General features: G+C 42.2%; 2 protein-coding genes across 6 annotated transcripts; both read right to left on the bottom strand.

Moving 5' to 3' along the window:
• Nucleotides 1-16,782: 16,782 nt before the first annotated feature.
• Nucleotides 16,783-67,244, bottom strand: LOC133136342 (GATA zinc finger domain-containing protein 14-like). Of its 3 annotated transcripts, none has more exons than XM_061253768.1 (8): nucleotides 67,221-67,244; nucleotides 27,099-27,204; nucleotides 26,595-26,735; nucleotides 22,761-25,439; nucleotides 21,887-22,557; nucleotides 21,348-21,409; nucleotides 20,583-20,807; nucleotides 16,783-17,866 (listed from the first exon to the last, which is right to left on the bottom strand). In XM_061253768.1, exons 2-8 carry the CDS (start codon nucleotides 27,099-27,101, stop codon nucleotides 17,334-17,336), a joined length of 4,314 nt encoding a protein of 1,437 aa, XP_061109752.1. In that variant the 5' UTR covers nucleotides 27,102-27,204; nucleotides 67,221-67,244; the 3' UTR covers nucleotides 16,783-17,333. The 3 variants fall into 3 exon arrangements, 2 of the variants coding, with proteins under 2 accessions (XP_061109752.1, XP_061109751.1); XM_061253767.1 differs by lacking the exon at nucleotides 67,221-67,244 and adding an exon at nucleotides 28,676-28,811; XR_009709513.1 differs by lacking the exon at nucleotides 67,221-67,244 and adding an exon at nucleotides 28,676-28,811 and having other exon boundaries at nucleotides 17,730-17,866; nucleotides 20,583-20,722.
• Nucleotides 31,743-49,413, bottom strand: LOC133136366 (NXPE family member 2-like). Of its 3 annotated transcripts, XM_061253817.1 has the most exons (7): nucleotides 49,189-49,413; nucleotides 40,372-40,503; nucleotides 39,892-39,936; nucleotides 39,034-39,659; nucleotides 36,725-36,786; nucleotides 35,962-36,186; nucleotides 31,743-35,290 (listed from the first exon to the last, which is right to left on the bottom strand). In XM_061253817.1, exons 4-7 carry the CDS (start codon nucleotides 39,093-39,095, stop codon nucleotides 34,758-34,760), a joined length of 882 nt encoding a protein of 293 aa, XP_061109801.1. In that variant the 5' UTR covers nucleotides 39,096-39,659; nucleotides 39,892-39,936; nucleotides 40,372-40,503; nucleotides 49,189-49,413; the 3' UTR covers nucleotides 31,743-34,757. The 3 variants fall into 3 exon arrangements, with proteins under 3 accessions (XP_061109801.1, XP_061109800.1, XP_061109803.1); XM_061253816.1 differs by having other exon boundaries at nucleotides 39,892-40,503; XM_061253819.1 differs by lacking the exon at nucleotides 40,372-40,503.
• Nucleotides 67,245-72,089: the final 4,845 nt, after the last annotated feature.

Genomic DNA, 72,089 nt, shown 5'->3' with positions numbered 1-72,089 from the left:
TTTTTCTGCACCCCAGTTCCTGTGTTTTCGTGCATAGTTGAGTCGCTTGGCCTTGTTTACACGTCGGAGGTATAGCTTTTTGACCACAATTCTTCCATGAAGACCACTTCTGACCAGACTTCTCCACACAGTAGATAGGTGTACCTGGGTCCCACCGGTTTCTGCCAATTCTGAGCTGATGGCACTGCTGGACATCTTCCGATTACGAAGGGCAGTAAGCATGATGTGTCTTTCATCTGCTGCACTAAGTTTCCTTGGCTGACCACTGTGTCTACGGTCCTCAACATTGCCCGTTTCTCGATGCTTCTTCAAGAGAGCTTGGACAGCACATCTGGAAACCCCTGTCTGCCTTGAAATTTCTGCCTGGGAGAGACCTTGCTGATGCAGTATAACTACCTTGTGTCTTGTTGCTGTGCTCAATCTTGCCAGGGTGTATGACTTCTGACATTAAACTGTCTTCAGCAACCTCACCTTGGAAGCAGAGTTTGACTGTTCCTCACCCAGTTTTAACCCTCTTACACAGCTGTTTTTGTTTTTACATTTCATTGCATTAATGGAATTTGGCAGACGCTTTTATCCAGAGCGACGTACAGTTGATTCGACTAAGCAGGAGACAATCCTCCCCTGGAGAAATGCAGGCTTAAGGGCCTTGCTCAAGGCTGTGTAGATTTTATTGTGGCTACACCAGGAATCAAACAATCAACCTTGCGTGTCCCAGTCATGTACCTTAACCACTACACTACAGGCCGCCAGTTAATGATTGTGTTTCAACCTACATATTAAATTGATGATCATTAGCTCCTGTTGGTATAATTGGTTAATCGCACACTATATGCCTACAAAATTCCTGACTTCGTGCAAGTGTACCTAGAAGAATTGATGCTGGTTTGAAGGTAAAGGGTGGTCACACCAAATATTGATTTGATTTAGATTTTTCTTCTGTTCACTCACTTTGCATTTTGTTAATTGATAAAAAAATAAACTATTAACATTTCTATTTTGTAAAGCATTCTTACTTTACAGCATTTTTTCACAGCTGCGTAAAACTTTTGCACAGTACTGTACAATGCTGCATACTCTCAGTGAGCACTTTATTAGGTGTACACCAGCTTGTTCATACAAATATGTGGCAGCAACTAAATGCACAAAAGCATGCAGACATGATCAAGAGGCTTAGCTGTTTTTCGGACCAAATGTCAGAATGGGGAAGTGACTTTGACCGTGGAAAGATTGTTGGTGCCAGACAGGGTTGTTTGAATATCTCAGAAGCTGCTGATCTCCGGGTATTTTCACGCACAACAGTCTCTAGAGCTTGCAAAGAATGGTGCGTGCATGTAAATGTGTGTATGTGTGTATATGTGTGTGTGAGCATGTGTGTGTATTTGAAAGAGTGTTAGGAGTGAGGGGCTCTGTGTTTGTAGACTAAGTGCTGTAATACTAAATCAGTGAATGTACATACTGGCTCTGCAGATTCTTCTCATATTGCTCAATAGATGTCTCTCTGTACAATGTACTTATTCAAAGTTTTATACATTACTGAAATATTGACTTTAAACTGCATTAGATGTTTTTGGCAGTTGTCTGTGTCAATATTTGTCTGTGCGTAGGTGTGAGCCAGTTTTATAAACAGTTATGTGTACGCATTGTTACATAATGTTCCCCATTGTTAATAGATGCAGTAAAAGGCCTTGGGTAACATCCACCAGTTTTTCAGCATTCTACAGTTAAATTACCCTGCTTACTGAAAGTATGCCTTATCTTTGCATCTCTTTGTTCTGACAGCTAGTAATTAGAGTAGATGTCTGTGTAGGTTTTGGGCGAGACAAGGAGACTCCATTTTATTTATATAGCTCCTCAGAGGCTCCTCAACCTGAAGAATCCCCAATAATTAATTTTGTTAATCCCTTTAATGAATTCAAAAGCCTCAATCAAATATCAAATCCCCCCTACGTACCCTGGAACATCATGAATATCACAAAGTGATTATCCTTGGATTATCTCACAAGGATTTAATTAAATAACAGAATTCTGGTGACACATTGCTGAACTACAGATGTGCATAGAACACACAGCGGCAAACAAAATGAGCATTTAATTGAATTTGGTGTCTCTCTGTTCCTCTATACTCTGCACATACACACACATGCATGGACACATCCTCACACACATACAGAAGCACACATCACATTTCAAACACACTGAACCATCGCAGTGAGCTTTCAAACCTTGAGGCCAAAATAAGAGGAACACCGACCATAGTATCCCTGTCTCATAAAACATCAGTTCAGCAGTGTCAGGGAAATTAGATTCTGTGTGAAATGGCAACTTCTGAATCTGGCAGTTTTAAAAGCAAACACCCTTGTTTAATGTTTGGCACTGCATACAGAACATGTACATTTAAATAAGTTCATTAACATTTAAAACTCCTCACTTATCCAAAGTAAACTAGAAATGTTTACTTTGTTTACACAGTGATGTACTTTGCTAATGTCTTCTGTACGGCAAGGTGGCTTGTGGTTGCCCAGTTGTAAGTTTTAGAAAAATAGACATTAAAAAAACCAACAAAAAGTACAAATAAATGTAGTGTCTTGATCAACAAGCTGTTTCTGCATCTTCCAGGGGCAAGGCGTACTGGTTGAGCACTCTGTGAAAATAATTAAAATGTACATTCTATTGATTATTTGACTTAGTGCTGCTAAAGATGGGAATTAATTTTCTCCTGACACATGAATGATCAGAAAAGCTTTTTCCCATTAAAACAGATTATTTGATACAAAATGTCAAGAGAATTAACCTTGCCGTTTGTTTTATTCACACATATAAGTGTTTTTCTAAAGCATGTGTCACGTTTCATGTTTGTCATGTCATGTTTTATGTTAGTCTTGTCATGTCACGTAATATAGTTTATTGTCATAGTTTTGCAAACTTGTTATGTCACAATTTATGTTTCATGTTATGTCTCTTGCCACTGACGCACAGTGGAGTCTCCCATGAGTTTCAGCTTCTTGTCCTTCAGGCATCTGCTAATGGCGTCTGCACTGAAGAAGCTGCCGGTCTGGCAGGAGGAGGAAGACCATCTGTTTTTAAAGAAGTAGCCAGTCGGTAAAGGGGACTTCATTCCAAATCCCACCATGCACTTTTCAGTTGGTCTGTGGTCTCCCGCTGAGGGAATGAAAAAGATGGAGAAAGAAAGAGCAAAGGAAGAGATTCAGTGTTATGAAGGTGGATAAAGTTGTGGCTCAAAGAATGACACCATTATCTCTTTTCAAACCTGACAAAAAAAACTTTTCCTAGATTTTCAGCCGGCTTCTCTCAGATCCCAAGAGAGAAATAGTTTTCAGTGTCCTAAAGTCACACCATTATTAACTCATTACTGCCTCTGACTGAATGAAGAAATCTTTCCACACTCCTGACAATCTGTGATTGCTGCCATGCAGTGGCAACATTATGGACAAAACTTTCCGGTAACATTTGTGAGAATATTTTCACTAGTCTGGGTTCACGGGCAGCTCTGTTAAAATGAAGCAGGTAACTGCCAATTTGCAAACATCCACAGTGTGGTCACATCGATCCAGGGGAATCAGAAAAGGAACAGTGAGAATAGCAGGAGAAGATGAGACCGACTGCTTCAGACATAAGGGGACATACCGGGGCAATTGACGACTTTCACGGAAGCAAAACTGTTTCTCATTGCAATTCCAGTGTTTTTCCTTCAAAAGAAAGTTGTAAAAGATTTAGAGGTTTCGACCAGTAGGGGGCTGGTGGAGCACATTCTCATGAACCAGCACAGCTAGAGAGTTTCACTTCAATTTCACCCAACAGGACAGGAAAGTTCCAGAGCAGTGAGATTGTGATAATAAAACACAATGTCTGCGTCACATCATTTTTCTTCTGTTCATAAAAGAAGCCATTAAACCGAAAATCTAAACTGGAACCTTTTTGTCAGTTGCACTTCAAGAGATACTATGGCAAAGGAGCAGAGCACACACACACACACACACACACACACACACACAGATATATTGGGAGTGTTTAGAACCTGGGCGAAAATGTGGATTCCCCACCTCTGTTATTCTAGTAGCTACAGCTCTTACATTACATTCCATTATAGTCATTTGGCAGATGCTCTTGGCTAGAGTGACATATAATAAAGTGCAAATGATAACCAGGGACAAGGGCTCTGCACCCTATCGGGAAGTATGGTTCCAAGTGCAGATTGTCATTTATTTGTATTCTAATATTTGCAACAAATGTGTGTCTAGGAGAGTGATACAGACACTGTTGAAATGTTACAAGTACTGTTTGTTTTATTATAACGCGCCATTAGTTAGCAAATATTAAGCCTTCAAGGGTTTTGAGCACACTAACATTACAAATCAGGAACCAGTTTATTACTGGTTTCAAAAGACAGGCCAAATCAAGGATCAACAAGCATTTTATTGGATAAAGGTCGCTGTACCTGTTAATTGCACAGTAACTAAATAATAAATATATATCTGGTAAACCATTATTTATGAACTAACATGCCGACTTACTTATTACATATTGTGCCACTGTCAAAGTGCTTACAAACTGCACTGCATCTCCTAGATAGTAGATGCATGTATACATATTTTCTGAGGCCAGTTATGAATTTAACAAAATTTTATTCCAGTTAAGTGTGATGATTACAGATAGCATACATAGCCACTTATAAATTCCAGCTATAAAGCAGTGGTTGTCTATGTCTCCTGCTGATTCTTGAGAAGAATATCTCTGATGGCCTGACATCGATGACTAACCTGTAGACCAGTGGCTAAGTGTTATTTGCAGATTGTTGTTTATTTGTGTCCAGGAGAGTGATACAAAGTAGGAAAATAGATAGATGAACTGTAGTAATGCGAGCAAATATGTGTCACGGGGCATGAATACCAGTAAGATAAGAGAAGCAGAAACATTTGTTTCAAATATCATCATGAGCTTGCAGAAAAACAGGGGCCCACCTAACCACGAAGGAGGGGGCCACACTGGATTAACCCCAGAACTTAATATTGTTTCTCTCGGTGCATGTATTGGCTGCTGACTGGAGGGAGACAGGGACTGCCCCTCTCTCCCCAGCAACAGAATGTGTATATAAGCTGTTACAAAGTATAAGGCATGGCTTTCCGCTTTGGAAGCGCTGGACCTGATATGCATATTGAATAAAGCTGTTAACTCTCACTTGTGCAGAGCTGTTATTGTGTTGCAGATTTGTATCGAATACTGTAGTCCTACAATATTAGGTCTGTGCTCCACAGTGAACAATAAAATAGGTATAGTGTTGTGAAGTACATTTATAACACACAGTTTTGATGTTACTGTGTGGTACTGAGGTTGGAAGGCAACATCTATTCACCCAGGAACAGGAACTGGTCCTGAGTCAATACAGCGTTGGTAAACAACACCATCCGCCTACATCAACTACAAGAGCAAATCACACAACATTCCGTAATATGAACCATGTCAGTACACTCTGAGACTCTGCCACATCTTGTGTCAACATCACCTTATGCTGATTCAGCTGTACACCGTTACATTTGAGAGGAACAGCATTAGAGTCAAAGACATTCTCTATGACTTTGTGGCAATAAGTGTCAATGTACTATACCGTAATACAGTAATGGCAGTAGATTGTGTCCAATTGGCACTGCATAGATACATTCAGACAAAGCAGTATGTGACCTAGGGTATATTTTGGGTATATTTTCCCTGTTGCCTTGCCAGTAATGACATTGCTTGTGATGTGAATGAGGTGATGTGGCCAGACCCAAACAGAATCCATAAACCATCCACCCCATCCCTTACAATCCCTTACAATACGATGTCATTATTTTTATCTCTGTGTCAAATAGGCGCTAGTCCTTATCTTTATTGTACTGTTAGCAGTTGAAATTATACTTCCCTTTCAACGCACTAATCCCTGGTTATGGGTATGCACTTTGTTGTACGTGGGGACTGTGGTTGAAATGAAAACCAGTGTACACAAAGGTCCCCAGGACCGAGTTTTAGAACCACCTCTCTAACAGTTTGCATTGTCCACAGACCATGACTTACCGGCTCAAGAGCAAATACTCATCCTTAGGAATTAGGCCATTTCTTGACCGCATGGTCCTCAGGGTGCTGCAGGGAAGGGTTTTGGGTGGGATGCAGGCGTAGTACTCCGCATCTTCCTTCTTCCTGTACTCGCAGAGGGGCTTGTCCGATTTGAGCCGGACGCCACACCCAGATTCCTCCTTTTCTTTACCTCTATAAACAGTTCCAGTGTATATTATCTTATCATAGTTGTGCACACTGATTCTCCTGAGGATCCCAACTGCCTCAGAGGAGTGCATGAGAATCACAGACACCAGTACGTCTCCAGGCCAGAACAGGTGGAAACTCACACGGTAGGAGCCATTGAGCAGGTCAGTGACTTGTCCTGATGCAGAAGCCTGGAGTTTGGGAGAGTGGATCCGGGCCAGGATGAAGTCGCCTCCATGCGCTTTTGGGTTCCCCCTGTAGTCCTTCACGTTCACCTGCACGCTCAAGGTGTCCCCCACACAGTACTGGGCTCTGGGCTGCTCCAGGTTGACCACACTGTGTTGGCCACTGGAAGAGCTTTTGATAGAGCTGAAGTTGCCAGCTTTTGGGAGATCGTCCAATATTGAATGCATTATGTCATCCGCAGACAACTCTCTGAATGGAGTTGCAGTTCCATTCAGTTTCACTTCAGGCTCCTGTTTGAGAATAATGAAAAACTCAAAGGGTGCTGAAATTGAAGTTCATCAGACATTGATCAGTCATCATCGACTTAATTATGTGTTTGGTAAAAAAACAATGTTAGATGTAATCCCAAACCCACCCCACCTCCCCCACTTCCAAAGGGAGGTTATTGGTTGAGTGATTTAGTGATAGAGGTCCCAGTATGATGCAAAATTCAGAGGGCCGAGTCTGCTCTGAACTGACAAGCAAGTGCAACTCACCTGATCCAGCTGCAGGCTGTCAGGGGATGGAGGGTCATTGTTGTTGGTGGATAGAGGGAACATGTTTCTGGGGTACAGATGAGTCAATATTACCTAAGGGGACATCAGGCATTTCATTTAGTTTGGTGTCCCTCTCTCTCTCTAATTATATTTTTCAAACAACATTTGAATTACTTAACATACTGAAATAACATATTCGTTGTTTTTATGCGTCCATGAGCTTTCTATGGACTAGCCAGCTAAATTGCTTGTGCAAAACCCCACGCTAACCCAATGACGGAATTTAGCGGGGGCCGAAGGGAGTTTTGCGTGCTTGTCCTTCTGGCGTTGCTGGGAGAACATTAGAAGGGTTAATTATTATCCTCCGTACAAGAACAGAGCACAATTATGTTTAAGAATATACTGGGTCCGTTGCCATGGGTCGGATATGGATTGACCTGCCCCATATCCCGCTTACAGCTGGCCAGAAACGGATCAGTACAATTCTTAATATTTTCCGTTCTCAAACGGGGCCGTATTGTACGCTTAGTGGTTACTATAGTTTTACTCATTTATCTGACTCCACTTGTACCTGCTCCACCATTACTCAATATATGATCTCGCGATTAACATTATTGCTGAGATCTCAGTTCGGTGTAGAACTCAGGGGCTGAGGGTCCAGTCAACACAATACATGCAAACCTGCCATGATAGTTGCGAGCCCAGGTCGGCGTAGCATTAACTGGGCTCCTTAGAGCTAATTTGACAGGAACCAGCGCCGTAACGCCCAGGGGTTCCCTTCGCATCAAATCACAAGAGCCGTGCCTAGCCGACCCTTTACGTTGGCAGAAACTTGCTGACCTCACAGCTTAGAACTATCACATATGTGCCAAACTGCCGATCGGTCAGTCTTCGGCCTCCCTTTTCCCCCTCAATATTCAGTTGTAATTTAGGCTGAAAAGGTACAAGATGAATTAGAGTCATGGAGATCACGCAAGTTACAAACAAAATAGTTTATTCGCAGACAGGTAGGTTATTAGCTTTAGAATATCATAATCAATTACAAAATACACAAATTAAGAATAGAGATAGAGTAAATAATCATACCTAGCCTGCTTGGACTACACACAAACACAGAGTATAGAATATGCCGTGTGGAAAGTCGAATACGATCTTCCGCTGCTACACATACATACATACATACATACATACACAAGACATGTTGTGTGGGAAGTCAAATACGATCTTCCCAGATTGGTCTGTCTCCCTTGCTTTTATGCCAAATCATACGTTTGGAACCAGGCGGCAGTGCCATAAATCAACCTGGAGGGGTGGTCAAATCTGGAATTTAGACCCCCACCATTGGGGGTTGTTGAATAGGGAAAATGAGATGATTACCAAGAGAGGACATGTAGGTTTTCCCTTGAGTTACTGAAACTATAGTTTATTCAATTCCATTTGGTATGAAATGTATCTCATCCGATTCCTTGATTTTATCAGATTACATCCATACCAAACAGATTACCCTTATGTTTTATTATGTTGCAGTTATCATGAAACCTCCTGATTATCCATTTTACATGCAATTCCTGTTACCATTGCATAATACTTAATGCAATAATACAAGGATCACATGGGCAATGTTTTCAAGGTGTTAATGGGTCTATTTACTATCTTAATAGCAGTTTTGAATATTTAATCTAGGAGAGCAGTCACCGGTGTAATGACAGCAGTGCCCAAATGAGGGCACTGTGGCATTGTCCGGAGTCTTCCCCCTTGGAAGTGACCAGGTATGGGGTCACAGGGAGGTCACCAATGTTCGGGAGGATTCTTTTCCCATGACCCAACTGGCCTTGGACCACTCATACATCTTAACTCCCCAACAGGTAGTCTAAACAACATTGAAACCCCAGCTCTCAGGCCCCTCACGAAAGTATTTAACTTTCTGATTTCCAGTGTCCTACCTTTGTTTTCATTTTGTATCTCATTAAATCACACATGAAGTTTGTTGGCATTTCCTTATTACATTTCAGAAACTTGTTTGCCTTCTCAAATTACACAAAAAACACATATAATACTGGTCAGGTATTACAAAATAATGCAAAAGAAACAGAACATTTTACAAATGAAAATAAATTAATTACCATGGTTGTTCAGAAGAATGACTGAGAAGTGAATGTAAGCCTTCTTTGGATGATTATACACTCACTGAGCACTTTATTATCAACATTTCTTTATTGTTTACCTACTTATTGATGCAATTATCTAATCAGCCAATTGTGTGGAAGCAGTGCAATGCAAACAATCATGCAGACACAGGTCAGGAGCTTCAGTTAATGTTCACATCAACCATCAGAATGGGGTAAATTTGATCTAAGTGACATTGACCGTGGAATTATTGTTGGTGCCAGACAGGGTGGTTTGAGTATCTCAGAAACTGCTGATCTCCTGGGATTTTCACACAGAACAGTCTCTAGTGTTTGTAGAGGATGGTGTAAACAACAAAAAACATCCAGTGAGCAGCAATCCTGTGGGCAGAGACACGCTGTCAATGAGAGAGGTCAGAAGAGAAGGGCCAGTCTGGTCAGGAAGGTGACAGTTGTACACATTACAACAGTGGTTTGCAGAAGAGGAGTTGAAATGATGTTACGAGGTGAAGAGTCCAAGGCTTGACAGAGTGACAAATACTCTGTCCTAGACAAACGTAGATGTGTTAAATGGCCGATTCTCATTAAGCATTCTTATGTTCTTATGGCGGCGGCACGGATGGTGCAGTGGGTAGCACTGCCGCCTCACAGCAAGGAGGTCCTGGGTTCGAATCCCCGTCGGCCGGGGCCTCTCTGTGCGGAGTTTGCATGTTCTCCCCGTGTCTGCGTGGGTTTCCTCCGGGTACTCCGGTTTCCTCCCACAGTCCAAAGACATGCACGTTAGGCTGATTGGAGAGTCTAAATTGCCCGTAGGTATGAGTGTGTGAGTGAATGGTGTGTGTGCCCTGAGATAGACTGGCGACCTGTCCAGGGTGTATTCCTGCCTTTCGCCCAATGTATGCTGGGATAGGCTCCAGCCCCCCTGCGACCCTGTTCAGGATAAGCGGGTTCAGACAATGGATGGATGGATGGATGGATGGATGGATGGATGGATGGATGGATGTTCGTTCTTATGGCCTAGATGGCCCCTTGTCCTCTTTATTTATTCTTATGTACTAGATGTAACTCCAAAAGTCTGAGGCACCTGTATAACGTTCTGTACAGATACGATTCTTTAAAAAATAATTCAATGAAAGGTCCTAAATAAACGTACTATACATTTTACATTACATTTTTGTAATTTGGCAGAATAGGTAATAGAAAACATATTTTTTTGTGACCACCCTTCGGCATTAAAACTGCATCTCTGCAGGACAGTGTTGGGTAAGACAATCAGCAGGGAGGTTGTTCTGAGCATGTTGGAGAACTTGCCACAGGTCTTCTTCAGACTTTGGTTGGCTTTTTATGTAAAAAGTAGTAAATTGCTTACATTAATATGTTACTTTTTAAAATTGAATACAATAAAATTAAATCTTTTAGAAAATGAAATTTCAAATGTGTGTTCTTTTATACTAACACACACACACACACACACACAAACCATATATATAATAAAGTCTAGGATGCCTTATTTATTTAATTCAAATAAAATATTTAAAAAAATATATTTACTGTTTCTTGCTCAGTGACTGATCATCTCCTCCATTTCACTGCATGTATTACATTGAATCTGTGCATGAGTGACAAGTAAAGATCCTTGACCTTTTTACAGCAGTGCTCAGGTTTTGTATCCTTGCTTTGTTTGATTCTCTGACTGGGGTGAACGTGACCCCCCTGAATAGACTTCTTTGAGGAGTGTAATTGGCCAAGATGAGCCAAACCTCACCACCATTTTAAGAAAATAGCGAGAACAAAACCCACAGGACTCTCCACACCAGCTCAATGCTGCGTATAAGCTTTTCCCCTCGGGGCAAAGAGACATCAGACTCCATTATTATTATTATTATTATTATTATTATTATTATTATTATTATTATTATAAATGTTGTCGTTGTTGTTGTTCTTTCTTCTTCTTCTTCTTCTTCTTCTTCTTATTATTATTATTAATATTATTATTATTATTATTATTATTATTATTATTATTATTATTATAATACTGTATTATTTAGCATAATGTTTTATACTTGTTAAACTGTTGTATTTTGAATGTTTCCGCACCGTCGAACAAAAGTTAATCACAGGGAAAATAATGTATTTTTAATTTAAATAAATACGCAGATAGACGACTGATACGTATGCCTAAACCTTATGGCAACAATTGTCGGAGAAAAAATAACTGAAAAAACTCATATGTGCGTGCATGAATGCAGTGCACACAGCATAGATGCATAAAACATGCTTCCACGCCTCTGTTCAAGTCATCAATAATATCAATACTATCATCTGATAAAAATAAAATAAAATAATCCCTTTTGCTGTTTGAAACGGATTGATAATGTTTTCTAATATGGTATAGGTTATTCACTATTGCATTACTCGCCCATTTACTAATTACGTAGCCTATAACCTACTAGGTGGAAGTTTTAAGTTTAATTGCAAATTAAAACAATTCGTGGAATTCTTACCTCGCGATTACGGACTTTCAGAATGTCCAATAGAATTCTTGATTCGGTAGTAATTCAATAACCCACACTGTAAGGTCTAAGCGCGATAATATCCTATGAACGAGTCGGTTACGAGGGAAATAACTACCTTCCATGGCAGTACACCGCACCACCCTGTCGGGCAATTATTTCCTCATACTGACTCGTTCAGGGTATTATCCCTTACATAACCTACTCGGAGGTTTTACGTTTCATTGTTTAATGACAGCAGCCTAATGTCTTCACTTGTTCACTTTAATTTGTATCTGTTTTCACTCCATTTCCACTATTAAAAATACATTTCAAACACAGTGTTGACAGTAATATAATAGCTATCCTGACCAGTGCGACCCAACATTTAGACAATGAAGAACATTGGGTGACTCCTGTGTGGATAGGATAATTATTCACTTTCATGTGCGAAACATTAATTTAACTGCAGTGTTTTGTGTGAGGTACATCAATGTGTTGTTGTTGCTTTGAAAGAGTAATGCAAATGGTGCATGTGTGTTTAAGTTTGTTGCAAAATTGCCATTTTGAAAAAAAGGACGGTTTTCATTGAAAAGTTTCATTTTGACATAGAAGTGAGATGTTTATCTGATCTTCCCAGTGTTGTGTCTTATTTGGCTTGTGTTTGGACTTTTGACACAATGAACCAAATTCCGCAACAAGTGTGTAAGCAATCAGAAAGAAACTCTGATAGAATAAAAATTTTATCCTAAACTAAACTAAATTATCCCAACCGTATATATAATTTTCACCAAATACGGTTTGTGGTGGCGGCACGGATGGTGCAGTGGGTAGCACTGCCGCCTCACAGCAAGGAGGTCCTGGGTTTGAATCCCCGTCGGCCGGGGCCTCTCTGTGCGGAGTTTGCATGTTCTCCCCGTGTTTGCGTGGGTTTCCTCCGGGTACTCCGGCTTCCTCCCACAGTCCAAAGACATGCAGGTTAGGCTGATTGGAGAGTCTAAATTGCCCGTAGGTATGAGTGTGTGAGTGAATGGTGTGTGTGCCCTGCGATGGACTGGCGACCTGTCCAGGGTGTATTCCTGCCTTTCGTCCAATGTATGCTGGGATAGGCTCCAGCCCCCCTGCGACCCTGTTCAGGATAAGCGGGTTAAGATAATGGATGGATGGATGGATGGACGGTTTGTGGTATCAGATTGTGGTGTCACTCCTCGTCCCGCTACGCGACATAGCAATACGCTTTCATTTACATTATTTTAATATCTTTGCCATGGTGCCTTAAACGACTTTGCAATCAGGGTTGATTTGCAGGAAGAACCTTCACATTACTGGTGTAATTCACTATTTTCTGTGATTAGCTGAGGTTTTCAATACAAGCGCACCAACAAACAAAACGCACCAACACGAAAACAACATAAAGCTATGGCAAAAAAAAAAAAAAGAAAAGTAAGAAAGAAGCGGTCCCACAGCTTCACAGCAAACGAAATAAATGTCTTTTGCAAGCGTACAAGAATCTGTAAAATGATAAATTAGACAATTATTTTATACACTTCCAGCAGAACACTGCACACTGTTTCTTACATTAGACACTTCATTCATGAATGAAATCTCTTGCAATCTTTTGGAAACACACCTGGAATTGAACATGTAAATACAGTTTTGATGTTACTGTGTACAGTATGACAGGACAGTATGTAAAAAAAGACAGATTAATATCTTAGGGTGGAAGGCAGTGCCTGTTTACTATTGAACAGGAACTGGCCATGGTCAATATAGTGTTGGCAAACAACACCATCTGCCCACATGAGCTACAAGAGCAAATACTCGCAGACCAGACAACATTGAAAAAATATTATAGGACTAAGAGCCATTGTGAATGTCCCTGGGCAGTGCAGGAGAAATACCTCCTTGTGTGCACACCTGTTTCTATCACTACATCTCCAACTCTATGCAAATGCCCACTCCCTAGTAAATTATGTTTGGGATTATCCCTTGGTCTGCATCTGGGTTCGTTAATTAATCAGGATTACCGGAATTAAGCATCGCCCCTTTTTATTTACAATTCCCAGTTTGGATGAAATTAATTTAAAATTCATACAGTAAAAAAGTCTCGCAATCAGTAGCATGTAGCCCACAAACCCGTGTCAACCAGTGGCAGATGGGTTCCGCTACTGAGTTAGGTTCTGCTCAAGGTTTCTTCCTGTTAGCCGGGGAGTTTTTTCTTATCACTGTTGCCCATGGCGTACTCTTGGGGACCAGTTTCTCTGTAAAGCGTGTTGCGGCCTGTCGCGCAGTGGTTGAGGTACATGACTGGGACCCGCAAGGTCAGCGGTTCGATTCCCGGTGTAGCCACAATAATGTCCACACAGCTGTTGGGCCCTTGAGTAAACAAGCTGTAACCAGGACCACCCCACCTAGGGGGGGGGCTGTTCTCTCGCTTCTTCTTTGTGGGCTGCACACTGTTTCTTACATTAGACACTTCATTCATGAATGAAATCTCTTGCAATCTTTTGGAAACACACCTGAAATTGGGAACACCCACACGCACACATGAAAACACTTATACAGTAATTGACCACCAATCAGTCTCAGCACTACAAATAGACCTCCGGTAAACCCACCTCTTTTGTGATAACTTTGGAAACATGGAGGCAGCAAGAGGGAGAGGAAAAGGAAGATGAAGACTAGTAGTAGGAGGTGGAGGAGGACAAGAAACATAGAAGGGGACAGGAAATAGACAGAGACATATTTCCGACGATATTAGGGCCACTTTGGTGGACCGTGTCATAAATCATGATGAGGGAGGCCGGGCAGAGAGTCCAGCCCAACCTGAGTCACTACACAGTAGCATCCATAATACAGACATTTAGACTGGAGAACTGGTATGTCTTCAACTTTCTACACAAGACTGTACCTATTGAATTGTTGCACATCATTCTGCATCACAGTACAATACAATGTAGTTCTACAATATTAGGTGAACAAAAAAACGGGTAAAGTGTTGTGAAGAACATGTAAATACAGTTTTGATGTTACTGTGTACAGTATGACAGGACAGTATGTAAAAAAAGACAGATTCATATCTTAGGGTGGAAGGCAGTGCCTGTTTACTATTGAACAGGAACTGGCCATGGTCAATATAGTGTTGGCAAACAACACCATCTGCCCACATGAGCTACAAGGGCAAATACTCGCAGACCAGACAACATTGAAAAAATATTATAGGACTAAGAGCCATTGTGAATGTCCCTGGGCAGCGCAGGGGAAATACCTCCTTGTGTGCACACCTGTTTCTATCACTACATCTCCAACTCTATGCAAATGTCCACTCCCTAGTAAATTATGTTTGGGATTATCCCTTGGTCTGCATCTGGGTTCGTTAATTAATCAGGATTACCGGAATTAAGCATTGCCCATTTTATTTACAATTGCCATTTTGGATTAAATTTATTTAAAATTCATACAGTAAAAAAAGTCTCGCAATCAGTAGCATGTAGCCCACAAACCCGTGTCAACCAGTGGCAGATGGGTTCCCCTACTGAGTTAGGTTCTGCTCAAGGTTTCTTCCTGTTAGCCGGGGAGTTTTTTCTTATCATTGTTGCCCATGGCGTACTCTTGGGGACCAGTTTCTCTGTAAAGCTTGTTGTGGCCCGTAGCACAGTGGTTGAGGTACATGACTGGGACCCGCAAGGTCAGCGGTTCGATTCCCGGTGTAGCCACAATAAGGTCCACACAGCTGTTGGGCCCTTGAGTAAACAAGCTCTAACTAGGGACCACCCCACCTAGGAGGGGGGGGGGGGGGGGGGTTGTTCTCTTGCTTCTTTTTTGTGGGCAAGAAAATAATCACCGGTCCCTGCACTCCTGTGTAGACTACCGCCCCCTGAACGACTTCACCATCAAGAATCATTACCCTCTCCCCCTCATGGCCTCAGCATTTGAACAGCTGAAGGAAGCCACCGTCTTTACCCAGTTGGACTTGCGCAATGCCTACCACCTTGAGCGCATTGGTGAGGGGGATGAGTGGAAAACCGCTTTCAACACTCCCACTGGCCACTGGGAGTACTCGATGATGCCATTCGGACTGACTAACACTCCGGCCGTGTTCCAGAATCTGGTTTACGACGTCCTGGGGGACATGATCAACAAGTTTGTGTTTGTCTACCTGGATGACATCTTGATACATTCTAGAACCAAGGAGGAACATGTCACACATCCGTAAGGTCCTCCAGTGCCTGCTGGAGAATTGCCCATAATTAAGATCCTTAGCCCCACAGCTGTACGCCTCAGACTTTCCTCCACCATGCGCCACATTCACCCCACCTTTCATGTTTATCCCACCCCCGACTCATCGACAGTGGAGAGGCGTACACGGTAGATAGGTAGAGTGAGGGGGGAGAGAGAGAGGGGCAGTGAGAGAGAGAGATGGAGTTAGAGAGGATGCATTAGATGTTGGATGTCTGTCGGCGGGGCCATGACCTCCAATCTGTGGACTAGGAGGGCTACGGTCCCGAGGAAAGAAGTTGGATTCCGTCAAGATTTGTGTTGGATAAATCTTTAATTAAGGACTTTCATGCCAACCATGATACCACCCGTTAAAACGCTAAGAGGGATTTCTTGGGGGTGGGTGGGTGTCAATTTATGCTAACTATACATTCTGTGTGCATGTTTTTTACGATTGATTGGTATTCATCAACATGCACATGTGGAGACGAAAAAAAACTGTTTGAAAATACACATCTATGTGTGATCAGAAAATATTGATAAATGATGAAGTGCATGTTGTCCCCACTGAGGGAGGCCTTAGAGGCGATGAATCACTGTTTGAATTGAAGTACCATAAACTGGCACCTCCATACCAACAAACTATTTGGAAGGGTGGCATGAAGACATCCCTTACTGAGCACAATAAACAAAACCAAGCATCTAGATAGATAGATAGATAGATAGATAGATAGATAGATAGATAGATAGATAGATAGATACTTTATTCATCCCGAGGGAAATTTTTGGCATCCAGTAGCTTATACATATACACATATCTCACACACATAAAGATCAAAATCACTCACAGAAAAGTAAGAAGTAAAGAGCATGTGAAGTGATTACAAAGGCCTAGTAGGGACTGGCCCTGTGATATATTGACCATGATAAGGTGCTATGGTAGATTGTGTGCAAAAAAAAAAAAAAAGTACAGAGTAAACAGTGCAGGGATTTACTCAGTGCAAGTTGTGCTTGTTGTTAAGTATGACTACGGGCATACAATGAGTGTGAACATAAAATAATTACTTACTTAATAATTACAAAGAATAATAATATCATTTAATATCATGAAGTTATCTTTGTTGTGCAGGTAGCAGGTGAAATTGTACTTCCCTCTCGGGTCTTTTAGCACACTTATCCCATATTATGGGTATGCACTTTGCACTTTTGTGTACATTGCTCTGGATAAGAGTGTCTGTCAAATGCCATTAATGTAAGGTAATAGGCTGTCATGCAGAGAATATTGAATGAAATGGGAGAATATTTATTGAATGTTAGAATGTTGAATAAACAATGATTAAAAAACCAGTTAAAAACCGCCCATTAAAAACCTTAAAATGCAACGTTTATAGTGCCCCCAAGTGCTTTAAACAGTCTACAGAAATCATTGGATGTATTTTTTGTATGCAAAGACATTTCTCTAGAAACAGACGAGATAAATATATCTAATCTAAATGGAGTTTGAAACAGGAAGCCCTCTATGCATCATGGCAGAGGTGTGACAGAGCCAGAGATATCTCACTGGAAACAACAATGTGGTTGGGGTGGACGCCAAAGGTGTTAGCCGCTGTCGTAATGTCCCAGGCATCTACCAGCACCACCTTCAGGTCCCCGAATACCTTTTTCTGAGCCAGGTTCTGCTCATAGCCATACCAGTCACTCAGGTGAGTCATCTCTGAATCGAACTCCCTGGTGTTCTCCAGCTTGATGACGACGAGGGTCTGGGGGCTACGTTCCTGGAGCCTCAGGATGGCCTTCCGCATGTTGATCAGCCTCTGGATGAAGATCTCCAGGGGAAAGGGCCTGAAATGCTGTCCCACTCCAATGACCACCACATCAACAATGGTTACTCGGTCTAATTCTCTGGAAATGTATCCACACACATCATTAACCATGTTGTAGCCACTGACAAAAGGATGGCCGTGCATTTTCCACTGAAAAGTGATGTTCATTACTGGGTCCACAGCCAGGGCAGTTATGTGACGGTCATATGGTTCCCCATATTTCAGACCTGAAACAGCAAAGCACTGAATGGTTAATTAGGTAGTCCTGGTATCCCTTTTAAAAACAGTGTCAGTCGCTGTCATTCAGGATTATTATTAGTCAAGATTTCAAGACCAGGTACTGTATATCATAGATATATTTGGAACCATATATCAATTGGTACATCAATCAATTGTCAAGGTATATTACAAATGCCAAAGTTGTTACATTATGACGAGCTAGTACATTCTTTTGTAATAGTCTTGAAAACAAGTCCAGAATAAATTCCATATTCTGAATCATATTTTAATCATATCTACGCTGTATAAATGAATAAAATTAGAGTCTGACTGGGTGGACTTATTGAAGAGCAATTCTTGAATTCTGGACTGCATGTTCAAGGCAAAATGAAACTTGTTATTGCCATTTGAGAAGCATCACAAGACTTCCTGGTTGAATGTCTCCAACCTGATCTTCCCTCCCAGATCCACTGGTGTTGCTCTCTGCTCTCTGCCGGTGGCCTCTGGAGCTGGCAGTCGGCTGTCCAGAAAGCAGACTTCATATCTGCCTATGCCTCTCTCCTCAACCTCGACTTCCTTGCTCTGACAGAAATGTGGCTCTCATAAGAGAACACATCCTGCCCTTTCCTCTGTCTATTCTTTCCAGACATCCCGACCCACTGGCAGAGGAGATGGCACAGGTCTCCTAATCTCATCCTCATGCAGATCTAGTGTCTTCATCCTTCTACTTCTCCTCTTTTGAATTTCATGAGGTTTCTGTTACTTTCCTTATTGTTGTCTATCACGCTCCGGGTCCTCTGGGGAGCTTATTGGATGAGGTGGACATCCTGCTTAGCTCCTCACCAGATGATGGCACTCCCCTGATCCTCCTGGGTAATTTCAACCTGAACACATCTACTACAATCTGTCAGTGCAACCTATGCCACATGTCTACCTCCACCCTCTCCTCTGTGATCCCCTCCTCACCTATGCCACATGTCTACCTCCACCCTCTCCTCTTTAATCCCCTCCTCACCTATGCCACATGTCTACCTCCAACCTCTCCTCTGTAATCCCCTCCTCCCTACCATCTGTGGAGTGTTTCTCTGGACTGGACTACCCTCATGCCTTCTCTCTCATCTTCCTTTGACTCTCTGTCTCCCCTCACGACCAAACCAGCTCGGGCCTCCCTCTCCAGGCCTTGGCTTTCTGACACTCTATGAGCTGACTGAACTAAACTGCGGGCAGCGGAGAGAAAACGGACAAAGTGCTGTCTCCCTAGTGATATTTTTTTTGTATTAGCTATTGTATTGTTGTACTCAGGGTATTCTAGCTGCCAACTGTGTAAGTTGATTGTATTCTTCAAGGGTTCTGATTATCTGTATGTTTACACTAGGACTCGGAACTGTACTGTCCTCTCAGGTCCTCTACGCACTTGTACTTGTGTTTGATCTGCACTTCGTTGTACGTCGCTCTGGATAAGAGTGTCTGCTAAATGCCATGTAATGTAATCTAATGTAATGTAATGATATTGCTTGCTCTGATATAGGTAACTTCCTACCTCTCCAGTCATTCCTACCAGGTGACTTGGAGGGACACACCCGCACCCCCTTACAGACTGGTGTCTCACAAGGCTCTTGGTCCCCTCCCCTACTCTATATCTCTTAGATCTCTTTCCATGGCTTTTGTTGCCATTCTGATGCCGATACTCAACTTTTTTTTCCCTTCCCTCCCAATACTCATGTCACCACGCAGATCTCTGCCTGCTTGGCTGATATCTTTGTGTGGATGACCTCCCACCACCTGAAGCTCAACGTCCTCTGACAATCGCCCTCTGACAATCGTCCTCTCACTGACTGCTGAGGACCTTGTATTATCCTCCTCCCACACTGACAGGGCAACATGGCTACGGCAGTAAGAGCAGTCGTCTGACAGTCGGAGGGTTGCCGGTTCGATCCCCCGCCCGGGCTGTGTCGAAGTGTCCCTGAGCAAGACACCTAACCCCCAAATGCTCCTGACGAGCTGATTGGTGCCTTGCATGGCCACCAATCACCATTGGTGTGTGAGTGTGTGTATGAATGGGTGAATGAGAAGCATCAATTTTACAGCACTTTGGATAAAGGCGCTATATAAATGCCGACCATTTACCATTTACTGACAAGAATATTGAGGTGCTGATGGCCATCTCACCCTTGCCCCACATATAACCTCCACTGCCAGAACCTGCATCATCTCTTGATGGAGAAAGCCTTCTAGTCCAGGCGCTTGTCATCTCCCACCTGGATTACTGCAACTCCCTCCTGGCTGGTCTCCCAGCTTGTGCCATCAAGCCCCTCCAGCTGGTCCAGAATGCTGCAGCCCACCTGACCACCAGTCAGCCCAGGTCGGCTTATGTCACTCCGCTCCTCATCGCCCTCCACTAGTGTTGGCATTCCAGGCTGCTAAGGGGACTGCCTCACTGTATATCCAAAATTCAATGGCTCCCTAAACCCCAGCAAGACCACTCTGGTCTGCCAGCTCTGGTCACCTTATGGTCCCCTCATTACGAGTAAATTGATTCAAATGTGTCATTATGTCGAAATATACAACCATAAGGATAATTGTAATTGTAATCATTTATTGATGTAATTATATACTTAGTATGCCAAGTAATCTGACTCCCTGGTGTATAAGTGCGCAGCCAATTTGTTGTTTTATATGTATAGTCTTATATGTATGCATGTTTTTATTGTACATCGGCGTTACCTTTCAGTGTTAGGTTGAGTGTCTCTTGCCACTGACGCACAGTGGAGTCTCCCATGAATTTCAGCATCTTGTCCTTCAGGCATCTCTTAATGGCGTCTGCCATGAAGAAGCTGCCAGTCTGGCAGGAGGAGGAAGACCATCTGTTTTTAAAGAAGTAGCCAGTCGGTAAAGGGGACTTCATTCCAAATCCCACCATGCACTTTTCAGTTGGTCTGTGGGTTCCCGCTAATAAATGAGAAAGATGGAGAAAAGATTCACACCATTACCTCTTTTCACACATTCAGACAAATTAATAGGTTTTCAAACATGAACTGCTCATTACAGGTCAGGTTAAAAAAAACAAAATGATTTATGTGTTTTTGATTTGCACTTTATTGTACGTTGCTCTGGATAAGAGTGTCTGCTAAATGCCTGTAATGTAATGTAAAATATAACGCATCCATATGAAAATATTGAACTGCCCGATCCTGGCCTAATAACCACGCAAAATGAAAAGTGTGTCCATGCAGCAGCATTACTCTAAAATAAGTGGCAACTACATTCTCACAATGTTGCTGCTCTGCAGAAGCAATCTTATGACACATTCCAGTAACATTGTTAGAACATTTTTGGTTAGCTGGGTTCATGGGCACCTTATTTAAAATGGGGTACTCAAATGCAGGTGCCTGGCAATTTGTACACATCCACAGTTTGGAAGCAGTGATCCTTGGGAATCAGAAGAGAAACAGTGACAGTAGGAGAGTAGGTGAATCTGAGGGGACATACCGGGACAACTGATGACTTTCACAGGACCAAAGCTGTTATTCATTGGTATTCCGGTGTTGTTACTTCAAAAGAAAGTTGAAAGTCATAGAGGGTTAGATCAATGGGGGACTGTTGGAGCACATTCTCAGGAAAATGATTTCCAATACCCGTCCAGCTAGCCGGTCTCCAAACAGGACAGGAAAGTTCAAGAACACTGATATTGTGATAATCGCACAACACAGGGACTGTGCTAGAGTGGTTTTTATCCCACTTGTTAAACATGAAGTTCTCAGTAGCTATTGGGGACAATGTTTCCTCCACTGTAGTTGCTTCCTGTGGTGTCCTGCAAGGCTCAATTCTTGGGCCACTTTTATTTTCTTTCATTCTCCAGCATGAAGTCTCCTTCCATTGCTATGGAGATGATACTCAGCTGTATCTATCAGTTGCACCAAATTATTTTAATTAACTTGAAATTAAAACCAGTGTACACAGGAGTCCCCAGGACTGTGTCTTAGAAACACTGCTCATATAGTTTGCATTGTACATAGACCGTGCCTTACCGGCTCAGGAGAAAATGCTCATCATTGGTCATGTTAGAAATTGGGGCGTTTCTTGAGCGCAGGATCCTCAGGGTGCTGCAGGGAAGGGTTTTGGGTGGGATGCAGGCGTAGTACTCCGCATCTTCCTTCTTCCTGTACTCGCAGAGGGGCTTGTCCGATTTGAGCCGGACGCCACACTGAGATCCCTCCATTTTGTTACCACTAAAGAAGACTCCGGTGTATATCAGCTTATCATAGTTGTGTGCACGGATTCTCCTGAGGATCCCAACTGCCTCAGAGGAGTGTATGAGAATCACAGACACCAGTACGTCTCCAGGCCAGAACAGGTGGAAACTCACACGGTAGGAGCCATTGAGCAGGTCAGTGACTTGTCCTGATGCAGAAGCCTGGAGTTTGGGAGAGTGGATCCGGGCCAGGATGAAGTCGCCTCCATGCGCTTTTGGGTTCCCCCTGTAGTCCTTCATGTTCACCTGCACGCTCAAGGTGTCCCCCACACAGTACTGGGCTCTGGGCTGCTCCAGGTTGACCACACTGTGTTGGCCACTGGATGAGTTTTCGATAGAGCTGAAGTTGCCAACTTTAGGGAGATTGTCCAATATTGAATGCATTATGTCATCCACAGACATCTCTCTGAATGGAGTTCCAGTTACATTCAGTTTCACTTCAGGCTCCTGTTGGAGAATAATGAAAAACTGAAATTGAGGTTCATCAGACATTATCAGTCATTATAGACTTAATTATATGTTTGGGAACAAACCATTTTAGATGTAATCCCAAACCCAGCCCACCTCCCCCACTTCCAAAGGGAGGTTATTGGTTGTTTGATTTAGTGAGGGGGAGGTCTGGTCTGAACTGACAAGCAAGTGCAACTCACCTGATTCAGCTGCAGGCTGTTGGGAAACATATTGTCCTTGTTGGGGGACAGAGAGTCCTTGTTGGAGGACAGAAGGTTCTCGTTGGGAGCCAGAGAGTACTTGTTGTTGGGGGATAGCGGATCCATATTCTTGGGGACCAGAGGGTGCTTGTTGGGGGACAGTGGGTGCTTGTTGGGAGACAGTGGGTCCTTCTTGTTGGGGGACAGATGGTCTTTGGTGGGGGAAAGAGGGTTCTTGTTGTTGGGGGACAGATGCTCATTGTTGGGGGACAGAAGGTTCTTGTTGGGGGACAGAGGACCCATGTTGTTTAGGGACAGCGGGTTCTTGTTGAGGGATAGATGGTTCTTGTTTTTTGGGGATATGTTATCTTTGTTGTTTGGGGACAGAAGGTCCTCGTTGGGGGCCAGAGGGTGCTTGTTGTTGGGGGACAGAGCTTCTTTGTTGGGGGACAGATGGTCCTTGTTGGGAGACAGAAGGTTCTTGTTGGGAGACAGATAGTCCTTGTTGGGAGACAGAAGGTTCTTCTTGTTGGGGGACAGAGGATCCATGTTGTTTAGGGACAGAGGGTCCTTGTTGTTGGGGGACAAAGGATCCTTGTTGGGGGACAGAAGGTTCTTGTTGTTGGGGGACAGATGCTCATTGTTGGGGGACAGGCGGTTCTTGTTGTTGGGGGACAGAGGATCCATGTTGTTTAGGGACAGAGGGTCCTTATTAGGGGACAGATGGTCCCTGTTGGAGAACAGAAAGTCCTTGTTCTTGGGGGACAGATAGTCCTTGTTGGGAGACAGAAGGTTCTTCTTGTTGGGGGGCAGAGGATCCATGTTTTTGGGGGACAAAGGATCCTTGTTGGGGGACAGAAGGTTCTTGTTGGGGGACATAAGCTTCTTCTTGTTGGGGGACAGATGCTCATTGTTGGGGGACAGAAGGTTCTTGTTGTTGGAGGTCAGAGGATCCATGTTTAGGGACAGAGGGTCCTTGTTGTTGAGGGATAGATTCTTGTTCTTGTTTTTTGGGGATATCTTATCTTTGTTGTTTGGGGACAGAAGGTCCTCATTGGGCACCAGAAGGTGCTTCTTGTTGGGGGATAGCGGATCCACATTTTTTGGGGCCAGAGGTTGCTTCTTGTTGGGGGACAGATGGTTCTCGATGGGGGACAGTGGGTCCTTGTTGTTGGGGGACAGATGGTCCTTGTTTGGGGACAGAGGGTTCTTCTTGTTGGGGGACAGAGGATCCATGTTGTTTAGGGACAGAGGGTCCTTGTTGTTGGGGGACAAAGGGTCCTTGTTGTTGGGGGACAGATGCTCAATGTTGGGGGACAGAAGGTTCTTGTTGTTGGGGTACAGAGGATCCATGTTGTTTAGGGACAGTGGGTACTTGTTAGGGGACAGATGGTCTCTGTTGGAGAACAGAAAGCCCTTGTTCTTGGGGGACAGATAGTCCTTGTTGGGAGACAGAAGGTTCTTCTTGTTGGGGGACAGAGGATCCATGTTGTTTCGGGACAAAGGATCCTTTTTGGGGGACAGAAGGTTCTTGTTGTTGGAGGTCAGAGGATCCATGTTTAGGGACAGAGGGTCCTTGTTGTTGGGGGACAGGGGGTCCCTGTTGGAGGACAGAAAGTATTTGTTCTTGGGGGACAAAGGGTCCTTGTTTTTGAGGGATATATTATCTTTGTTGTTTGGGGACAGAGAGTTCTTGTTGGGGGACAGAGAGTACTTGTTGTTGGGGGATAGTGGATCCATATTTTTGGGGACCAGAGGGTGCTTGTTGGGGGACAGTGGGTGCTTGTTGGGAGACAGTGGGTCCTTCTTGTTGGGGGACAGATGGTCTTTGATGGGGGAAAGAGGGTCCTTGTTGTTGGGGGACAGATGCTCATTGTCGGGGGACAGAAGGTTCTTGTTGGGGGACAGAGGACCCATGTTGTTTAGGGACAGCGGGTCCTTGGTGTTGAGGGATAGATGGTTCTTGTTTTTTGGGGATATGTTCTCTTTGTTGTTTGGGGACAGAAGGTCCTCGTTGGGGGCCAGAGGGTTCTTCTTGTTGGGGGACAGAGGATCCATGTTGTTTCGGGACAAAGGATCCTTTTTGGGGGACATAAGCTTCTTGTTGTTGGGGGACAGATGCTCCTTGTTGGGGGACAGAAGGTTCTTGTTGGGGGACAGAGGACCCATGTTGTTTAGGGACAGCGGGTCCTTGGTTTTGAGGGATAGATGGTTCTTGTTTTTTGGGGATATGTTATCTTTGTTGTTTGGGGACAGAAGGTCCTCGTTGGGGGCCAGAGGGTGCTTGTTGTTGGGGGACGGAGCTTCTTTGTTGGGGGACAGATGGTTCTCGATGGGGGACAGTGGGTCCTTGTTAGGGGACAGATAGTCCTTGTTGGGAGACAGAAGGTTCTTGTTGTTGGGGGACAGATGCTCAATGTTGGGGGACAGAAGGTTCTTGTTGTTGGGGTACAGAGGATCCATGTTGTTTAGGGACAGAGGGTCCTTGTTGAGGGATAGATTCTTGTTCTTGTTTTTTGGGGATATGTTATCTTTGTTGTTTAGGGACAGAAGGTCCTCGTTGGGCACCAGAGGGTGCTTATTGTTGGGGGATAGCGGATCCACATTTTTGGGGGCCAGAGGGTGCTTGTTGTTGGGGGACAGATGGTTCTTGTTTGGGGACAGAGGGTCCAATAACATCTAAGGGCACAGAGGGCATTTCATTTGGTTTGGTCTCTCTCTGTATCTCAGATCATCTGCACATACACACGTCACATGTAGTTGTAAATTAAGATATTATTAATTTAATCACCAAATGTGTAAGCAATTACACATAGATTTGTACATTGGGCAGCTGGGCCTGCCAAAATTCTATACACACTGTCAGAATGGTGGAACGGGTTGCTTACTTCATTCATTCAAGAACCCAACCTTGCCATTTAAAATCTACAACACAATAAAGTGTGCAAAAAGTGAAGGGGTCTGAATACTTTCCAAAGCCACTGTAAATCCTATAAGCAGAACAAAATGCACACATTAAATTTCTTGTTCATCTTTTTCTTTTTCTTAATTTGAATTTGTGTATCTGTGGTCCCAGGGGTACTGTATACTGAATAGTGTATCTGTCGTCCCGAGGGCCCTTGTGTGTGTCATGTTACTGTACCGTTCCTAGGTAGGCTATAACACAGGTAGGCTATAACTCAGGTAGGCTATAACACAGGTAGGCTATAGCTCAGGTAGGCTATAACACAGGTAGGCTATAACACAGGTAGGCTATAACTCAGGTAGGCTATAACACAGGTAGGCTATAGCTCAGGTAGGCTATAACACAGGTAGGCTATAACTCAGGTAGGCTATAGCTCAGGTAGGCTATAACACAGGTAGGCTATAACTCAGGTAGGCTATAGCTCAGGTAGGCTATAACACAGGTAAGCTATAACTCAGGTAGGCTATAGCTCAGGTAGGCTAGAACACAGGTAGGCTATAACTCAGGTAGTCTATAACACAGGTAGGCTATAACTCAGTTGGGAGGCTGGGTAGGCGTCTCCCTTGTGCTGTAGGCATAACTACGGTTTACTCGTCTCGTCTTACGACCACCATAGTCAGTAAGGCGTGAGGTCGAGTTTCCCTGCCATTTGCTGTTTCCTTGCTCGATTCAGATTAAACTTCTCCACCGTGTTGATAGGTCGTTTTATTGGTTGGCTAATTGCCGGGGAGTTATTTATTCCCTTTCTTGTTTATCCCACGTCTTGAGGGTAACTTTGAGAACTCAGCTCGGTTGTTTGGTCCTCCAACCCCGCTCCCTTAAGGTGACATTTGTAAACTCAGCTCACAATAATGAATTAATCTAATTACCATCAGGGTTGTCCAGTTGTAAGTTCTAGAAAAATAAATACAAGAAGAAACAGCAAAGATAGAAATTAAAAGTAGTGTCTTGATCAACAAGTTGTTTCTACATCTTCCAGGCACCAGAGCACGGTGTAGTGGGTGAGCACTCTGTGGAGAGAAAAAAAGAAAAAAAAAGAAAAAGGTTTTATTGATTGTGTGACTTAGTGCTGCTAAAGATGGGAATTATTACCTGATGGTGCATAACCCTGACCCCTACCTCCAATCACAGCTCTGCCCCTCACTCTCTAATCAGCCCCAATCCTCTCAAATACTTACACATCCTGTGTAAGAGTGTAATTAATTACATGACTGACCCTTAACCTTGCATTGGCCAAACAGTGGGGATTGTCCCCTGCTTAATCAAATCAGCTGTAAGTCTCTTTGAATAAAACACGTCAGCAAAATAACAGTTTACATGCCAAGAGACTGCCAAGAAAAAGTTCATTTCACTTATGGAAATAAATAAATTACCATGCTGGCTGTTCAGAAAAAAGATCCCGGGGTACTGTATGGTTAATTATGCGTCCATCTCACAAAACAGGTCTCCTCTTGTACATGTTCATGGTGATGTGGTTTTCTGTAAAACAAGTGAATCCATCAAAAAGTAATTATGGTGTTGAAATTATGTTAAATTATGAGTAAATCCTGATAATTGAGACAGAAATCTGACGTATGGTGTTGTAAATGTTCACTAGGTGAAGAGTCCAAGGGTTGTCACTTAGACAAATATTCTGTACACCTAGATGTGCTAAAAGGCCTATTCTCATTCTTATGTTCTTATGGCCTACATGGCCCCTTGTCCTCTTTATTTATTCTGGTGCTCTAGTTGTGCTCTAGTTGTGGCCACCAAAACTAGGTGCTACTAGGTGCTGGAAGTAGGGGCGTTGAGGGTACTACACCACCCCTTACTGGTTGGAATTGAGAGTTGCCAATATAGCTCATGATTCTTATTTCATTATAGGTCTCTCAACCTATATTTCCACCCCCTAGATTCCTGTTTTGCTCAACGCAGTAACGTTAATGTGAGCTAACTTCATTCTTACATTGCTCAATCTTGTAATCATTAATTAACATTAGTCATAAATCCGTAAATGTACTTCACTCGCATTGGATTCAAATTAGCCTAAGAAGCTGCTAATTCTCCCAGGAGTTACTGTGAATTAGATTTGTTTGTTCAATTGTTGGACTGGTTTTCTGCCGTTAACCTAGTGTTCCACCAATGTTAAGTCAGGGGGCTGTTTCAAAAAACTTTATGAAAGAAAGTATAAATTGTATCTCTTAAAAAAGAGGAAGCAACCAAATAGATCCATTTTGTTTTATCAACTGGAGGAGGAGTTACATCCATAATAAGAATAAGTACCTACAATAAGTATAAATACTCTGTTAATGTTTTAAATAATAATGACAAGTTGAAAGATAAAACAAAAGCTGAGAAAATAAATTATTTTCACGGATTAATTCATATTTTATTGTAAAAAATACATTCGATGAATTAGGCATTAGACCACAGTGAACAATACATTCAGTGAATTTATTGTCTTGAGCTTTTCCTCTGATACTGACACACGAGTAGCATAGGCCTAAGCTTTAGTTATGTAAACATCCCAACTATCATTAGTTGATTTGTTGACTTGTTGATTTGATTCTATGACCATCCACGTTGGTCCATGGTTCTGACTTGATTAATACAAATGTTCTAAAGTATCGCAAATGATGTAGCCAAATAAAATCCAAAGTTTTGTCTTTAAAATATCTGTCTAATGGTGCTGTGTGTGTGTGTGTGTGTGTGTGTGTGTGTGCGCGTGCGTGCCGTACCATTTTGGTGAACATAACTGACATGCCTAGGCATACAAGATAGACATTATAAAAACCTGGAGTGAAAACATAAATACATACAAGCATGCAGTGCATGCGAAGTACATAAAACCTTAACAACAAAATCAACTGTTTGGAAACATCAATAAGAAGAAAGAGAGCCCCGGAGAGCTCACTAAAGTTTCTGGTAGGCTAAGGAAGTCCTCTGATGTTGACGACTGAAGAATTCTCACCATAATGAAGAAAAACCAAGAAACATCTCTCCGACAGACCAGAAACACTCTTCAGGAGGCAGGTGTGGACTTGTCAGTGACTTCTAAGCAGTTTACTATGTCTACTACTCTCTACTGACTATGGAGCGACTGTCAGTCAAGGATTTAGGCAGGAACTGAGAAGTTGTTGAAAGTGACTCTAATTATTCCTGTGATGCTTCATGCTGATTGGTGGGAGATTGGTGGGTAATTCAGCAGTGCTGCAGGGTCTGAGGGGGCAGGCCCGAATGGTGTGCCAGGTATGGTGTGCCAGGTATGTGAACAATCAGGCGGAAAGGTATGAGATGTGCCCTATAGATTAGATACAATAGAAAATCAGATAAAAATGCTTGTTGTAATCTGCTCTCATCTGAAACCCTCCCGTCACTGTCTCCAATGTGGAGAATGTAAACAAACTGGTAGCTTTGGTGAAGTGCATACCCATAACCCGAGATGAGTGCGCTGAAAGACCAAAGAAGTACAATTTCAACTGCTACCTGCACAACAAAGATAAGGACCTATTTGATCATCAGATTTTATTTTTATTGTAATACCGCAAAACGCAAATGTATGAACAAACCTAGCCAAACAAAACATTCTAATACACAAGTAAATATCACAGAAAGACAACAATTAAGGTTTACAGGGAGGTAGGGAGGGACAGGGAGAGGTGCAGCTTGAAGAGGACAAGAGATTCCTTTTCTTTTCTAAGACAAAGACAGAAAGGCAAAACCCAAGGCTAAAACCAAGAGTAGACATTCAGAATTCTTATTTTGTGACAAATCAGTCTAACAGGACACATCTAGGCAACAAGAAACACCTGTCAATCACAAAAGGTGAGCTCTGTAAGCTGTTCTCAGTGTGAATACAGTGTTCTCAAACATGTGCTTTCGTACGAGGCTCAAGTGTTCAAGTATCAACTGGTGGGGGAGAGAGTTATAGAGTAATGGGGAGAAAGAGATAGAGTAAGAGGTGGAGAGTGAGAGGTAGAGAGAGGTAGAGTTAGAGAGAGGGAGAGGGGGAGAGATATAGAGTTAGAGAGAGGGAGAGGGGGAGAGAGAAATAGAGTTAGAGAGGGAGAGAGACTGATTGGAGGTTGGGAAGTACGTGACCTCAAGAAGAATAAAGACATTATACATTATAAACATTATATTGGAAAAATGATAATATGTAATATGGATATGTAATAATGTATAAATAAATAAATAAATGTATAATTAGTTATTTAGCTGACGCTTTATCCAAAGCGTCAGCGTCAGACAATTTCCCCTGGAGCAATGGGGGCCTTGTTCAAGGGCCCAACAGTGGCACTGATCTTATTTTGGCTTGAACCACCAACCTTTCAGTTCTCAGTCATGTACCTTAGCCACTAGGCTACAGGCTGCGCCATTTAATATTTAATACATGTTAATAACAATAGTTAATAAATGTTATATTAGCATTATTTATGTTTCTATTGTTTCTGTATTGTGTGATATAATATAATATAGTATAATTACTTGGCATGTGGAATTGCAAATAATGTTTGTGTGTGTGTGTGTGTGTGTGTGTGTGTGTGTGAGAGTTAATACCTTTCTTCTTACTAGAAAATCAGATAAAAATGCTTGTTGTAATCTGCTCTCATCTGAAACCCTCCGGCAACTGTCAGTTACAATGTGGAGAATGTAAACAAACTGGTAGCTTTGGTGAAAAGATTTGGGAACACTTTTCAATAAGGTTTATGAATTAGCATTAACTAATGTAGCTGTTAACATTAATTAATGACTTACACTTACATTAATTAAGCATGAAATTAACTTTCCATTAGTTTCTGTATTTCCTAACTACTAACTAGTGATTATCCTTGGATTAAATATATTAAATATATAAATTATAAATTATTATTAATTATATATCTTGGTATATGTCTAGGCGGCACGGATGGCGCAGTGGGTAGCACTCACAGCAAGGAGGTCCTGGGTTCGAATCCCCGTCGGCCGGGGCCTCTCTGTGCGGAGTTTGCATGTTCTCCTCGTGTTTGTGTGGGTTTCCTCCGGGTACTCCGGTTTCCTCCCACAGTCCAAAGACATGCACGTTAGGCTGATTGGAGAGTCTAAATTGCCCATTGGTATGAGTGTGTGAGTGAATGGTGTGTGTGCCCTGCGATGGACTGGCGACCTGTCCAGGGTGTATTCCTGCCTTTCGCCCAATGTATGCTGGGATAGGCTCCAGCCCCCCTGCGACCCTATTCAGGATAAGCGGGTTAAGATAATGGATGGATGGATGGTATATGTCTTTTGGTTCTCTGGTTTTGATATCAACATTTCAGTTGAAAAATTCAAGATGTCAAGACATGCAATCAATTTAAATACCTTCAGACCAATTTCTAAGTTGCCCTTTATCTCAAAGATTCTATAAAATGCTAGCTCCAAACAATTACTAGCCTTTAGAAGATGTGATGGTGAACTGGATATCCAATTAATGAACCAAAATACTGCCAGAAGAGCTGCTTCATCTATTGTAAGCATGCACAATGAACAACTCTATTTAATAAATTAGAAAACTTTGTCCAGCAAATATTGAATTTATTTGGATTATTTTAAATCACCTTAACAAATTGCACTCACATGGATTCACTGTGCACAACTTCATTTCATTCTTTTTTTACATCTGGGTACAATTAAAAAAGGAAAGATTTATTCAATATTCATTCAGTTAAATGACCAGATTTCATACTTTACGGTTTCTTCTGATTGCTTACACTCTTGTTGCGGAATTTGGCTCATTGGCAAAATTAAACTTTTCAATCAAAACCTAACAATCCTTTTTCAATCCTATCAATCCTAACAATCATTTTTCATTTTTGCAACAAAATGATACACACATGCATCATTTGAATTATCCTTTCAAAGCGGCAACAAATGTAAATGTTCCTTACACAAAACATTGCTGTCTTTAGTATTTTGTACACCTTTTACATTTTCTCATACAGGCTTCTGTGAAAGATTGTCCCAGTACAGTCTCAAATTTCAATGAGTACAAAAATAGAAAGGCTTCAGAGAAAAACACATACAGCTTATTTATTTATTTTTATTTTTTGCCATTGCAGGTTTTTACAACAACAAAAAAAAACAGAAAGAAAAGTAGAAGTACAATACAGTAATCATTACAATATGTTACTGTAAACCAAAAATAATGACATAGTATTGTAAGGGATTGTAAGGGATGGGGTGGATGGTTTACAGATCCTGCCTTCTGTTAGGATCTGGCCACATCACAAGCAATGTCATCCCTGGCGAGGCAATGAGGAAAATATGACCGCCCAAAATGGCACCTGCCTCGGTCACACACTGCTCTGTCTGCATGTATCTATGCAGTGGCAGAAGGAGACAATCTACTACCACTACTGTATTAGAGTATAGTGCACTGACACTTACTTGCACATAGTGAAGCTCTTTACTGCCATTACTGTATTAGAGTATAGTGCACTGACACTTACTTGCACATAGTGAAGCTCTTTGACTCTAACACAGTTTCTCTCAAATGGAGCCCTGTAAAGCTGTTTCATGTGTAATTTGGTGTTGACTCAATATGCGGCAGAGTGTCGGTATACTGACACGGTTCACATCATGGAATGTTGTGTGATCTGCAATGATTTGCTCTCGCAGTTCCTGTTCATGGGTGAACAGACATTGCCTTCAACCCTCAGGAGGTCATAACAATTCAAATAAATGTTATTTGTATAGCGCTTTTTACAAAGGGCCTTTGTCGCAAAGCAGCTTGACAGAGAAACCGGGCCAAAAGAGTACGCCTAGGGCAACAGTGGCAAGGAAAAACTCACAGCAAGAGGGAGAGGTACCTGCGTGCGATAAGGAGAACCCCGGCAGAATAAGGCTATGGCAGCATAGCTCAGGGAAACAGAGGCAGTGGCCAATACAGCCATGAGGGTAGGCTTGAGACGGTCACTACCAGACAATGACTGGTTATGCTTAACACAGCACTACCAACAATGATCCACTGACAGCACTGACCGCCATGTCCACCAGAGACTAGCTTATGCCAGCCACCCACTCCTGCCCCTCAACTATAGGACAGACTAAAGAGATACGTTTTTAGCCTAGCTTTAAATAAGGCGATAGTGTCTGCACCCTGAACATGAGCAGGCGATTTGTTCCACAGGAAATGAGCATGATGGGAAAAGGCTCTGACACCTATGGAACTTTTAGTTATCCTAGGAATAACAAGGAAGCCTGCACCCTGTGAACGGAGTATTCGGGAGGGAGTATAAGGATGAAGTAAATTGTTTACATACAGAGGGGCAAGCCCATGTAAGGCTTTAAAAGTCAGAAGTAGTATTTTGTAATCTATTCGGAATTTAACAGGCAGCGAGTGCAGTGAAGCAAACACTGGGCTGATGTGCTCAAATCTCCTTGTTCTAGTAAGAAAACAAGCTACTGCATTTTGAATTAGCTGGAGCCCTTTCGGAGAGGAATTTGCACATCCAGACAAAAGAGCATTGTTCTAATCTAATCTTGAGGTGTAACAAAAGCATGCACTAGCTTTTCTGCATCATTTAGGGACAGTATCTTCCAAATTTTGGAGATATTCCTCAAGTGATAAAAAGCAACCCGAGAGATGTTTTTAATATGTGCATCAAACACAAGATCTGGATCAAAAGTAACACCAAGGTAACTGCATTACATGTGCATCACAGCACTATACCTATTTTTTTGGTTCACTGAGGAGCAAAGACCTAATATTGTAGGCCTACATTGTATTGTACTGTGATGTGCAACAATTCAATAGGTACAGTCTTGTGTAGAAAGTTGAAGACATACCAGTTCTCCAGTCTAAATGTCTGTATTGTGGATGCTACTGTGTAGTGACTCAGGTTGGGCTGGACTCTCTGCCCGGCCTCCCTCATCATGAGGGCGGCCTGTAGTGTAGTGGTGAAGGTAAATGACTGGGACACGCAAGGTTGGTGGTTCTAATCCCGTTGTAGCCACGATAAGATCCGCACAGCCGTTGGGCCCTTGAGCAAGGCCCTTAACCCTGCATTGCTCCAGGGGAGGATTGTCTCCTGCTTAGTCTAATCAACTGTATGTCGCTCTGGATAAGAGCGTCCGCCAAATGCCAATAATGTAATGTAATGTAATGATTTATGACATGGTCCAACAAAGTGTTGAAAATATGTCTCCATCTATATTCTGGTCCCCTTCTCTGTTCTTGTCTTTGTCCTCCTCCTTCTCCTCTCTATCTCTAAAATGCCAAAAATGTATCTCTTCATCTTCCTTTTCCTCTTGCTTACTTGCTTCCTTACTGCTAAGGCTCAGACTGATTGCTGTTCAAGTAATGTATAAGTGTTAACATGTATGTGTGTGTGGGTGGGTGTTCCCAAGTTCAGGTGAGTTTGGCTAATGATTGCAAGAGATTGAATTCATGAATGAAGTGTCTAATGTAAGAAACAGTGTGTAGTGTTTTGCAAGAAGCGTGTTGCAAAATTGCAAAAAATTGCAAATGAGAAAATGTGTTCGTATTTTTGGTGCCTTTGTTGAAGGCATGGTTACTAAAATAAAGGTTTTTATGCTTTTGTCTAAGCATTCAATTTTAGTGTGTAAGCTATCGGAAAAAAACTGTAAGCAATCAAAACCTCTGTGATTTCACCTGAGACCCCATAACTGAACAAAACTATAATAATAGTGTACTTAAGAAAACAAATTTGCATCACCTGACACAATGAAGTCATACAATGTTAATGGAGTGTGATCAGTGGTGCCTCTGCAGTTAGAGAAATAATCAGAGAGGACTCCTCCTGACCTCAGTAGGAATGGCTACTGGTGGGAGATCAATACATTTGGCTGAATTCAGGGGCTCGAAAAATCCCTGAATATGAAATATGAATAAAAACCCACTGAAGTCCCACCCAAGAATTAAAACACCAACTATCGCTATAAGAGACGCAATTAAAAACCTAAAAATGGCAACAGAACAGTGTCCTGTTTCACAAGCCCCTGAGCTTTGAACATAATCTGTGCAGAACTGGATTTTGAAAGTCCAGCTATATAGTTCCTTTCAGAAAGCACCTCTATGCATCATGACAGAGGTGTGACAGAGCCAGAGATATCTCATTGGAAACAACAATGGTGTTAGGGTGGATTGCGAAGGTGTTAGCTGCTGTTGTAATGTCCCAGGCATCTACCAGCACCACCTTCAGGTCCCTGAACACCTTCCTCTGAGCCAGGTTCTGCACATAGCCAAACCAGTCACTCAGGTGGGTCATCGTTGAACTAAACTCCCTGGTGTTCTCCAGCTTGATGACAACGAGGGTCTGGGGGCTACGTTCCTGGAGCCTCAGGATGGCCTTCCACATGTTGATCAGCCTCTGGATGAAGATCTCCAGGGGAAAGGGCCTGAAATGCTGTCCCACTCCAATGACCACCACATCACCAACAGCTACTCTGTCGACTTCTTCGGAAATGTACCCGCACAGTTCTTTAACCACCTGGTAGCCAGTGACAGAAGGATGGCCATGCATTTTCCACTGGACAGTGATGTTCTTTTCGGGGTCCACAGCCACGGCAAAGTAATGAGTATCATATGGTTTCACATATTTCAGACCTGAAACAGCAAAACACTGAATGGTTAATTGGGTAGCCCTGGTGTCCCTTTTAAAAATAGTGTCACTCACTGTCATTCTTGACAATTTGAAGATCTGTCACAATACAGAAAATGTGGTCAAGAAAGAAGCTATGACATCATTCAGAAACATGTATCCATTTAAATACTTTCAGACCAATTTCTAAGTTGCCCTTTATCCAAAAATTTTTTTTAGAAAATGTCAGCTCCAAACAATTACAAGCCGTTAATGAGTAGAAATGAAAACAAATCCTGTCTGGCTTCTGCTCAATGGAAAGGAATGAGATTTCCTTACTTAAAGTAGCCTTCTACAAAATGCTGATGCTGGAAATTCCTCCATTTTAGTTTTATTAGATCTCAGTGCTGCCTTTGATACAGCTGAACCTGCCATTTTAATGGACCAACTTAGAACATGCATTTGTATCGATCTTCAGCTCTAATTATTGTGGAGTCCATTTTAGGGACAGCTTTGGTCTCTCTTTGAAGCACAAATAGTATATATAACACAAAAGCAGTCACTATGTTAATAATTTTATGTTACTTTCAAGAAATTTATAACACAGAAACAAATATTTTATGCAGGCATTTTATCGCTGGCCTACAAGTGTCCACCCAAATTATTGTGTTTATGTGACATTGTACACTGCCATTACCTTTTAGCGTATTCATGAGTGTCTCTTGCCACTGACGCACAGTGGAGTCTCCCATGAGTTTCAGCTTCTTGTCCTTCAGGCATCTGCTAATGGCGTCTGCACTGAATAAGCTGCCGGTCTGGCAGGAGGAGGAAGACCATCTGTTTTTAAAGAAGTAGCCAGTCGGTAAAGGGGACTTCATTCCAAATCCCACCATGCACTTTTCAGTTGGTCTGTGGGCTCCCGCTGAGGGAATGAAAAAGATGGAGAAAGAAAGAGCAAAGGAAGAGATTCACAGTGTTAGGAAGGTGGATAAAGTTGTGGCTCAAAGAATGACACCATTATCTCTTTTCAAACCTGACAAAAAAAAACTTTTCCTAGATTTTGAGCTGGCCTCTCTCAGATCCCAAGAGTGAAATAGTTTTCAGTGTCCTAAAGTCACACCATTATTAACTCATTACTGCCTCTGACTGAATGAAGAAATCTTTCCACACTCCTGACAATCTGTGATTGCTGCCATGCAGTGGCAACATTATGGACAAAACTTTCCGGTAACATTTGTGAGAATATTTTCACTAGTCTGGGTTCACGGGCAGCTCTGTTAAAATGAAGCAGGTAAGTTGGCAAACATCCACAGGGGTTCACGGGCAGCTCTGTTAAAATGAAGCAGGGCAGTTGGCAAACATCCACAGTGTGGTAACATTGATCCAGGGGAATCAGAAAAGGAACAGTGAGAATAGCAGGAGAAGACGAGACCGACTGCTTCAGACATAAGGGGACATACCGGGGCAATTGACGACTTTCACAGAAGCAAAACTGTTTCTCATTGCAATTCCAGTGTTTTTCCTTCAAATGAAAGGTGGGAAAGATTTTGAGGTTTAGATCAGTACACATCAGTACACATTCTCATGAATATTAAAAAAATGAGGACAGCTGGAGAGTTTAATTTCAATTCAACCAACAAGACAGGAAAGTTCCAGAGCAGAGATTTTGATAATCAAAGACAGTGTTATAAATTATATCAATATAAATTATAAATGTAAATTGTCACTTTTTTTGGCAGCTGCACTTCAGTAAGAGATGCTATGGAAAAAGAGCAGAACGCACAAAGAAACATCTGAGTGTTCAGAACCTGGGCCAAAGTTACAGTCACTTTGCAGATGCTCCTGTCCAGGGTGACGTATAATAAAGTGCAAATGATAACCAGGGACAAGTGCTCTCAAAACATTTGCGGAAAGTATGGTTCTAAGTGAAGTCATTTATTTGTATTTTAATATTTGCAACAAATGTTCACAAGGGTGTCTAGGAGAGTGATACAGACACAAAGTACTCTTTGTTTTATTATACCATGCCATTAGTTAGCTCACATTAAGCCTTCAAGGGTTTTGAGCACACTAACATTACAAATCAGGAACCAGTCGCATTTATTACTGGTTTCAAAAGACAGGCCGAATCAAGGATCAACAAGTATCTTGTTGGATAAAGGTCGCTCTGCCTGTTAAATTAATAAAGAAATATCAGGTAAGCCATTATTTATTAGCTAATATGCTGACTTAATTATTACATATTGTACCACTGTCACAGTGCTTACAAACTGCACTGCTTCTCCTCCAACATAGACCTCTAAAAATCACAATTTTGTAATGTTCCTGAGTTCTGTCTGTTTAATTTTGTTATTCTTGTAATTTATTATTTTAAATAATGGCTGGTCCATCCACCAACTAATCTAAATGATTATTCAAATGGAGTCAAATAAACGAAGGTGAATGTATTGGCCCTATTGTGGAGATTCTTGGTCAGCCCGAACCAGTAAAGAGCGGAAGACAGAGTGGTACTACTGTCTTTGTATCGTGGTTTATTTATTGGCTGATCTAGACTCTCCGCATTGGGGACCACTCATTTTTAACCCTATTAATATTTTTTCAGCAACACCAGAAGGACAAGCACACAGATACTTTCAGCCCTCGCTAAATTCTGTCGTTGGGTTAGCGTGGGGTTTTACAGGATCTTATTGTGGCTACACCGGGGATCGAACCACCGACCTTGCAGCGCTCAGTCATCCCAGTCATGGACCTTAACCACTACGCCCTACGCACTACTGCCGCCCTAACTAACATTCACTAGTTTAGAGTATTTATAGTTTAATCACATAACTCACAGACTAACTCTCTACTTCTATACTGCTCGATAAGTCCGCCTCCCTGTTCTATCCCTAAATTGCTGGCCTTGATTCAATGAAGTGATCGCACCTGCTCTCCCCTATCACTTCGTTGATTAACTCTGTGCAATTGTCCACTCCCTAGTCTGGAGCCGTTTCTATTTCATGTTTGTCTTCGTGCATCCCTCGTTATTGTATTATTGCCCTTTCATGTGTCTCACCTGATGTTTATTTCTTAGACCGCCCTCACTCCCATGCCCCACCTAGGTTGTCTCATTCCCCTGTGTATTTATACCTGTCCTTCTCAGTTGCTCTTTGCTAGTTCATCTCTCCCAGTTTTTTGAGTTCCGAGCCCTTGTATTCCTTTCCCCGAGTTATAGCCTCCTGCCCCGTTCCTTTGTGCTTGTAGCATTCTGTCTTGTTTCTCAGTTTGGGATTTTTCTGGTTTTTAATTCTGCCTGGTTTTTTGACTCTGTGTTTTTTAGATTGCTGGTTTGATCTTTATCTTTAATTTTGAACACGATTACGCTCTGCCTGCCCCTTGTCAAATGAAGCCTGCCTTTTGCATGTTACCCTTGTGTCTGCTATTGGTTCCTCTGTCCCCCGCTCCTGACAATTTTGTGCCAAAAACGCGTTTGTCATCATGACACCTCACAACCCAGTTCTTGATCTCGCCATCTCCCAAAACAAAGAATAAGAAACAACATCCAAGGGGTGTTGTGGTGCAATGTAATGCCCCATAGCAGTTTCTAACATAATGTGCTAAAGAGACTAACCCCAAAATACAAGAAACGCCTCCATTTAAGAAAAATTTACCATTTGTTACAATTGTGGAACTGTGGCTGTGGTTGAAATGAAAACCAGTGTACACAGGGGTCCCCAGAACCAAGTTTTAGAACCACCCCTTTAACAGTTTGCATTGTCCACAGACTTACTGGCTCAGGAGATGATACTCATCCTTGGTCATGTTAGGAATTGGGCCATTTCCTGACCGCATGGTCCTCAGGGTGCTGCAGGGAAGGGTTTTGGGTGGGATGCAGGCGTAGTACTCCGCATCTTCCTTCTTCCTGTACTCACAGAGGGGCTTGTCCGATTTGAGCCGGACGCCACACCGAGATTCCTCCTATTTTTCCCCTCTATAGAAGGCTCCGGTGTATATGATCTTATCATAGTTGTGCACACTGATTCTCCTGAGGATCCCAACTGCCTCAGAGGAGTGCATGAGAATCACAGACACCAGTACGTCTCCAGGCCAGAACATGTGGAAACTCACACGGTAGGAGCCATTAAGCAGGTCAGTGACTTGTCCTGATGCAGAAGCCTGGAGTTCGGGAGAGTGGATCCGGGCCAGGATGAAGTCGCCTCCATGCGCTTTTGGGTTCCCCCTGTAGTCCTTCACGTTCACCAGCACGCTCAAGGTGTCCCCCACACAGTACTGGGCTCTGGGCTGCTCCAGGTTGACCACACTGTGTTGGCCACTGGAAGCGCTTTCGATAGAGCTGAAGTTACCAGCTTTTGGGAGATCGCCCAATATTGAACGCATTATGTCATCCACAGACTCCTGTTTGAGAATAATGAAAAACTCAAAGGTTGCTGAAATTGAGGTTCATCAGACGTTTGATCAGTCATCATAGATTTAATAATCTGACCCAAACCCCTCCTCACCACCCCCATTTCCTTATTATTGGTTGTCTGATTCATTGATAGAGGTCCCAATATGATGCAATGACGTTATATTCAGAGTGAGGTCTGCTCTGAACAGACAGAGAAGACTCAAAATATGTGCAACTCACCCATTTCACCTGCAAGCTGTTGGGGTACAGATTACCCAATAGTACCTAAGGGCAGAGGGAATTTCATTGAATTTGGTGTCTCTCTGTTCCTCTATACTCTGCACATACACACACATCACATGCATGGACACATCCTCACACACATACAGAAGCGCACATCACATTTCAAATGCACTGAACCATCCCAGTGAGCTTTCAAACCTAGAGCCATAATATCCCTGTCTCATAAAACATCAGCTCCACAGTGCCAGGGAAATTAGATTCTGTTTGAAATGGCAACACCCTTGTTTAATGTTTGGCACTGCGTACACAACAAGTACATTTAAACAAGTTCATTAACATTTAAAACTCCTCACTTATCTAAAGTGAACTAGAAATGTTTACTTTGTTTACACAGTGATGTACTTTGCATCTGTTCTTCTGTATGGCAAGGTAGCTTTTACAAACTCAGCTCACAATAAGAAATTAAACTGCTATTACCATTATGGTTGCCATGTAGTAAGTTCTAGAAAAATAGACATATGAAACCCCAATAAAAAGTACAAATAAAAGTAGTGTCTTGATCAACAAGCTGTTTCTGCATCTTCCAGGGAGCTGTACTGGTTGAGCACTCTGTGAAAATAAATAAAATATATACATTTTATTGATTGTGTGATTGATGGGAATTAATTTTCTCCTGACACATGAATGATCAGAAAAGCTTTTTTTCCCATTAAAACAGATTATTTGATACAAAATGTCAAAAGAATTAACCTTGCCATTTGTTTTATTCACACATATAAGTGTTTTTGTAAAGCATGCCCAAAGTGTCCAAAAAGCTCTCCACTCAAACTCTTACTCTTTACTCGCTTTCTAACCAATCTGCATCATATTTAAAATGAGACTTTACTTCAAAATTAGGTTAACCAGAGCCCCTTTAGCCAGTACAATTACAGATTTATCTATAGCAATTCAAAATCCTGTAATCATGCACGTCTATATATTGATTCTGCTATGTGCACACAGCAATATTCCTACACTGTCCATCACCGAGTAATGCATTTACCCAACAATAAGTAGCTAAAGATGATATTTTCTTCGTCATAGTCCTGGAAAATTACATTCCATAAATATGTCTGTATGAAATAATTTGCAAAAGAAATATGTAGGCAGGACATGGAATAAATGCTAATATGTTCATTCATGTAATTTCTCAATTGTATATTTTTGCTCTTATATTGGAACATAATTTTTGAACATAGAGAAATGGTTTGAGGATTGGTCGAACATGCCTTTTATTGTCTGAGTCTGTGGCAAGGTGAGCGTGGCTTTTTTTTTTGCCCAGAGTAGAGGCTGATAAGAAATTACTGTTCTCACTCGCTGAGAGTCTTTCTAAAAATCTTGAATCGCTATTTTGCGGTTTTATTAAGTCACAGTTTTTAATACGTTCAACATACATTACATTACATTATTGGCATTTGGCAGACGCTCTTATCCAGAGCGACGTACAACAAAGTGCATACCCATAACCAGGGATAAGTTCGCTGAAAGACCCTAGAGGGAAGTACAATTTCAACTGCTACCTGTACAACAAAGATAAGGACGAGGGCCTTTTTTTTTTTTTTTTTTTTTTTTTTTTGAGAACAAAGAAACAAACAGAGCAAAAGTAACCAAAGTTACCTATCCAAACACTGCTTACCTAGCCAACTAAAAATACCAATACACAAAGCAAGTCACAGAGACAACAATTAAGGTTCACAGGGAGGTAGGGAGGGATGGGGAGAGGTGCTGCTTGAAGAGGTGTGTCTTCAGCTTGCGCTTGAAGGTGGGGAGAGATTCTACAGTTCTGACCTCAACGGGGAGTTTGTTCCACCACCATGGAGCCAGAACAGACAGTAGTCGTGAGCGTGATGTGGAGGTTCGGAGAGGGGGAGGTGCCAAGTGGCCTGTGGAGGCTGAACGAAGAGGTCTGGCAGGGGTGTAGGGTCTGATGATTTTTTGTAGATAAGCTGGGGAAGACCCTTTAACTGCTTGGAAGGCTAGCACCAATGTTTTGAATTTGATGCGAGCCATGACAGGCAGCCAGTGGAGGGAAGTAAGCAGGGGGGTGACGTGTGAGTATTTGGGAAGGTTGAAGACCAGACGAGCTGCTGCATTCTGGATGAGTTGGAGGGGTCTGATGGCAGACGCTGGGAGGCCAGCCAAGAGGGAATTGCAGTAGTCCAGGCGGGACAGAACCATCGCTTGGACCAGGAGCTGGGTCGAGTAGGGGGTGAGAAAGGGGCGGATTCTCCGTATGTTGTATAGGAAGAACCTGCATGACCGGGTCACCGCCACAATGTTCTCGCGTGTCCATCACCACGCCGAGGTTCCTTGCACTGGGTGACGGCGTGAGTGTGGTATCCCCGAGGGAAATGGAGAGATCCAGATGGGGAGAGGTTTTAGCAGGGATGAATATCATTTCAGTCTTGCCTGGGTTGAGCTTTAGATGGTGGTTGTCCATCCAGCTCTGGATGTCCCTCAGGCAAGCAGAGATACGGGCTGAAACCTGCGTATCAGACGGCGGGAACGAGACGAAGAGTTGGGTATCGTCCGCGTAGCAGTGGCAGGATAGCCCATGTGCAGTGATCACAGGGCCAAGGGAGCAAGTGTAAAGAGAAAAAAGAAGAGGGCCTAGGACTGAGCCCTGGGGAACTCCTGTGGCGAGGGGCCGAGGTGTCGATACCGAACCAGCCCAGGCAACCTGGAAGGAGCGACCAGAGAGGTAGGACTCAATCCAGTCCAGGGCTGTGCCACAGATGCCCGTTGCTGACAGGGCAGACAGGAGGATGGAGTGATCCACAGTGTCGAAGGCAGCAGAGAGATCTAGAAGAATGAGGACAGAGGAGAGGGAGGCTGCTCGTGCGGCATGGAGTGACTCACTGACGGAGAGGAGCGCAGTCTCTGTCGAGTGGCCCGATCTGAAGCCAGACTGATGGGGGTCTAGCAGGTTGTTGTTAGAAAAGAAAGAAGAAAGTTGAGTAGAAGCGGCTTGTTCTATAGTTTTAGAAGGGAAAGGAAGAAGAGATACCGGGCGGTAGTTCTGGATGATGGAGGGATCCAGAGTAGGCTTTTTTAGCAGCGGAGTGATGTGGGCCCTCTTGGAGGATGCCGGAAAACAGCCGGAAGACAGGGAGGAGTTGACAAGGGAGGTAACAAATGGGAGAATGTCAGGTGTGATAGTTTGGAGAAGAGAAGAGGGGATAGGGTCAAGGGCACAGGTTGTAGGGCGGTGGCAGAGCAGGAGTTGAGAAACATCAGAGTAGGGAAGGGGGGAGAAAGTGGAAAAGGAAAGTCATCAGCAGCAAAGGAGGACTGAGGAGGAGGAGGCGGTGCGTTGAGGAGAGAGGAGAAAATAGAGAAAAGTTTCCGGGGGTTAGAACCGGAGTTCTGAATTTGTGTTTGAAAGTATTTTGCTTTGGTGGCAGTGACAGCAGAAGAGAATGCCGCCAGGAGAGACTGGTAAGTCGTGAGGTCTGAAGCGTCTGTGGAGTTCCCCCACTTCCTCTCCGCTGCGCGGAGGCTGGCCCTGGAGGTACGGAGGGTGTCAGATATCCAAGGACTGGGAGGGGATGTGCGAGGCGGCTTTGAGACAGGCGGACAGAGAGAGTCAAAGGCGGAGGAGAGAGATGAAAGGAGGGTGGCAGAGTTAGTGGGGAGTTTGAAGAAGGATTCAAGAGGGGGGAGTGAGGCGATGATGGTGCTGGCGAAGGAAGAGGGTGAGAGGGAGCGGAGGTTACGGCGGGCTGAGGAAGTGTAGGTGGGAGGAGGGGGAGGAGGATGGGGAGGAAGAGGGAGGGAGAATGAGATGAAGTTGTGATCAGATGTGTGCAGAGGGGTAACCGTGAAATCGGAGCATGAGCAGTTCCTCACAAAGACAAGGTCTAGGACATTGCCCGCCTTGTGGGTTGGAGGAGAGTGTTGCAGGGAGAGGCCGAAGGGGGAAATTAAAAGACCAGTACTACCGCCACGGCCGGAAGGCCGGGGAGTGTGCGAGAAGGAGAAGGAGGATGAGAGGGCAGCGGCACATAAATATGAATGCAACAATAATTTGAGATGGTGATGTCTCAACCACAAGGGGGCAGAGTGTATAGCAGGGGTCTCCAATCTTATCCAGAAAGGGCCGGTGTGTGTGCAGGTTGTTGTTTTAGCACAGGACTAAGACAGCTGATTCTACTCATCTAGGTCTTGATTAAAGACCACGATTAGTTCATTAGTATAATCAGGTGTGTTACTGCTGGGTTAAAACAAAAACCTGCACCCACGCCGGCCCTTTTAGGATAAGATTGGAGACCCCTGGTGTATAGGGTTAACCATGCTGTGATAATAATCAGCCAAAATCCTTTCAAATACTTACACATTCTGCGTAACAGTGCAAATAAAAATAATTACACAATTAGACATGCAGTAGTATGTTGCATTTGTAGCAGTCCTACATTCATCTAAAGTGGTCTAATGAAAGTATTTGACTTTCTGATATCCAGTGTCCTAATAGCTATGTATTATTTTAGAGCTCAGAGTTATCTCATGAAATTGTTATGGTTTGGGTTTTGGTGTTGGTTGCATGTGTTTTCTGGTTCCTTTTTCTGTTTCCCCCCTGGCAGTGTAGGTGTGTTGCAGTGGGCGTGGCTGGACTGTTGGTACATCTAGGAGGCACACCAGGCAGCAATCATCCAATTACCCCGCTCCATAAAAGCCTGGCTGCACTCTACTCCAGTGCCGAATTATTTCCGACAGTATTCAGTATTACGGCTGCTTGTTTCCTCTCGGTGTTTTGTCTCTCGTGTTTTCTTTTTTCCGAAGATACCAGTACATGTTTTCCCTCACCAAGTGCGTTTCTACTTACCCGTGTCTCTCCGTTTTCTCCCGTGCACAGTTAGCCCATGTGCCTCGCCTCCTGTCTGAACCCTCTGGACTGACGCTGGTTTCCTCATTGTGGCTATCGCAGCTCGTGGTGCCGACAGTCCGGTCTGCCCGCTGCCTCCCCTACACGCCAGTGCTTTTTCTTATTGTTTTCTTGAATAAATTTTAGTTTGTATCCTCTCGTTCGTTGTCCCTGTCTCTGCTTTGGGGTCCAAAAACATTTAACGAAACCCAAACGTAACAGAAATTAGGAATTTATTTAGTTTTTCTTTCTTTATTGTCACGTTTCAGGTTTGTCTTGCCCTGTTTTATGTTTTATCATTTGTCTTAGTCACGTATTGTCTTATCTATTATGTTAGTCTAGGTTCGTCATGTTGTTTAGTTTGTTTCTTGTTACGATTAATTTTCTTGTCATGTTTAGGTATGTTTCATTACGATTATTTTACCTTGTTATGTTGAGTGGTTATCGTCTTAGTTCGTTTAGTGTTATGTTTGGTTTATGTTTATTGTTACGCAGACTGGTCCTCCTCCCCCTCCCCCCTCACGTTTCTCGTGCATGTCATTTACTAATTTACTAATGCTAGGGCAGGATAGGTTTATTACTAATGATTACTAATTACCTTGTTAAACTTGTCATCCATCGAACCTGTTTTCCATTTCCTTGCTGCTCTCTAACTAATTGTCTACACCTGTCTACACCTGCATTTATAGCCCAGTCGCACTTCGGTTCATTGCGAAATTGTCTGCCTCTTGTCCGTCAAAGCAACTCTTGAGCATTATAACCATTGATTACACGTTAAGATCCAAGCCTGTTTTATCGACCACTGCTTATTGATTTCTGTTTCGTTGACCATCGCTTGTTTTTGACCACGTCCTCGCCTACCGTCTTTGTACCTTTGCCTCGCTGTTTGTTTTATGGTTTCGACTTCCGCATTGCCCTCGACTACGACTCTGCCTGCCGTCCGCCTGTACTTCTGCCCCGCTGACAGCTCTCCTGCTACCGGACCTCCTTGCACGTCTACCGACTACGAGTTTGCCTCTTCCCTCGGCACCGTGCTTTCTGATTATTTATTGTTTTATTGGCTGGATCTACGTGTATGGACTTTGCTTGTTTTGACTACGCTCCTGGGATTCGTCCCAAATAAAGCCTTGACGGGACTTTATTTTACTATTGTTTCTGAGTCGTGCATTTTGGGTCCAACCCCCACGCACCCGTCTTATTTATGACATTATAGAAACTTGGTATTGCTGCCTTCTCAAATTAAGAAATACATACAATACCAACTAGGTATTACAACATAATGCAAAAGAAACAGTACATTTTATTATTGACAAATCAATTACCATGGTTGTTCAGAAAAATGTGTGAGAATTGAATGTATGTTTTCTTTGGATAATTATGCGTGCATCTCACAAAACAGGGCTTCTCTTGTGGATGTTCATGGTGATTATGTTAAATAATCAGTAAATCCTGATAATTGGGACAGAAATTTGATGGATGGTCTTATTCAATCTCAAACTCACTTTGTGAAACCCAAAATATTGAATTTATGCTATAAATGTCAAACTAATTGGGCTAACTGTTGCATTTAATTAAACTAATTTAGTTACATATTTCTGAGTTGCACAGCAGTCCAGACATGTTGGGGTGCAGAGGCTTGATTAATAAAAGGCCGCCCAGCCATTAGCTACTGTTTAGTTTAGCCTGCTGTAAATGTATGTGTTTCTGTTTGGAGTTCACCGGTATGATTTGATTATGCCTTCAGCTGTGTAGCTTATTTATGTGAATCTGTTTGCCGTTATCAAGTATGTAACCTGTGGAGTTAATCACACACATGTTTCACTCCTAACGACTAGCACAGTGTCCACACACAGACGCACACACATCCCTACTTTCTCTTAGTCAGCATGGTTCTCTGTGATTAGATTAGTCCCTCTCCACTTTGTGTGGGTAGTTTTATTCAATACATTATTTTATTAAATTAATTATTATTCAAAGGCGGCACGGATGGTGCAGTGGGTAGCACTGCCACCTCACAGCAAGGAGGTCCTGGGTTCGAATCCCCGTCGGCCGCGGCCTCTCTGTGTGGAGTTTGCATGTTCTCCCCGTGTCTGTGTGGGTTTCCTCCGGGTACTCCGGTTTCCTCCCACAGGTATGAGTGTGTGAGTGAATGGTGTGTGTGCCCTGCGATGGACTGGCGACCTGCCCAGGGTGTATTCCTGCCTTTCGCCCAATGTATGCTGGGATAGGCTCCAGCCCCCCTGTGACCCTGTTCAGGATAAGCGGGTTAGGATAATGAATGAATGAATGAATTAATGAAATTAATTGATCAAACCAGTGTCTGTTTTGGTGTTGCATGGTATGAGAGCCAAGTCAAATCAGTCTTCCAAAGAACTTCCAACCTTCAGGTTCTCTATATGTTTAATCATTAATATTGGTTATTTTTTATTATGAATTAAAATAGGAAAATTGTGGTTAGATATTTCAGATAATAGTACTTTTTACTAATGGCAGTTATACACTGCTTCCCCTACATATTGTGTGCCCACATGAGGACTGAGACTTTTTACATTATTATTATTATTATTATTATTATTATTATTATTATACTCTATAATTTAGCTTAATGTAATGTATCCTTGTTAAACTGTGTCCGTGTTGTTGAATGTTGAATGTTTCCGGCCCGTCACACAAAAGTTCCTTACAAGGAAAATAAAGTATTTTTGATAAAATTGAACACGCACACAGACAGGGGCGGTTCTAAAGGGGTGGCCGGTGTCACGCCTAAAATCGTATTGGCCACCCCAGTGCCACCCCGCTGTCAGTCTGCTAGTCAGTCCGTTTTATTGCCTTCCAAATGTGCATGAAAAGCGCACCTGTTCAACGCACCAATCTGATTTGCACGCTATTGGCTGAGCTTTTTGTCAGTCGATCTGTTTCTACAAAGACACAGTCTTTTCCTGCCAAATGTGCGGTAAAAAGTCAGAATCACCGAGACATGACCAACCACATGATCACCAAAACGCACCAGCACGAAAACAACATAAGATATGGTGGGAGAAAAAGGAAAAGAAATAAGCGGTCCCACAGCTTCACAGCAAACGAAATGGAGATATTGTTAGACGTGGCGTTGAATAAAGAAACATTATTTTCCATTTTTTTTCCACTTTATGAATGTCATTTAAAAGGCAATTAGGCAACATGTTCAATAAAGTGCAACATGCATTCTTCGTAATGTATCATTTTATTATTTGCATAAAAACAGTTAATGTGGTATTAATGTGGTATTTTAGGAATATTATTGGCCGACTACAACCGTAGAATTATTAGTATACATATTTCTTAACAGATTGAGATGTAACTAAATCGAACAGCTGATTTCAGAGGCTTGCGGTCCTAACTAACAGTGGTGGCCACTAGCGGAGTGAGGTGACAACATCGCTAAACTATAGTTAAGAGTGGTCCAGACCAACCTTAGGAAAGTACGATGTACAGAAGGTATACTTAGCTAAGAACGTTTCGGGAAACACGCTGAAACATTAAGGTAGAGCTTAAGGTACAACTTACGAACGACGTAGCATTAAGAAGGCTTCGAGAAACGCAGCCCAGAGTATTATTTATTGTAATATATCTCAGGTACATCATGATGATAATACACATTCTCGCTTTGTCCAAAATCACATTCTCACCAGCTCTGATGCATGTGTTACTTATCCAGTCACTTCATGTAATTCTTCTTCACAGATTGAAACAAGCCTGTAAAATTGTATTATGTTGGTGTACTATGGCAGGGATTGCTCTACAACTCGTAATTTGCTCTGCAAAACACAGTCCATGACTTCAATGGCCTTAAACATGGTCAAACTATTATTATTTTTTATTCTTGGTCCTAATTGTCTTATGATAACAATATATGATGTAATGTATGATATACTATGTAATTCAGATGGGTCATAATTGGTGCAGCTTTGAGGCTCTTCAGTGCTCTTTTTAAACTAGTAAACTTTTTGGACCAGATTAAAAACTAGCGAGGCACGACAAAACATTATCACAAATTCCATCTTCGGCTGGTAGCGGGAATTTCCACCATGAAATAACAATGACGTTAATTGTAAAGCGCTTTGGATAAAGAGCATTGTATGAATGCCATCCATCTTGGCATTTTGGTGATACGTGTGAACACGACAGATATGCCTAGGCAATCAAGAAAGACATTATAAATGTCTGGAAAACAAAAAGCTGGAGTGAAAACATAAATACATACAAGCATGCAGTGCATGCAAAGTACATAAGACCTGAGGCTTAACACAATCAACTACTAACATCAATAAGAAGAAAGAGAGCCCCGGAGAGCTCACTAAAGTTTCTGGTAGGCTAAGGAAGACCTCTGATGTTGACGACTGAAGAATTCTCACCATAATGAAGAAACATCCACGAACATCCGACAGACCAGAAACACTCTTCAGGAGGCAGGTGTGTACTTGTCAGTGACCTCTAAGCAGTTTACTATGTCTACTACTCTCTACTGACTATGGAGCGACTGTCACTCAAGGATTTAGCCAGAAACTGGGAAGCTGTTGAAAGTGACTCTAATTATTCCTGTGATGCTTCATGCTGATTGGTGGGAGATTGGTGGGTAATTTGGCAGTGCTGCAGGGTCTGAGGGGGCAGGCCCGAATGGTGTGCCAGGTATGGTGTGGCAGGTATGGTGTGGCAGGTATGGTGTGCCAGGTATGTGAGCAATCTCTCAGATGGAAAGGTATGAGATGTTTTTTGTAGGGTCATGCGTACATGCATGCTTGTCACAAGGGAGGTGCCCTGTAGATTAGTGTTCAGAGACAAGATGTGCCTGTAATGATATGAGATGTGCCCTATAGATTAGTGGTCAGAGACAAGACGTGCCTGTAAAGGTATGCATGCTTGTCACATATCACAGCCTGAAGAGTCTTCAGTCTGCACTTGAAAATGCCTGGTAAGTGAGAGCCAAAGTTTAATATTTTGAGCCATAACGGGCAGCCAGTGGAGGTTGCTGAGCAAAATTTTAGATTGCTTTGCTCTCAAAACAGCCTCAATTCTTTGTGGCTTGGATTCCACAAGGTGTTGAAAACATCCCTTTGAGATTTTATTCCATGTTGACATGATTGCATCATGCAAATTTCTGCAGATTTGTCAGCTGCACATTCATGCCACAAATCTCCCGTTCTACTACATCCCAGAGGTGTTCTATTGGGTTCAGATCAAGTGACTGTGAAGGGCACTGAAGAACATCCATCCATTATCTGAACCCGCTTATCCTGAACAGGGTCCATCCATCCATTATCTGAATCCGCTTATCCTGAACAGGGTCGCAGGGGGGCTGGAGCCTATCCCAGCATACATTGAGCGAAAGGCAGGAATACACCCTGGACAGGTCGCCAGTCCATCACAGGGCACACACACCATTCACTCACACACTCATACCAACGGGCAGTTTAGACTCTCCAATCAGCCTAACCTGCATGTCTTTGGACTGTGGGAGGAAACCGGAGTACCCGGAGGGAACCCACGCAAACACAGGGAGAACATGCAAACTCCACACAGAGAGGCCCCGGCCGACGGGGATTCAAACTCAGGACCTCCTTGCTGTGAGGCGGCAGTGCTACCTGCTGTGCCATCCGTGCCGCCTCATTGAAGAACATTGAACTCATTGTCAAGTTCATTAAACCAGTTTGACATGAATTTTGCTTTGTGACATGGTGCATTATCATGCTGGAATTAGCCAGTAGAAGGTAGGTACATTGTGGCCGGTAAGGGATGCCCATGCTCAGCAACAATACTCAAATAGGCTGTGCCATTCAAGCAATGATCCATTGGTATCAATGGGCCCAAGAAAGCATTCCGGACACCGTTACACCACCGCCGCCAGCCTGGACTGTTGACACAAGGCAGGTTGGGTCCATGGATTCATGCTGTATGCCTGTATGCCTCAGCAGAAATAAAGATTCATCAGACCAGGCCACGTTTTTCCAGTCTTCAACTGTCCAATTTTGGTGCGCCTGTGCCCACTGCAGCCTCAGCTTTCTGTTCGAGAAACTGTTGTGTGTGAAAATCCCAGGAGATTACAGAAATACTCAAACCAGCCTGTCTGGTACCAACAATCATGTCACGGTCAAAATCACTGAGATCGTATTTCTTCCCCATTCTGATGGTTGATGTGAAAATTAACTGAAGCTCCTGACCCGTATCTGCATGCTTTTATGCATTGCACTGCTGCCACACAATTAGCTGATTAGATAATCGTGATTAAGTAGATGTACACATGTACACAAGTGCTTCATATTCATTCATTTAAAATTATAATAAATACTTCACAAAACTTTTGAGAACTGTTACAAGAATACAACAAAATGGAAATAAGTACAATGGTATCAAATTGTAACATGCCTTGACTTTGTTGTGGCAAAGTCATCGATGACAGCGTCAAATGAGATTTTCTGTGACACATCATGCTGATCACTGAGAGTCCACTGAGATGGGCCATGGTAGACCTCAGGTGTGTCTTAATCATGCACACACATGCTGACAAAAATAACAATAAATGAACGACACTGGCTACAGCCAGAAATCAAAGGCTACTGTACTGACAGCTAGCTAACTAGGTTAAATCATACAATTCATGCAGCAAAAGTTATTATAGGCTCTATAGGCTACATGAACCATGCACAAGATAGCTAGTTGTTAGCTAGCTAACTGAAAGAACATAGGCTATATTTAGCTGGCTAGCCGCTTTTTTGAAGAAAAGCTCATCGAAAAGAACTAAACATTTATGATGCGTACAATTGTGGTGATTCTTACCTTTATATGGTTCATTGCTCTGCTCCTCTTCGCAGAAGACGCTCACAGTGTTGGTGGATAGTGTGTAATATCACTATAGCTGGCAGTGTTCATTCCACCATGTGGTCAACTTGTGACTGACAATTCAGGGGGCAATTATGTTTATTATTGTAATAATTATTGGAATTACAAGGCTGTTTTTGTTGATAATGTTGTTACTGTGACCATGGTTAATAAAATTATGCTCGTAGCATATTCCGCTCAACCAGAAAAGAAAAGTGACACTACTCTGTTATAGCCAGGAGAGGCTTGCAAAATAATGCCTGTGTTGCCTATGCCATGGGCCGCCCCTGGTGGCCACTGATAATGCCTGTGTTGCCTATGCCATGGGCCGCCCCTGGTGGCCACTGATAATGCCTGTGTTGCCTATGCCATGGGCCGCCCCTGGTGGGCACTGATAATGCCTGTGTTGCCTATGCCATGGGCCGCCCCTGGTGGCCACTGATAGCAGGAGAGGTGGAGACACAGACGCACTTCATTCTAAGTTGTACTAAATATTCCAAAATAAGAGAAACATTTTTCTTTTTACAAATCTACTATGATCATAAAGAACTTCCCTTCCTGATAAGATGTCTTTGGAGGAACAGGACACAACGGGGAACCACAGCAGTTCATCAGCAGTGTTAACACTACAGACAGCTGGGGAGGGAGGGCCCTGGCTTTGACATGGCTGCTATTTGCACATTTGAATATAAGTTACATCATAACTTCCCTTACTCTCCTTTTGAGGTGAGGCCCTTTTGACACACATACCAAAGGGCAGGATGAGGGGTGGGACAGGAGACTGGACCCAGGAGGGGTGGGGTGGTAGTATCTGGGGTGTAGCCTTCTTTTGTGCAAGCAATGTCAATAGGGAAGTTATACAGTCCCCACCAAAAGTATTGGAACGTCCAAAGACAGCTTTCTGGTCTTTGTTGGTTCATCTTTTCTTTGCATTACATTGTTAGAAATGGTTCATTTTTCTTACATAGGGGCTTTTAATGTATTTTTGGATTATTTTCCCTCTTAAGCCACATTACATTACATTAATGGCATTTGGCAGACACTCTTATCAGAGCGAAGTACAACAAAGTGCAAAGTGCATACCCATAACCTGGGAAAAGTGCCCTGAAAGACCAAAGAAGTACAACTGGAAATTTCAACTGCTACCTGCACAATAAAGATAAGGACCAGGGCCTATTTGATCATCAGATTTTTTTTATCGTGATACCGCAAAACGCAAATGTATGAACAAACCTAGCCAAACACTGCTTACCTAGCCAAACTAAACATTCTAATACACAAGTAAATATCACAGAAAGACAACAATTAAGGTTTACAGGGAGGTAGGGAGGGACAGGGAGAGGTGCAGCTTGAAGAGGGCAAGAGATTCCTTTTCTTTTCTAAGACAAAGACAGAAAGGCAAAACCCAAGGCTAAAACCAAGAGTAGGCATTCCGATTTCTTTATTTACTTACAAATCAGTCTAACAGGACACATCTGGGTTACAAGAAACACCTGTCAATCACAAAAGGTGAGATCTTGTAAGTTCTCAGTGTGAATACAGTGTTCTCAAACATGTGCTTTCATACGAGGCTCAAGTATCAACTGGTGGGGAAGAGAGTTATAGAGTAAGAGGTGGAGAGTGAGAGGTAGAGAGAGAGGTAGAGTGAGAAGGGAGAGAAAGAGATAGAGGGAGAGAGAGAGGGAGAGGGGAGAGAGATAGGTAGAGTGAGGGGGGAGAGAGAGAGGGGGAGTGAGAGAGGGGGAGAGAGATATACAGTTAGAGAGAGGGCGAGGGGGAGAGAGAGATAGAGTTAGAGAGGGAGAGAGACTGATTGGAGGTTGGGAAGTACGTGACCTCAAGAAGAATAAAGACAGAGATAAAAACATTATATTGGAAAAATGATAATAAATGTAATAATGTATAAATAAATAAATAAATAAATAAATAAATAAATGTATAATTAGTTATTTAGCTGACGCTTTTATCCAAAGCAACTTACAGTTGATTAGATAAAGCAGGGGACAATTTTCCCTGGAGCAATGGGGGCCTTGCTCAAGGGCCCAACAGTGGCACTGATCTTATTTTGGCTTGAACCACCAACCTTCCAGTTCTCAGTCATGCACCTTAGCCACTTGGCTACAGGCTGCGCCATTTAATATTTAATATATGTTCATAACAATAGTTCATAAATGTCATATTAGCATTATTTATGTTTCTGTTGTTTCTGTATTGTGTCATATAACATAATACAGTATAATTACTTGGCATGTGGAATTGCAAATTATGTTTGTGTGTGTGCATGTGTTAATACCTTTCTTCTGACTAGAAAATCAGATAAAAATGCTCGTTGTAATCTGCTCTCATCTGAAACCCTCCTGCCACTGTCAGTTACAATGTGGAGAATGTAAACAAACTGGTAGCTTTGATGAAAAGATTTGGGAACACTTTTCAATAAGGTTTATGAATTAGCATTAACTAATGTAGCTGTTAACATGAATTCATGACTTACACTTACATTAATTAAGCATGAAATTAACTTTCCATTAGTTTCTGTATTTCCTAACTACTAACTAATGTATTACAGTTTTTTACAATCGTTTTCACACTTGTCTCAATACCATGTCCACTTTTTCAAAACTCTTCACACAGTGTGCTTTTGAAACACACACCTGAGCAAATCAGTTAACCTTTGGTGCAAAAGGCACTTCAACCACCAAAACACTTAATATTTCACCCAAAAGTGACTCATGCTGCCATAACTATAGCACATGCTTTCTCCCATAAGACTACTTTTTCACTCAATGTTCAATGAACTACAAAACACAAACAACTTGGAGCATTGCTAAATACATATATTATGTGTTTCCCTTTCCTCTATTTTTGCATCCACAAATATTTCAAGCCAAGCAGCTAAAGAAACTTCTGATCTGTTGGTTTGCCTCTCACAATAGATGTCATGACTGAGTGTGGTAAATTTACAGTAAACTGTAAATTAATGAATGTTTTACTATATTGGAAACCCAGAATAACAATTTTTACTGTGTAATGTAAAACAATATATGATAAAGAAACAAATCACAAAAGCAACAGTATTCTTGAGAGGGTTTACAGTATTTTGATATTTGTTCTCACAGTGCAATATACTGTAATTCAGAAAAGAAAAATACAATACAATCAATTACTCAAAATACATTACAATCAATAACAAATACATACCAAAAAGCAATATTTTCACTATATACAGTAATTCGCACATATATTGTCTGCCTATCAGTATCAGAAGTCTACTGTTGGCCTGGCCCATCCATCCTGTCCTCTGCATTTGGCCATAGATTTTCATCAACATCACTCCAAATGTTATCTCTTTCTATACACCGAGGAAAACATCTCTTTGTGTGGCTTTTCCAGCCCTGGATGTGTTCCACTGTTATGTCCATACACCCACGGCATTGCATCTGGAAGTGACTTTTCATGTGGGTGGTGGTCCTACACCTTCACATATATTGGTATCTGAGTACCTTGACACCCTCAGAGTTCCTGTCAAAGGGAACAGTGTACAACCGTTTCATCCTGATCTGATGTTTCTGTAGCACTCTTGAAATGGTTGTAGTGCTTACACTGTCAGTGTTTGGAAATATGTTGTTGTCTGCGATTATGTTGTTGCATATTTCTTTTAGCCTGATGCTGTTGTTGACAATGACCATCCCGACTATTGTATCCTCCTGTTGAGGCATAAACATTTTTCCCCTTCCCCCTGTGTGACTGTGTGAGGTAACCGCTGGGTCCTGTAGTGTGTCACAGACAAATGTGCACTGATACATCTGCTTTTTCTGGAGACTTTTCAAATCACAGTACTGCTGTAATATACATATCAATTGAACTCCTTCAGTCAGAATGCTGCAAATACTGTATAGTACCTGTTGGTTTGCCTGAAAATCCTCACTATTGAAGCCACTGTGGATCTAGGCAAGTTTGGTTGAACCCTCAACCTGCTTCCCTCAGGGACAGACCATGATTTACCAATGACTGTGGCTCTGATTTCATCAGACACAACTGTTCTTGCTCTTCCGCAACGTCTTCTTCCTCTGCCTCTGGCTGCATCCATTTTCCCCACCAAGGCTAAAGAATTCAAATGCCAATCCAAAGATGGCCCCTTTTGTGTATGTGGTAACGGGGCACAAACAACAAACACCTGGGCAGGTTGTTCACTGAAATGACAGCCAGGTGTTTCAGCAGTACATATACAGCAGTAATAGCGGAAAAATCTCTTCAGTAACAACTACATCTATATTTACCCTATATACATGCACATTTCAATGCAAGTATGATCACTTTTGCACAGATGGTAACAAGGCTGCAAACAAAAAAATTGAATAAACTGAATAAACTTTCTGCTCAAATCAGAATGATCTGTCTTACGTATTTCAAGCATATAGTTTCATTTTTCTGCCAAAATGCAGCATATTTCCTTCCACAATGATCAGAATTTTATTGGGTTTTGAACTGAAAGTTAACTGTTTTGAACAGAGTATCTAAATGTCTGCAAAATTTGCTGTATTTGGACAAACTTTTGCTCGTAGTGAACATTGACTGAGAGAGGTATTCATGAATTTTGGAAGAAGTGGTGATTGAATGCCTTTAGTATGAAAGCAATGCAAAAATATCCACAGTGTAGTTCACATAGTCTAATGATATGGTGAATGTGTTAAGTGTTTTGAAAAAGTGGACATGGTATTGAGACAAGTGTGAAAACGATTGTAAAAAACTGTAATTACATAAATATTGTTCACTTTTTTTCCAGGAGACACAGCAGTGCGACCAGAAATGAAAGTTTATTCCCCACAGCGGTCCACTGTGAGTTGGGAATGAGTCTGAAGTGTGGGTCTCTCTCCAGAGCTTATACAGGGAGAGATAAGCAGTGTGTGTGTGTGTGTGTGTGTGTGTGTGTGTGTCTGTGTGTGTGTGTGTGTGTGTGCGTGTGTGTGTGTGTGTGTGTGTGTGTGTGTGTGTGTGAGTGTGAGTATGAGTGTGTGTGTGTGTGTGTGTGTGTGTGTGAGTGTGAGTGTGAGTGTGTGTGTGTGTGTGTGTGTGTGTGTGTGAGAGTGTGTGTGTGTGTGTGTGTGAGTGTGTGTGAGTGTGAGTGTGAGTGTGAGTGTGTGTGTGTGTGTGTGTGTGAGTGTGAGTGTGTGTGTGTGAGTGTGAGTGTGTGTGTGTGTGTGTGTGTGTGTGTGTGTGAGTGTGAGTGTGTGTGTGTGTGTGTGTGTGTGTGTGTGTGTGAGTGTGAGTGTGTGTGTGTGTGTGTGTGTGTGTGTGTGAGTGTGAGTGTGTGTGTGTGTGTGTGTGTGTGTGTGTGTGTGTGTGTGTGTGTGAGTGTGTCTGTGTGTTTGTCTGTGTGGGGCTGAGCTCATAGAAAATTGAAAAGAAAAAATAATTGCTGAAAATGTTTGCTACGCCTGCAGCCCATTCCTAACATTTGAAATATTTTCACCCTCTCAAAAGTTCTGTGACATATTACACCATCCGTGGCGTAATAACACATTTTTTGAGCATGAGTCAAACATTGACTTAAACTGCATTTCATGTTTTTGACAGTTGTCTGCGACCTTTCAGAGAGGAATTTGCACATCCAGACAAAAGAGCATTGCAGTAATCTAATCTTGAGGTGTAACAAAAGCATGCACAAGCTTTTCTGCATCATTTAGGGACAGTATCTTCCAAATTTTGGAGATATTCCTCAAGTGATAAAAAGCAACCCCAGAGATGTTTTTAATATGTGCATCAAACGCAAGATCTGGATCAAAAGTAACACCAAGGTAACTGCATTACATGTGCATCACAGCACTATACCTATTTTTTTGGGTCACTGACATGGTCCACCAAAGTGGCCCTAATATTGTCGAAAATATGTCTCTGTCTATTTCCTGTCCCCTTCTCTGTTCTTGTCTTTGTCCTCCTCTTTCTCCTCTCTTCCTCTTCCTCTTCCTCTTCCTCTTCCTCTTGCTCTCACTGCCTCCATGTTTGCAAAGTTCTCAAAAAAGAGGTTACCTTACCTGAGGTCTATTTGTACTGCTAAGGCTCAGACTGATTGCTGTTCAAGTAATGTATAAGTGTGAACATGTATGTGTGTGTGGGTGGGTGTTGCCAAGTTCAGGTGAGTTTGGCTAATGATTGCAAGAGATTGAATTCATGAATGAAGTGTCGAATGTAAGAAACAGTGTGTAGTGTTTTGCAAGAAGTGTGTTGCAAAATTGCAAACAAATTGCAAATGAGAAAATGTGTTTGTACTTTTGGTGCCTTTGTTCAAGGCATGGTTACTAAAATAAAGGTTTTTATGCTTTTGTCTGAGCATTCAATTTTAGTGTGTAAGCTATCAGAAAAACTGTAAGCAATCAAAACCTCTGTGATTTCACCCAAGATCCCATAACTGAACAAAACTATAATAATAGTGTACTTAAGAAAACAACCTACGTCACCACTTGACACAAAAAATGTATACAGTGTTAATGGAGTGTGATCAGTGGTGCGTCTGCAGTGAGAGAAATAATCAGAGAGGACTCCTCCTGACCTCAGTAGGAATGGCTACTGGTGGGAGATCAATACATTTGGCTGAATTCAGGGGCTCGAAAAATCCCTGAATATGAAATATGAATAAAAACACACTTAAGTCCCACCCAAGAATTAAAACACCAACTATCACTTGTAAGAGACGCAATTAAAAACCTAAAAATGGCAACACACAGTGTCCTGTATCACAAGCCCCTGAGCTTTGAACATAATCTGGACAGAAATGGATTTTGAAAGCCCAGCGATATATTCCTTTCAAAAAGCACTTCTATGCATCATGACAGAGGTGTGACAGAGCCAGAGATATCTCATTGGAGACAATAATGGTGTTAGGGTGGATTGCGAAGGTGTTAGCTGCTGTTGTAATGTCCCAGGCATCTACCAGCACCACCTTCAGGTCCCTGAACACCTTCCTCTGAGCCAGGTTCTGCACATAGCCAAACCAGTCACTCAGGTGGGTCATTGTTGAACTAAACTCCCTGGTGTTCTCCAGCTTGATGACGACGAGGGTCTGGGGGCTACGTTCCTGGAGCCTCAGGATGGCCTTCCGCAGGTTGATCAGCCTCTGGATGAAGATCTCCAGGGGAAATGGCCTGAAATGCTGTCCCACTCCAATGACCACCACATCCAGGGGGGCTGGAGCCTATCCCAGCATACATTGGGCTAGAGGCAGGAATACACCCTGGACAGGTCACCAGTCCATCACAGGGCACACACACCATTCACTCACACACTCATACACTCATACCAACGGGCAGTTTAGACTCTCCAATCAGCCTAACCTGCATGTCTTTGGACTGTGGGAGGAAACCGGAGTACCCGGAGGAAACCCACGCAGACACGGGGAGAACATGCAAACTCTGCACAGAGAGGCCCCGGCCGACGGGGATTCGAACCCAGGACCTCCTTGCTGTGAGGCGGCAGTGCTACCCACTGCACCAACTGTGCCGCCGGTTAATATCATTACAAAACAAATATTTTATGCAGGCATTTTATCTCTGGCCTACAAGTGTCCACCCAAATGATCATGTTTATGTGACATTGTACACTGCCATTACCTTTTAGCGTATTCATGAGTGTCTCTTGCCACTGACGCACAGTGGAGTCTCCCATGAGTTTCAGCTTCTTGTCCTTCAGGCATCTGCTAATGGCGTCTGCCCTGAAGAAGCTGCCGGTCTGGCAGGAGGAGGAAGACCATCTGTTTTTAAAGAAGTAGCCAGTCGGTAAAGGGGACTTCATTCCAAATCCCACCGTGCACTTTCCAGTTGGTCTGTGGGTTCCTGCTGAAGGAATGAAAAAGATGGAGAAAGAAAGAGCAAAGGAAGAGATTCAGTGTTATGAAGGTGGATAAAGTTGTGGCTCAAAGAATGACACCATTATCTCTTTTCAAACCTGACAAAAAAAACTTTTCCTAGATTTTGAGCTGGCCTCTCTCAGATCCCAAGAGTGAAATAGTTTTCAGTGTCCTAAAGTCACACCATTATTAACTCATTACTGCCTCTGAGTGAATGAAGACATCTTTCCACACTCTGCACAAACAGCCAATCTGTGATTGCTGCCATGTAGTGGCAATATAATGGACAAAACTTTCCGGTAACATTTGTGAGGAACAGTGAGAATAGCAGGAGAAGACGAGACCGACTGCTTCAGACATAAGGGGACATACCGGGGCAATTGACGACTTTCACAGAAGCAAAACTGTTTCTCATTGCAATTCCAGTGTTTTTCCTTCAAATGATAGGACTGATAGAATAATCAAAGACAGTGTTATAAATTATATCAATATAAATTATAAATGTAAATTGTCACTTTTTTTGGCAGCTGCACTTCAGTAAGAGATGCTATGGAAAAAGAGCAGAACGCACAAAGAAACATCTGAGTGTTCAGAACCTGGGCCAAAGTTACAGTCACTTGGCAAACGCTGCTGTCCAGGGTGACGTATAATAAAGTGCAAATAAAGATTGTCATTTATTTGTATTTTAATATTTGCAACAAATGTTCACAAGGGTGTCTAGGAGAGTGATACAGACACAAAGTACTATTTGTTTTATTATACCATGCCATTAGTTAGCTCACATTAAGCCTTCAAGGGTTTTGAGCACACTAACATTACAAATCAGGAACCAGTCGCATTTATTACTGGTTTCAAAAGACGAATCAAGGATCAACAAGCATCTTGTTGGATAAAGGTCGCTGTACCTGTTAATTGCACAGTAACCATGAATAAGTTAAGAAATATCAGGTAAACCATCATTTATTAGCTAATATGCTCCAAGATAGATAGTAGATGCCTGTATACATGTTTTCTGAGGCCAGTTATGAGACTTAGGGCTTTTCCTTACAAAGATATGAACCGCTATAAATCACAATTTTGTAATGTTCCTGAGTTCTGTCTGTTTAATTTTGTTATTCTTGTAATTTATTATTTTAAATAATGGCTGGTCCTCTGTTTATTTATTCATATTTCTTTGCTTCCGCTGTGATGACTGTGTGTCAATGTAATCTCAGTGCGAGTCACTTCCCTGTCTACGTGATTCACTATTCGGGTGATTCACTATTCGGGTGATTCACTATTCGGGTGATTCACTATTCGGGTGGTTCACTATTCGGGTGATTCACTATTCGGGTGATTCACTATTCGGGTGGTTCACTATTCGGGTGATTCACTATTCGGGTGATTCACTATTCGGGTGATTCACTATTCGGGTGATTCACTATTCGGGTGGTTTCGGAATTTACCGGTTTCCCATGATTCCCTCTGAGTTTCATCTCAAATCCTGCTTTTCCTCCATTGATGTTTGTAGACAGCACTAATCTACTCACAACTACTAACATAGAATTTGTACAGTACTAATTATATTAACACACTAATATGTTTGTCTAACTAACATTATCATCATCATCAATGGCATTTGCCAGATGCTCTCATCCAGAGCAACTTACAGTTGATTAGACTAAGCAGGAGACAATCCTCCCCTGGAGCAATGCAGGATTAAGGGCCTTGCTCAAGGGCCCAACGGCTGTGCAGATCTTACTGTGGCTTGTTGGGTTAGCGTGGGGTTTTACATGATCTTATTGTGGCTACACTGGGGATCGAACCACCGACCTTGCAGCTCTCAGTCATCCCAGTCATGTACCTTAACCGCTACGCCCTATGCACTACGGCACACACTACTAGTTTAGAGTATTTATAGTTTCATCACATAACTAACAGACTAACTCTCTATTTGTATACTGCTCGATAACTCTGCCTCCCTGTTCTATCCCTAAATTGCTGGCCTTGATTCAGCTAAGTGTTCGTACCTGCTGTCCCCTATCACTACGCGTTAGTTATCATGACCCACAACCCAGTTCTTGATCTCACTATCTACCAAAACAAAGAAAAAGAAAGAACATCCAAGGGGTGTTGTGGTGCAATGTAATGCCCCATAGCAGTTTCTAACATAATGTGCTAAAGAGACAAACCCCTAAAAACAAGAAACCCCCCCATTAAAGAACAAATTACCATTTGTTACAATTGTGACTGTGGTTGAAATGAAAACCAGTGCACACAGGGGTCCCCAGGACCGAGTTTTAGAACCACTTCTCGAACAGTTTGCATTGTCCACAGACCACGATTTACCGGCTCAGGAGATGATACTCATCCTTGGTCATGTTAGGAATCGGGCCATTTCCTGACCGCATGGTCCTCAGGGTGCTGCAGGGAAGGGTTTTGGGTGGGATGCAGGCGTAGTACTCCGCATCTTCCTTCTTCCTGTACTCGCAGAGGGGCTTGTCCGATTTAAGCCGGACGCCACACCGAGATTGCTCCTTTTCTTTACCTCTATAAACAGTTCCAGTGTATATGATCTTATCATAGTTGTGCGCACTGATTCTCCTGAGGATCCCAACTGCCTCAGAGGAGTGCATGAGAATCACAGACACCAGTACGTCTCCAGGCCAGAACAGGTGGAAACTCACACGGTAGGAGCCATTGAGCAGGTCAGTGACTTGTCCTGATGCAGAAGCCTGGAGTTTGGGAGAGTGGATCCGGGCCAGGATGAAGTCGCCTCCATGCGCTTTTGGGTTCCCCCTGTAGTCCTTCACGTTCACCTGCACGCTCAAGGTGTCCCCCACACAGTACTGGGCTCTGGGCTGCTCCAGGTTGACCACACTGTGTTGGCCACTGGGAGAGCTTTCGATAGAGCTGAAGTTGCCAGCTTTTGGGAGATTGTCCAATACTGAACGCATTATGTCATCCACAGACATCTCTCTGAATGGGGTAGCAGTTCCATTCAGTTTCACTTCAGTCTCCTGTTTGAGAATAATGAAAAACTCAAAGGTTGCTGAAATTGAGGTTCATCAGACGTTTGATCAGTCATCATAGATTTAATAATTTGTCCCCAACCCCTCCTCACCACCCCCATTTCCTTATTATTGGTTGCCTGATTCATTGATAGAGATGTTATATTCAGAGTGAGGTCTGCGCTGAACAGACCCATGTGCAACTCACCCATTTCACCTGAAAGCTGTTGGGGTACAGATTACCCAATAGTACCTAAGGGCAGAGGGAATTTCATTGAATTTGGTGTCTCTCTGTCCCTCTATACTCTACACATACATACACACACATGCATGGACACATCCTCACACACATACAGAAGCACACATCACATTTCAAATGCACTGAACTATCCCAGTGAGCTTTCAAACCTAGAGGCCAAAATAAGAGGAACACCGACCATAGTGTGCCTGTCTCATAAAACATCAGTTCAGCAGTGTCAGGGAAATGAGATTCTGTTTTAAATGGCAACTTCTGAATTCAGCAGTTTTAAAAGCAAACACCCTTATTTAATGTTTGGCACTGCATACAGAACATGTACATTTAAATATGTTCAATAACATTTAAAACTCCTCACTTATCCAAAGTAAACTAGAAATGTTTACCTTGTTTACACAGTGTATACAGTGTATTACACACTTTGCATATGTTCTGACTTCTGTATGACAAGGTGGCTTTTACAAACTCAGCTCACAATAAGAAATTAAACTGCTATTACCATTATGGTTGCCCAATTGTAAGTTCTAGAAAAATAAACATTAAAAAACCCAACAAAAAGTACAAATAAAAGTAGTGTCTTGATCAACAAGCTGTTTCTGCGTCTTCCAGGGACCATGTGTACTGGTTGAGCACTCTGTGAAAATAAATAAAATATACATTTTATTGATTGCGTGACTGATGGGAATTAATTTTCTCCTGACACATGAATGATCAGAAAAGCTTTTTTTCCCATTAAAACAGATTATTTGATACAAAATGTCAAAAGAATTAACCTTGCCATTTGTTTTATTCACACATATAAGTGTTTTTGTAAAGCATGCCCAACGTGTCCAACAAGCTCTTCAGAAAGGATTACTCTTTACTCGCTTTCTAACCAATCTGCATCATATTTAAAATGGGACTTTACTTCAAAATTAGGTTAACCAGAGCCCCTTTAGCCAGTACAATTACAGATTTATCTATAGCCATTCAAAATCCTGTAGTTATGCGCGTCTGTATGATCATTCTGCTATGTGCACACAACAATATTCCTACACTGTCCATCACCTGAATGTGAGACACTATACCTTGTTGGAAAGGGTAGGAAACCCCGTACAAGAAACTTGCCATGTTGGGTACTGAAATGACCTAGTAATGCATTTACCCAACAATAAGTAGTTAAAGATGGCATTTTCTTAGGTATAGTCCTGGAAAATTCCATTCCATAAATATGTCTGTGTCAAATAATTTGTAAAAGAAATATGTAGGCAGGACATGGAATAAAAGCTAATGTGTTTATTCATGCAATTTCTGAATTGTATATTTTTGTTCTTATATTGGAACATGATTTTTTAACATAGAGAAATGGTATCAAGGATTGTTTGAATATGCCTTTTATTGTCTGAGTCTGTGGCAAGGTGAGCATGGCTCGGGGGAGGCTGGAGTTTTTTTGCCCTGCTTTGCAAATAAGAGGCTGATAAGGATCTACTCTGCTCACTAGCGGAGAGTCTTTCTAACAATCATGCATCACTATTTTGCAGTTTTATTAAGTCACTGTTTTTTATACGTACAACATGAATATGAATGCAACAATAATTTGAGATGTTGATGTCTCAACCACAAGGGGGCAGAGTGTACAGGGTTAACCGTGCTGTGATAATAATCAACCATAATCCTTTCAAATACTTACACATTCTGCGTAACAGTGCAAATAAAAATAATTACACAATGCAGTAGTATGTTGCATTTGTAGCCGTCCTATATTCAACTAAAGTGATCTAATAAATGTATTTGACTTTCTGATATCCAGTGTCCTAATAGCTATGTATTATTTTAGAGTTAGGAATTAGAATTAGGAATCTATTTAGTTTTCCTTTCTTTATTACATTACAGAAACTTGTTATTGCTGTCTTCTCAAATAACAAAATACATACAATACCAACTGGGTATTACACCATAATGCAAAAGAAACAGTACATTCTATTATTGACAATAAATCAATTACCATGGTTGTTCAGAAAAATGCGTGAGAACTGAATGTAAGTTTTCTTTGCATAATTATGCGTTCATCTCACAAAACAGGGCTCCTCTTGTGGATGTTCATGGTGATGTGTACGTCGCTCTGGATAAGAGTGTCTGCCAAATGCCAATAATGTAATGTAATGTAAATGTGGTTTTCTGTAAACCAGTGAATCCATAGAAAAGTCATTATAGTGTTGAAAATATGTTAAATAATCAGTAAATCCTGATAATTGGGACAGAAATTTGATAGATGGTCTTATTCAATCGTGAACTCACTTTGTGAAACCCAAAATCTTGAATTCATCCTAAAATGTCAAACTAACTGGACTAACTGTTGCATTTAATTAAACTAATTTAATCACATATTTCTGCCTTGCACAACAGTCCAGACATGTTGGGGTGCAGAGGCTTGATTAATAAAAGGCCACCCAGCCATTAGCTACTGTTTAGTTTAGCCTGCTCTAAATGTATGTGTTTCTGTTTGGAGTTCACCGTTATTATTTGATTATGCCTTTAGCTGTGTAGATTATTTATGTGAATCTGTTCGCCGTAATCACGCACGTAACCTGTGGGGGCGGCCTGTAGCGTAGTGGGTAAGGTAAATGACTGGGACACGCAAGGTCAGTGGTTCTAATCCCGGTGTAGCCACAATAAGATCTGCACAGCCCTTGAGCAAGGCCCTTAACCCTGCATTGCTCCAGGGGAGGATTGTCTCCTGCTTAGTCTAATCGACTGTACATCGCTCTGGATAAGAGCGTCTGCCAAATGCCAATAATGTAATGTAATGTAATGTAATGGAGTTAATCACACACATGTTTCACTCCTAACGACTAGCACAGTGTCCACACACAGACGCACACACATCCCTACCTTCTCTTAGTCAGCATTGTTCTCTGTGATTAGATTTGTCCCTCTCCACTTTGTGTGGGCAGTTTTATTTCATACATTATTTTATTAAATAAATTATTATTCATGAAATTAATTCATTAAACCCGGTGTCTGTATGAGAGGCAAGTCAAATCAGTCTTCCGAAGAACTTCCAACCTTCAGGTTATCTCTATGTTTAATCATTAATATTGGTTCTTTTTATAATTAATTAAAATAGGAAATTTGTGGTTAGATATTTCAGATAATAGTACTTATTACTAATGGCAGTTATACACTGCTTCCCCTACATATTTTGTGCCCACATGAGGACTAAGACTTCTTTGTTTTACATAATAATAATAATAATAATAATAATATATTATTTTTATTTTTATTATTATTATCATTATTATTAGCTTTTATTATTATTCTTTTTTATTATTATATTCTATGATATAGCTTAATGTAATGTATCCTTCTTAAACTGTGTCTGTGTTGTATGTTGAATGTTTCCGGCCCGTCACACAAAAGTTCCTCACAAGGAAAATATTTCATTTTATTTTATTTTTTCTGAAATTGAACACGCACACAGACAGGGGCGGTTCTAAAGGGGTGGCCGGTGCCACGCCTAAAATCGTATTGGCCATCCCAGTGCCACTCCGCTGTCAGTCTGCTAGAAACCGTCTTTCCCGTTTTACTGCCTTGAAAAGCGCACCAATCTGATTTGCACGCTATTGGCTGAGAGGTTTGTCAGTCGATCTGTTTTTGCGAAGACACAGTCATTTCCGCTTGCAAGACTGCCATATGTGCGGTAAAAAGTCCGAATCACCAAGACATGACCAACCACATGATCACCAAAATGCACCAACACGAAAACAACATAAGATATGGTGGGAGAGAAAAAAAAGGAAATAAGCGGTCCCACAGCTTCACAGCAAACGAAATGGAGATTGTTGTTAGACGTGGCGTTGAATAAAGAAACATTATTTTCCAGTTTTAGGACTACGGTGTCCAACAAAACCAAGAAAGAACATCGCTCCAGCACACAGAGAGAGAGTGGGAAATCATCACTTTATGAATATCATTTAAAAGGCAATTTGGCAACATGTTCAATAAAGTGCAACATGCATTCTTCGTAATCTATCATTTTATTCTTCGCATAAAAACAGTCCCATTAATGTGGTATTTTTGTAATATTACAAACCGGTCCAGCCTGCGGTTGTGGCCCAAATTGGCACAGGCAACACACTATCACAAATTATCATGAGCCTGATTCCATCTTTGGCTGGTGGCGGGAATTTCCACCATGAAATAACAATGACGTTAATTGTAAAGCGCTTTGGATAAAGAGCATTGTATGAATGCCATCCATCTTGGCATTTTGGTGTTACGTGTGAACATAAGAGATATGCCTAGGCAATCAAGATTGACATTATAAATGTCAGGAAAACAAAAACCTGGAGTTAAAACATAAATACATGCAGTGCATGCAAAGTACATAAGACAAAAATCAACTGTTTGGAACATCAATAAGAAGAAAGAGAGCCCCGGAGAGCTCATTAAAGTTTCTGGGAGGCTAAGGAAGTCCTCTGATGTTGACGACTGAAGAATTCTCACCATAATGAAGAAAAACCCAGAAACAACTCTCCGACAGACCAGAAACACTCTTCAGGAGGCAGGTGTGTACTTGTCAGTGACCTCTAAGCAGTTTACTAAGCCTACTACTCTACTGACTATGAAGCAACTGTCAGCCAAGGATTTAGCCAGAAACTGGGAAGCTGTTGAAAGTGACTCTAATTATTCCTGTGATGCTTCATGCTGATTGGTGGGAGATTGGTGGGTAATTCAGCAGTGCTGCAGGGTCTGAGGGGGCAGGCCCGAATGGTGTGCCAGGTATGGTGTGGCAGGTATGGTGTGCCAGGTATGTGAGCAATCTCTCAGATGGAAAGGTATGAGATGTTTTTTGTAGGGTCATGCGTACATGTATGCTTGTCAAAGGGGAGGTGCCCTATAGATTAGTGGTCAGGTACAAGATGTGCCTGTAATGGTATGAGATGTGCCCTATAGATTAGTGGTCAGAGACAAGATGTGCCTGTAATGATATGAGATGTGCCCTATAGATTAGTGGTCAGGTACAAGATGTGCCTGTAATGGTATGCATGCTTGTCACATATCACAGCCTGAAGAGTCTTCAGTCTGCACTTGAAAATGCCTGGTAAGCGAGAGTTTAATATTTTGAGCCGTAACGGGCAGCCAGTGGAGGTTGCCGAGCAGGGGGGTGACATGGGAATGTCTGGGCACATTGAATACCAGACGGGCTGCAGCATTCTGGATCAGTTGTATATGCAGATGGCGGATACTGGAAGGCCAGCCAGCAGAGAATTTGTAATACAGTAAATCCTCAAATTGTGTCCGGCATTCTATTTGAAGCCGGGCCTCGGATAATAGCCGGGGGCGTGGTCGATTCGGACAAATAAAGGCCGGCCCCCAAATACAAGCCGGGGTAATATTGCCTACCAGTAGGGCTATCAGTCCATGAGCACTAGAAGACATTGTTTCAATTTAACTCAATTAAATAAAAGAGCTCTTCTTAATATTTTATATTGTTGATTGGTTTAATACTGTTGCCAATGAAAAGTCGTTGTCCTACACCATGGGTCTCCAACACGTTGCTCTCAAGCTACCAGTCGCTTGCCGCCCCCTTCTAAGTAGCTTGCCAAAGGCTGAAGCAGTATACATTTAAACACAATTGTTGCCGCGAGGCATTCCAGCCTACAAATTTGATAAAAAGTAAATCAGGCAAAATTTTAAATTAACTCAATTTAGGCTACTTGGCTACGCAATAAGGTTCCCATGTATTTACAGCACAGTTCAATGAATAAATGAAAGCGGCTGCCTTGACTCGCAATAAACAGACGGGTGGAAATCCCGACACTCTTTCAACTACATAAAACTTAACAGTGAACCATCAAATACCCCCCAGATTTCAGTGCCCATCAGTCCCAACATTTAGCAATAGAATCAAACAGTCCAAAAGTAAATTAAATCCCAAACCAAAGTGAAAATCTTTTGATAGCCTCCATGCTGCTCCAAACAAAACGCATGTCCCACAATAAAAAGCACTTTAGGAAAAAAAAGATCCTTAACTTGCTGTTATCTATGCTAATTTGTTATTGTTCATGAAGGCGTGTCCAGCAAGTTGTTATTTTATGGATTCTGGACTTGCATGTGATTTATTGTGTTTGAGAATATTTGCAATAAACTAAGTCTGTTAAACTGACACTATGACTTACCAAACGGTGTTTCCTGATTAGCCTACACTAATTGATTTCTGAACGGTTACAGGAAGTGTTGAACAGTGTTGGCCCACTTGAAGTGTAGCCTTTTACTTTATTTCTAAGAATAAAATTCTACAACAGAAGCCTAATAAGAAATAAAGGCCTGCCTCGAATACAAGCCTGCCCCAAATAAAGGCCTGTGTTTTCTGCAGCCTAAGTAAATAAAAGACCCCGGACACAATTTGAGGATTTACGGTAGTCCAGGCGGGACAGGACCATTGCTTGGACAAGGAGCTGAGTGGAGTAGGTGGTGAGGAAGGGACGGTTTCTCCGGATGTTGTACAGGAAGAACCTGCATGCCCAGGTCACCACTGCAATGTTCTCGGAGAAGAACAGCCTGTTGTCCATCACCATTTCAAGGTTTCTTGCACTGGGGGATGAGGCCACTGTGGTATCCCCTTGTGAAATAGAAAAATCTGAAAAGGGAGAGGATGAAGATTAGTTCCATCTTACCTGGGTTGAGCTTTAGATGGTGGACCTTTAGACACATGCATCTCAAGCAGGATACACTCGTCTCTAGAGTTTGCAAAGAATGGTGTAAAAAACAAAACAAAATCCAGTGAGCAGCAGTTCTGCAGACAGGAACACCTTGTTAATTAGAGACTTCCGAGGAGAAGGGCCAGACTGGTCAAAGCTGACAGGAAGGCGACAGTAACACAAATAATCACACATTACAACAGTGGTGTGCAGAAGAGCATCTATGAACACACAACGCATCATAACTCTAAGGGGATAGGCTACGGCAGTAGAAGTAAAAAAAATAATTCTAATAAATACCTAATAAAGTTCTCGGTGAGTGTACTAAGGACATGAAAAACACAAAATAGCCCTTATCCCCTTATAATAAGCCGGCAAAACAAAGAATATCCTTTGAGAGATCTGTTTATTTCCACAGAAGGAGTCCACTAACCAGGCAAAGCAAGGTTGATAAGATCGGGGCTTTCTATGATCAAATGTCTTCTTCTCATAACATGTATAATTCAAAATGTGATTGGTAAATTGTTCATACATAAGCATATAGTAGAATTTAACAAAGAAATGATGTTGTACACTCATTATTCACAATGACCTCTAACCTGATCCAATTTTGTTAGGCTTACAAAAACAAGTCGCTAGAATTTTGTTCTTATCTAGCATATGTTGTGGGATAGTCTGAAGGGCGTAATGTCATATGCATACACATACAGCATACTATGCTGATATTCCTTTGGGGGAAATTAGGATAGACTGACTACTTCTGCCTTCTCTTCTTCTCAGTTACACCTTTTCCGGGACCCTCTAGCGTGGCGTTCGCATGGGTCCCAGGAGACGGCAGAACAGCGCCGTTCCGAGCTGGACCCTGCGCAGCGGGGGGGGGGGGGGGGGGGGGAGTTCCACCGAGTACAGTTCCTCCCCTAACACGTTGTGCAATACAGTGAATCAGCAGCAAGGCCAGTCACTCCTGATTCGCCCACAAAATGTTTTGTATTTTCACGGGGAGGTGAATCACAAGCCCAGCACAAGCTCATTCAGCCTGCCTCCACGACCCTGCCTGGCTCTGCTACACTGTGGGACACTGACCTTCTTCAGTATTTCCAAAGGAAAATTGATAACTTATCGGGGCAACTCCCACTCCATACTCTGCCCACCTGCACTAACTGCACTCATGTCCCTTCTTTCTGCTGCTTCACTCCCACAGACCCAGAACACTAAATGAACTAAGCACAAAATCCAATTCCTCCAACTGATCCAACGCCAACATCATGTTTTAAAGTCTGTCCTGTCTCCCGTCTCCTCCAAGTAAAGTTCCTTACAGAAAATAAATGAATTAATTTGAACTTGATCTTGATTCTGGTGATGTTCTCTGTCAGGCTTCAGAATGATGGAACCAGCAGTGAACTCGGTGACTATCGGTGACTCAGACTATCTTTGTAATCCAGTCTAACCCACACCACGCCCAGACTATTTTTGTAATCCAGTCTAACCCACACCACGCCCAGATTATCTTTATAATCCAGTCTAACCCACACCACGCTCTGACTAGTTTTGTAATCCAGTCTAATCCACACCACGCCCAGACTAGTTTTGTAATCCAGTCTAATCCACACCACGCCCAGACTAGCATTGCTAACCAGTCACAAAGTAGTTGCGTAACCCAAATTATGCAACAAACAAAAAAAATTGTATTTGGAAAATAAAAACAAAACCTCAAAGTTGATTAAATTGCGACCAGACCCTAATTTTTTTTGATTGGCCTCCCTTCTGTGCCATTTAATATTTAATAAATGTTAATAACAATAGTTAATAAATGTTATGTTAGCATTATTTATGTTACTGTTGTTTTTGTATTGTGTAATATAATATAATATAGTATAATTACTTGGCATGTGGAATTGCAAATAATGTTTGTGTGTGTGTGTGTGTGTGTGTGTGTGTGTGTGTGTGTGTGTGTGTGTGTGAGTTAATACCTTTCCTCTGACTAGAAAATCAGATAAAAATGCTTGTTGTAATCTGCTCTCATCTGAAACCCTCCGGCAACTGTCAGTTACAATGTGGAGAATGTATACAAACTGGTAGCTTTGGTGAAAAGATTTGGGAACACTTTTCAATAAGGTTTATGAATTAGCATTAACTAATGTAGCTGTTAACATGAATTCATGACTTACACTTACATTAATTAAGCATGAAATTAACTTTCCATTAGTTTCTGTATTTCCCAACTACTAACTAATGTATTAATTACATGAATATTGTTCACACAATATGCACAATATGTTATGCTGTGGCTTTTAGTTTACATAGCAGATTAACAGCTAAAATATACTGTGGCTGTCCCTCTCCCAAATATTTCTCAGACAGCTACTGTATTGTTAGAGGGGACATGTTGCTGGTTTAGTTTATCTGTGACGTCTGTTATCTGACAGGTTATCTCCTGGCCCACACTTAAAGGGGGATAACCTGTCAGATAACTCAACTGCCTCTGGAGCAGAAGACCCCGCTGCAGACAGCACCAAGCCACCGTGGAAAGGCAACCGGCAGGTCCAAGAGACGATTCTTCAGCAAATATATTGCTTCATTCCAACGGCCATTAGGGGGCGATACCTTCGACAAGACACGCTCAGGACACGCAGACGATCGAAGCAGTGCTGCGTTCCTCCTGTGGGGGAAT

The sequence above is a fragment of the Conger conger genome, chromosome 9 (assembly GCF_963514075.1).
Source record: "Conger conger chromosome 9, fConCon1.1, whole genome shotgun sequence".
In the NCBI taxonomy this organism is placed as follows: Eukaryota; Metazoa; Chordata; class Actinopteri; order Anguilliformes; family Congridae; genus Conger; species Conger conger.
Note: the sequence above shows the minus strand (reverse complement) of the source record. Positions and strands in the feature narration are given on the sequence as shown.

Coding starts and splice junctions, on each gene's coding strand:
- LOC133136342 (XM_061253768.1), bottom strand. Junction 20,808..21,347: donor GAAAGTCATCAGTTGTCCCG/GTATGTCCCCTC, acceptor CTCATTTATTAG/CGGGAACCCACAGACCAACT. Junction 17,867..20,582: donor ACTCAACCTAACACTGAAAG/GTAACGCCGATG, acceptor TTGCTGTTTCAG/GTCTGAAATATGGGGAACCA.
- LOC133136366 (XM_061253816.1), bottom strand. CDS start 39,095: ATGCGGTCAGGAAATGGCCCAATTCCTAACATGACCAAGGATGAGTAT. Junction 36,187..36,724: donor GAAAGTCGTCAATTGCCCCG/GTATGTCCCCTT, acceptor TCATTCCCTCAG/CGGGAGCCCACAGACCAACT. Junction 35,291..35,961: donor ACTCATGAATACGCTAAAAG/GTAATGGCAGTG, acceptor TTGCTGTTTCAG/GTCTGAAATATGTGAAACCA.